The sequence below is a fragment of the Tinamus guttatus genome, unplaced genomic scaffold, assembly GCF_059628265.1.
Source record: "Tinamus guttatus ecotype Peru unplaced genomic scaffold, ASM5962826v1 Tinamus_guttatus_pri_ptg000004l, whole genome shotgun sequence".
Lineage (NCBI taxonomy): Eukaryota > Metazoa > Chordata > Aves > Tinamiformes > Tinamidae > Tinamus > Tinamus guttatus.
The window spans coordinates 776,877-847,713 of record NW_028288538.1 but is presented as its reverse complement, the minus strand read 5'-3'; the positions used below and the strand labels follow the sequence as shown (position 1 = coordinate 847,713).

The 70,837-nt window shown below is 52.6% G+C and overlaps 1 protein-coding gene across 1 annotated transcript; it reads right to left on the bottom strand.

The window, feature by feature from the left end:
• Window positions 1-43,869: 43,869 nt before the first annotated feature.
• On the bottom strand, window positions 43,870-70,220 carry UACA (uveal autoantigen with coiled-coil domains and ankyrin repeats). Its single transcript, XM_088532801.1, has 19 exons — window positions 70,143-70,220; window positions 59,212-59,345; window positions 57,786-57,874; window positions 57,288-57,352; window positions 56,789-56,846; window positions 56,464-56,534; window positions 56,240-56,346; window positions 55,219-55,400; window positions 54,776-54,813; window positions 53,840-53,926; window positions 52,570-52,677; window positions 51,474-51,506; window positions 50,966-51,064; window positions 50,728-50,764; window positions 49,773-49,825; window positions 46,536-49,223; window positions 45,521-45,673; window positions 44,646-44,711; window positions 43,870-43,950 (listed from the first exon to the last, which is right to left on the bottom strand). The coding sequence occupies exons 1-19, from the start codon at window positions 70,197-70,199 to the stop codon at window positions 43,879-43,881; spliced, it is 4,197 nt and encodes a 1,398-aa protein (XP_088388927.1). The 5' UTR covers window positions 70,200-70,220; the 3' UTR covers window positions 43,870-43,878.
• Between the last annotated feature and the right edge of the window lie 617 nt (window positions 70,221-70,837).

Here is a 70,837-nt window from a genome sequence, read left to right as displayed (position 1 = left end):
AAAGTCTTCGAGGATTTCTTTTTTTAATCTAGTTTCTGGTACAGGTTACCTGCTGCCACGTGTATTAATCTCAATTGGCTTCTGGCCTGAAGGCAGCTAGTGAAGGCACCTCTTGTCCCGCGTCATTGTCACATGTCCTGGGGATGCCCAGCAGCACGAGGATGCACAGGAGCATAGGGATGCATGGGGAAGCACAGGGATGCGTGGGGATACACAGGAGCACCGGGATGCACAGGGATGTATGGGGATGCACAGGAGCACGGGGATGCACAGGGATGCACAGGAGCACAGGAACGCATAGGGATGCATGGGGATGTACAGAGATGCATAGGGATGTACAGGGATGCATGGGGATGCACAGGGACGCATGGGGATGCATGGGGGTGTACAGGGATCCATGGGGATGTACAGGGATGCACAGGGATGCACAGGAGCACAGGGATGCACAGGGATGCATGGGGATGTACAGGGATGCACAGGGATGCATGGAGATGTACGGGGATGCGCAGAAGCACAGGGACGCATGGGGATGCATGGGGATGTACAGGGATGCATGGGGATGCACGGGGATTCACAGGAGCACAGGGATGCACAGGGATGCATGGGGATGCACAGGGACGCATGGGGATGCATGGGGATGCAGAGGAGCACAGGGATGCACAGAAGTGCAGGGATGCACAAGGATGCACGGGGACACACAGGGTGGCACGTGGGGACATGGCCGCTTGTCACACGCGAGTGTGCGCAGTGAGCCCCTACCTGGTGCTAGCAGGCAGGAGCCCCTCGGAGCTGCAGATGAAGTTATCATTAGCATCTATTAGCAACAACAAACAATCTCAGCTGCCGTCGTTGTTGTAGGCTGGGTTATTAGTGCTGGAAAAACAGCTCCCCTAACACCCTCTGCGCCAGCCGCGATTCATCTGTGTCTAATTAGCAGCCGCTTCCTCCTTTGTTTGCTCAGTTAAAATTAACTCTCCTGACAGAGAGGAAAAAAACAGACGGAGAAAAGGAGCGGAGCCCCCGCAGCAGCCCCGTCCTCGCGCGGATCCCGGGATCCATCCCGGCCTCTCCGGCGCTCTCCCCGCGGCGGTGCCGGAGCAGCGCGGGGCTTTCCCAGCCGGGCTGCTTGGAAGAGAGAGGTTTTGGGGTAGGCGTCCGCCTGACCCCCGAGATGGCTGTTGCTCGGGTGAAATCACCCCTGCCGTTCGTCACCCTCCACGTGCTGACGCGGTTGCCCGAGGCCGCTTGTAGCAGGTCGGGAATTTGTAAAACCAGCCCCAAATCCCCCTCAGGCCGCAGGTTTTCTTAATCCCACAGAACTGGAAGCAAACCTCATCTGTTGTCGTGGGCTGGGATGACAAGGAGGGAAAGCGCCCCGGGCTGCGTCTCCGGTTCCGGCTGCGTCCGTGCGGATTTGCAGGATGCCGGGAAGGGAGGATGCAGCAACAGCCCCGCCGTTCACTCCTCATGGAGGAAAACCTGCGGTGAAGCCAAGGGACGAGCCCCAGTGCAATCCTGCTCTCCATGCAGCCCCATTCTCCTCACAAAATCCTTCCATTAAAAGCCCTGCGGCTGCACGCGGTGCTTCGGATGCAGAGCGCGAAGCAGCCCATCCACAGAGCAGAGCCCAGCGCGCCCAGGTCACCCTGACATTCCAGCTTATTTTTCCAGTTTCTTATCGCCGTTCCCGGAGGCGGCGGTGCCGAGTGCCTGTCCCCGTCCCCCTGCTCCACAGCAGGCCAAGGGGATGGAGCACGGGAAAAGCTCCTGGGAAGCGGCCGTTTCCCTTGCCTTGGCACCCACTTGCATTTCCCGCGTTGCTGGATGTGCCCAGCGCGCGCGGGCACCGCACCGAGCACCCGCGGTTAATCCCTATTAACCCTCTTCCCAGGAAAAACGCCTTTGATGAGGACGTGGCTGCAACGTGCTCGCGGAGCCGGCGGCAGCAGCCTTGCCGGCCGCCTGTGCTGCACATGAAACGTTAATTAATTTACCAGCAGGAAGGATATAAATAACCGATCAGCTGGTGCGGCTTGTGCGCGCTGCCCGGCGGGAGCTGCCGGAGCCGCTGCGGGATACGGAGCCGCTCTCCCCAGCGCACCGGGAAAAACAAACCGTGATGCCGGCTTTCCTGGGGGGTCCTTACAGCATCCTCAAGGCCTTGGGATGTTATGGATACGGATGATAGGGTGCGCATGGACCTCTGCACGTGCGCGTTTCCCTCGCTCCTTCCGCACGGGATGCACGCCGGGATTTGCTCCCTCGAAGCGTTTGCCGGGCCTGGGAAGAGGCTTCCCCGCTAGAGGGAGCGCGGCCGCATCCGGAGCGGAACCGGGAACCTCGGGAGCATCCCGGGCTCTCTCCAGCAGCAGCGCAGGCCGCACGACCCCGGAGCAATGGGAAAACCCTGGCCGGGCTCCCGCCTCGCAGCATCGCCAGGATGTCACCTCGGCACCAAGACCGAGGTGTCCCCAGGTGTCCCCACAAGCCCCACATGTTGATTTCGCTCCGTGTCCCCAGCCCGGCTCTCCGGGATACCGGGAGAAGGAAGCTGCCCTCCAGCCCCCCAGTTTTTGTTTTTTTTGGCTGCTTTGCAGACAGGGGGCTCAAGCCCCCCAAGCCCCGCAGCAAAGCGCTGCCACCGCGTCCGGGCAGTGCCGTTAATGCTTGAGCCTAATGAATACGAATGGGCTCTTCATGAATGTAGCTTTGTGTCATTAAATTCCTTCACACCTCGCTGCTCCCAGAAAGGTTACTCTGAATTAAATGTAAATCACATATTTACTGGTACGAAACAGATCAGCGTGTCGGTTTTAGAAAACAGATAATTCAATAGCGCGCGGCGCTCCCGGCACGTGGCCGTGCTGCGGTGATGGATGCGGGGCCGTCCATCACGCGGGCGTGCGGGGCGAGGGGATACGGAGCTCACATTATGGGCAATTTACACTGTTTTTCCTTCCAAAACCCAAGACCTCGGCTCTTAATCACGTCAGGTGCCCAGAAATGAAAGGAGTTATTTCACCCATGTCACTCCGTATAATTAAAAGATTAAGGAACACGGTCCCCCAGGCTATAAATTAAGGGATGCTGCAGGCGCGGGGCCGCAGGAGCTGGCTCCAAGCTAGGATGGGGCTGGATTTGTCCCAGGGAACATTTGCAGCCGGATGTGCTGCAGCCAGAGCCACCCCGCTCCAAGGAACCAGCTCAGCGTGCCGCTCGGGAAAAGCTCGGGAAAAGCTCGGGAAAAGCAGAGCACTTTTGAGGTGCTCGGAAGCTGCTGCCCGCAAAGGCCCCTAAGAGTCTGCGTTAACCAGCCCGGTGCGCATTAGCTTGCGAGGGAGAGCTGATCAGTAATTAAATGGCTTTTAAAAATAAAACCATTAAGACTAATCCCATCAAAATCGGAGCTGCACCCCAGCTACTCTTACTAATTAATATCCCACCTTGCCATTCCCAAACTCTGCTGGTGGCTCTTTAAATAAACAAATAAATATTGTATAACATTATCCCTGCTAAGCGCGTGCTCCTCCCTTGCCTCTTTCCCAGGGCAATCCAGAGACAGGACCAGGGCCGCATCCCGGGATGCAGCTGGGGGGCGTAGGGATAAGCCAGGAAACATTCCTGCCAGGACAAGCGGCTGCAAATCCCTGGAAGCGCAAGGGGGATAAGGCCGGAGCTGAATCCGCCACGTCGCTCCCCTCCGCTCACGATAATTTTAGGGTTAAAGAAACCAAAAGGGTTTTATTCGATTCTTGCTTGTTTGTTTTCTCCCCATCAATACCGAGGCCAGGCAGGCCACTTCCAGACAGTCCCTGGGGCCTGCTCAGCTATTAAAGACAGAAATTATATCTTCATAACGCAGGATATTGCTGCTCGCTTATTTATGGCCTGCTCCATTGCAAGAATATTTATTCTAGACAGGCAGCCTGATAATTCTCATCCAATCTGCTCCTCGGTGCCCGGGGCGAGAGAAGGAGCCGCTCCGCAGCCGGCGCGTTCCCTTATTGCCAGGGAAGGCCGCGCGCTCCGCAGCGCCGCGCGCTCCGCTCCCTCCTTTTCTTCCCTTTTTTTTTTTTTCTGAATTCATCGAGGAATGGCAGCCCACACAACCACTTAAAGGAAGTACTGCATAAATCCCAGCGCAGTAATTACCCATTTGGAAACATGATGCTTTATAGGAGAGGAGGCACCGTGCCAGGATGCTCAGCACGCGGCTCCTGCTCCAGCTGAAATCCTCCCAGGGCTTGTAGGCAGCAGTTAGCGTTCCAGTCACAGGCTAATAAAACTAAGCCCTTACAGCTGCTGCAGGAGAGCTGCGGCCCACCGAGCAGGAACGCGCCTAGGTGCAAAAAAGCCATTCCCGGCGGCTGGAAAACTCAGGGGGAAAATGGGGGGCAGGACGGGGCTGAGCGCAGGGCAGCCGTGTCCGCCTCGGAACGCTGCATCTGCCTGTCTTTCCTTGCATTGTGCAAGGTATGTGAATCATGTGCATCATTTAAGTGCACATGGTGCACTTAAACACACCTAAACCCCACAAAACAGGAGGAAAAATTAGAAAAGTGGCTGTATGGAGGATTTCCAATAGCAATGTTGCACCAGCCGTGTCTTTGTCTCTCCTTGTCCCTCTGTCCGGGCATCCCAAGCCCACCCCTGCACCTGAGCTCGGCTGCGGCTTGGAAATGCCCAAGCCAATGAAGTGTTGCAAAGGCTTTATTGCTTTTTGTGAAGCCGATTAGGAATATCGGCTGCTAGGTAAAGAGCAATATTGCAATATGAAGGATCAGGGCCGCTGCGGGCGGCGCGGCGCCAATTCCCCCCAGATCCCTCCGTCCCGCGGTTATCACGGACAATTTGGGCAGCCTCGCGCACTAACTAGCTGGAGGACACACGGCCGGCTCCGCGCGGTAATCCGTCAGCTGCGCTAAATGAAATTGCAAAGAAATCAGCTTTCCTCCCCGATCGGCGGGGGGAACATGCCAGAAGGATTTCTTTTTTTAATACCGGTTTATAACCAGGGCGGTGGCTGCGCCAGGGAGGAAGCAGCCCGGCGGCCTCCTCCTCCTCCTTGGGAAGGAGCCTCACAAGGGCCAGGGGGGCAGTTTTGCAAACCCGTAACCACACGAGCACCAACGTGCCCGGATCGGGGCTCGCAGCGTGTCCCCACCTTGCAGCGCAGCGGTGCAGGACGCACTGCCCGGCATCTCGATCCAATCCTCTGTGCACTGAAGCCTGGGACCCACCTCTGCCTCGGAAATGAAAATAGCGTGGTGTTTCCAAAGGAGAGAAGGGAAAGGAAGGGTCCCCTAGGTCCCTTTGGAGGGTTTCCCAGGAGGAGGCAGCTCCCCATGCAGGCAGGACTCCAGGGATGAAGTCACAAGCATCTCCTAGGAGCAAATGGGGCACTTTTCCGTCTGCTTTTTTTAAGAAAAACATGGACAGTTCTTTTCCTCTGCCCATCAGCAAGGAGGAGCTTCCTCCTCCCAGAACTTTCCCAGGAAAACCAAACTCATCCCACCTCCTCCCAGAGGTTTTCTGTGGATTTGCTTGTGCCGCCCCTGGAGAGAAGCTCCCGGAGTGGCTGGTCCCGGTGTCCTTCATCCAGGAGCCCAGCTCTCAGCAGAGGGGTTAATTAAAGCAGTCGCCCATCAAAGCACCTGGAAGCATCTCCCTCTCCTGGCAGCTCCCGGCTTTTGTTCCCGTCCCTTCGAGGCCCTGTGGGATGCGGGGGACATTTCCCTGTGCCAGGAGCCCTCCCGGGACATCCAGCCTCCTTCCCGCAGCCCAGCTGCAAGGAAGCCGCAGCCTGGAGCAGGATGAGGGCAGCCCTTTCCCGGGAGCCTGGCCGAGCTTATCCTCATCCTGCAATTAGCAGCGCACGGGGCATCGCTCCTCTCCAGCCTCTCCGGCTGCCGCTTATTAGCGCGCGCGCCCGGCCCGCCGAGCTCGGCAAGCTCCTATTAGCACTGCACATAATTACATTTAATAAGGACACCGGCTTTTCCCACACCGGAGAGCCCAACCATCCATCTTCCCGTTAATAACAGAGCCCTCTCCAATGCGTTCGCCGTTCCCTGTGCAAAACAGAGGCGCGAGGCCCTGCGGGCTCCTGCTGGGCCCTTGCACGGGTGCCCTTCTAAGGAAGGGCCGATCGGGGCTTTTTTTCTTTTTCTTTCTTTCTTTTTTCCTTGAAATAGGAATGAACTCATTTTGTGCGTGCGCGTTGGGGAGCTCGGCGTCTCCTGGGGGACAGGAAAAATAATGGATAAATGAATAACAGTGCAGCAAACATTCATCTTCAAAGCTGAAATTGGAGAGCAGAGCTGAGGGCGTTATAAATCCTGCTCTGCTGCTGCTCGGCTCTGCTCGGCTCTCCCCGCTCCCGGAGCAGACGTTTCCCTGCGCTCTTCCCTCCGGATGCTCCGTGCTACTCGGGGTCCTCGTCTCCATCCCTCCGGCCCCGCGCGGCCGGGAGCCTCCGGCACCTTCCCAAGCCGGAGCATTCCCTTTGCACGGAAGCAAAATGCTGGGCCCGGCGCCGGCTCTGCTGTTGCAGCAGCAGACGAGCCGCGCGGCTGCGATTTATTTTGCAGCTCCAAAGGGCGGTCAAGAAAAGGCAAAGAGAATCTGCAGCCTCAAGGCCGGGTGAGGGGCGTTTGGCCATGCCAGGCGAGGGGCTGCGGCGGTGCCAGCGCCCAGAGCCGGTGCATGACAGACCAGACCCGTTCCTGCACCAGACCTTGGGAGCCCAGCGCCGAGCACAGTAGCCCCCGGAGCATCCCGGCGCTCCCGTTGGGCATTCCCAGCTCATCCTGAAGCCTGGCCCTTCCTCGTGTGCGCGTGGGGGTGCTGAAAGCACAGCACGTCCTCATGCATCCTGGAAAATGCAGCCAGCCCTGGTTGCAACCATGAAGGAAAAACCAGCGCTGGTGCTTGCGTTTGGTGGCACCTCCTGGTGGCCCGGACCTGGGGAAGGGCAGCTCTGCTGCAGGGGACCAGGGTCCTCCAGGGCCACCACCCCACGCACCAGCCTGGCCCTCGGTGCCGCTGCAGGCAGCTCTTACATGTGGGAATCCATGGTTCACTTTAAAAAAAAGAAAATTCCCTCCTGAAACAGCTTCCAAAGCCAGCAATGCGCTCTGAGCGTTCCCAGCGCTGCTGCCGGCCGCGCTCCGACCGTTCCCAGCGCTGCTGCCGGTGCCGGGAGCCGCGGTCCAAGCTCACCGGACCCGGGAGGAGCAGCAGGGACCTTCCTGCGTGTGAAACCCCCGTGCCGGGATCTGATTTTCCTTCTATTTTATCTCCCGCGAGAGGCGCTGAGATGCAACCGCAGCGTCCCCGTCCCCACGTGTCCTCCTCGCGCTCACAAACACCCGTGCAGCCCCCGCAGCGCCGCTCACGCACGTTTCCTGCAACTTCTCTTTTCCCAACTTTTTAATTCCGCTCATTAATCACCTGGAGAAATGGGCAATTACTTGGTCCAATTACAGACACTGCGCAGCTCCGCGAGCCCGTGACGAGCCCCGAGGAAGGGCAGGATCGGAGCCGAGCTCCTTCCAGCCCCACGGACCTAAAAAGCAAATTCTAATATTTACCCCTAAAACACCATTTTTTACCCCGACGGGCCTGTCCGCTGCCGACACGTGGGAGCTCCTCCCTGCGGGCTGTAACGCGGTTCCCGTGGTCCCCAAAGGAGGACACGTCGCTCCCTTGATTAAAGCAATGCCTGGAGTGACCTCCCGCTTTCCCGGCGAGGACCCGCTCCGGTGCCCGCGGAGGGGCTGCAACCGCCCCGCGACGCTTTGGCGGCGACGGCAGCGGAGCCACGACCGCATTTTCTGCATCCAACGGCACGAGGAGATGCCACGAAGGGGGATCCGCGTCGCCCCGGCGGGACTCGGCCTCCCGTAACCCGCACCCCCAATTGGCTTCATGGGGGAATCGGGAATTGCACGAGCCGGCTCCCGTGCAAACCGCGGCGGCTCCATCCATCCGCAGCCGGATTCGTGCCGCGTGCGGCTTCCAAATTCCCCGGATTTAGGTCAGGCTCCACGCGGGCTGGGGGAGCAGCGGGTCTTGCTGCTCGCCGGGATTACGGCGGGATTTGCGGGGCTTCCTCCGCGCGGCGGCGGGGCCAGCCCGGGTACAAAACTCCGCGGTTTTCAAGGAGAATCTTGAGCTAAGGGGCTTAGGGAGGCGAATTAATTTACTGGGGCTCTGCACCTCATCCAGAATGAAAATCCCTTATAAAAGTATAATTTTCTTCTTGTTATTCATGATTACAAAATAATAAGATTGTTAAAAAATCCAATAGAATGGATGTCAATATTGGCAGGAGATGGAACTGCAAGATGCGTGCCAGCCTGCCGTGGCTTTTCTTAATTTTAATTAGGATAAAATTTACTAATCTTAGAGGCTTTGCAGAAGGAGGTTTGCCAAGAGGCCATCAATTGATCTGAATGATACTGGCTTCCTTTTAAGAGCCCCTTGCTAACTGCTATGTAAAGCCTGGGCTTTTAGCTCCTTTCTCAGATCATCTCTGCAGTTTTTTGGCATGTCAAAAGGCCAGATGTTTTTTATTTGAGAGCAAATTGACACGTTAAATTACATTGTGCAAACAGTAAAGCCAGCCATGAGTAAACAGGCGACGAGGATTCATTGAATTTTATGGGTCGCAATAATGTTTATGTAATTTAACAAATTTATGCTTCGTGTCAGCTTTACCGCAAGAGTTATTCATTCCAAAAGGAAAAACAACTTACATTATAGCCCCCATATTATTCTGCCTCGGAGCCAATCAAAAGCCAAACAAGCCCGAACATGACACTTGCATCGGGGCATGTGTGTGCGTGCACATGAGCCTGCACATCACGCACGCTGAGCAGACTCTGCGGATATTGCTCATTTTGTCTGCTTTTTTCTTTTTTTTTAATTCTAATTTGATTACTTTTCTATCATCCAGCCAGAATGCAAACAACGGGGAGGGCTTCTGCCGAGCCAAGAACTGCAGCGCTGTCAGTGCTACAGATATCGCTCCGCGCGCTGCTTGGAGAAGGTCATGTTGGTTTTAACCATAATGCGTTTTCCAGGTCCCTGGGAACCTGCGGCCGCTGTAGCAGGAATCCTCGATGCATCAGCCCGTTTTCGCTCGCCGAGAGCAGGTTTCGCTGGCCATGGACTGTGTGGGACCCTGTGGACCCTGCGGCTGCTCCAGGGCAGAGTCCCAACAGGCTCCGTTCACCCCGGTGCTGCCCGGATCCCTCGTGGGATCCCGGAGCCGGTGCCAGCTGGCTCCGTGCCCATGGTGCGATGCCGGCCCCTCCGCGAGGAGCCTTCCCGGAGGGTCTCCATCCCTCAGCCCGGCTGCAAGGCGCTCCGTGATCCAAAAGGCATCGCCAGCGGGAGCCCTTCCCGATCTCCATGGGTCCATTCCAGCCTCAGCTGCCCGCTGACCCCTCGCCCGACGCGGGCGCTCCCGGCACTGCCATGCGGATGGGAGTTCATTTATCCCGCATTCCTGCTTCGAGGCAGCCTCCGAGCACGGCCAAGCCCTGGGAGGCAGCAGGAACGGAGCCTTCGCTGCTTCCAGCAGCAGAAGCACCAGCCTCCCCGCTCGGAACCATTGCGGACACCCAAGCAGCAGGTTGGACCGGCGGGATCTCCGGGAACCACATGGAAACCCGTTCTGCACCTAGGCATCCCGGAGGGGTCTGTACGCAGCACGCGAAGAGGGAACGCCGGGATATCGCTGTCAAAGTAACTCATCTCGAGTGAATTGGAGCATCCAATTGAGTTTAGCATCACCGTAAAACCAAAACTGCTGTTTCCAACCAGAGGAGCTTATTAAATAAGAGCTGGGATGCAACAGAAAGCAAAAGCAAGGCACTAGTCGCTTAAAATAATAAAATTAAGTGAATGCTAGAGATATCATTTAAGAGATCTTCTACTCTTCTCTGGGAATAGAGACCTTCTTGCCTCAACTCTGTTTCTGACACAGATTTCTGAAATCCTTATAGCTCGTTCCAAGTTTTTATAGAAACCAAATGCATGGGGAAAAGCAATGGGAGGAAATGGCGCTTGGCCAAAGTATTCGCATTTCTTCTGCAAAGGGGGGAACGCTCCGAGGAGGAGCCGTCTCCGTCTCCGTGCCGAGGCCGTGCGGGTGCACGAGGTTCCCCGGCACGGCGGATGCTCCGGGAGCGCCGGGCCGGGAAGGGCAGCGGGATCTGTCGGCTCTTGCGGGTGATAAAACACGAGCTCGTTTAGATCAACTGGTGGTGAGAGCCCGGGGGGTTCCGCGGCAGAGCCAGCGCTGCCTGGGACAACGTCCCCTTCTCCTCCGGGCTCGTCCGTCATCCCCGGGAAACGGTTATTTATTGTGAAGGCCACAGAAGCCTTAGCACAAACCGCCCGGGATAACGCTGATCCGATCACACAGACATCCACACTAATTTGCACCGCTCTCCTAAGCAGAAGTGACTCCCTGGCGGTGCCGGAGCCCCGGCTGGGGTCAGCAGGACACGTCGGGACCGTGGGGCAGAGCCGGGCCCTGGGACACCGGAGATGCCACCGGGATGGGGACGGGAGCGGGCAGCACCCGCGGCCCTGCCACCCGCCACATCCCTGCGGAACCGGGAGAGCCGGCCCGGAGGGGCGTCCCTGGGCCATCCCTGCCGACCTGCACAATTCCAGTAATTCCAATAAGCCCTGGCTCCACTCCGAGCTCCGGATTCCGGATGCGCGAGGCTGGGCGCAGCTCGGAGCCCAGCACGCTGGCTCCCGGGCTCCCCTGCTCTCACTCCATCCCTCAAAGCTCGGTCAACATTCATTCCTATACGCTTGGCACCTCGCGTGTCCTGGCCAAATTCCTCAAATTAACGAGCTGCGCTGGGGGCCGAAGCCCTTCCCATGGTGGCTCTTCCCTACAAAGCTGCTCTCATGGAAACTCCAGATCCGTCGTGGCCATCGGCACCCGGGATGATGCTGCTGAACACGGGTCCTGCTGCTGTCCCCGACTTGCCTTCTGCAACCCCAAATCTCCCCAAACAACACGGTTTCGGCACTGCCGAGGACGGGAAGCTCGCACCACGTGCGCCGTTTGCCGTTGGCAGAATCGCGTTTATCCGCCTCCATTCTGGAGACCAGGGGAAGTTAGCAAAAGCAGAATACTTGAGCGCAGCTAGTTCTCGGCGATATAATTCTCTTTAATCTTTTAAGCATTTGACAGTATTTGCTTGAAAGAAGGAGCAACAAGTACATAATTATTGCACTAATTAAGCTGCCAAAACACAAGCATGCTGCAAGAGCACCTTTGAAACAGTGAGCTCTCGATTCATTAGCATCTGCTGTAAGCTTATTAATCACCTAACAGGCAATTAGCAAGCTGTTACTGTTTGAGACTAGTATGTAAATAAATTCTTGGGTTAATTTCTTCCTCTGATAATAAAGAAAACATTATGAAAATTAGCTAAGCGACAATGTAAATGATCTTGACTGTTAATTATGTGACGGCGTTAGGTACGCGGCCGCGCGCAGAGATAAGGGCTGCACCTCTGCTTTAAAAACAAAATTGTTGACACAGGTAATAGGTGTTTGCCTTGGGCTGCCCCAAGCGAGCGGAGCGGAGCCGGGGCGCAGGGGAGCCCCGAGCCCCAAAACCTCCTGCCAAGGACGCGCCGGGGGGAAACCGAACTGCAGTAAACACTGCTGATAATCATGATAATGAAACTCTTTTATCAGCATCTCTCACCCCACAGTTACACGTACAAAGTGCGCTCAGAATATTCCCAGTTAAAGGCTCGAGCGGGTCGGGATGCGCCGGCACGGACGGGTCTCCAGCCCTCCCTGCAGACAGGACCGGGCTCAAGAGTCACTTCTCGCGGCTCCTCAGTCCCGCGAGGGCTCCCCATCATCGCCCTAATCCCCTTGGCCTTGGCCACAAGGTTTTGCTTGGCCAGGCTGCTGACATTTCTTTCTCAGTTGGATCTTGGAGGAGGAAAAAGCCAAATAACTTGATTCCTAAGCTCGATTTAACTTGGAAGGGGGAAAAAAAAAAGCCTGAAGCAGCTTGGTTCCAATATTTCATTTTCCATTTTCAGCAGCAAGCACTGGAGCTCTGCAACAGCCGCACGAAACCAAGGCGACAAGGAGAGAAGAGTTTGCAAATGGATTTTTAGTACCAACCACGTTTCGGTTTTACGGCCGGCGGCTGCAGATCCCCTCGGAGCGATGTGCTAAGAGGCTACTTTGGATCCAGCTTAGAGGATGCAGCGGCTTGGCCCATTAAAAAGTAAATTTTTCATGTCAAGGAAGGATTTCTGGCAGATGGAGGCTCTTCTGTGGAGAAGAGGGAATCTGGGTCAGGCAGCCCGGTACCGCGCGGAGCCTCCTCCTGCTCCGAGCGCAGCGAGATGCTCCGTGCCCACGTTCCCAGGACCAGGACAAACCCTGGATGCACTTCCAAAACGTCAGTCACACACACAGGGAGGAGAGCTCTGTCATGACCCATCGCTATTATCTCTTATTACTGTGAGTAGAGCTAAACGTGAGGGCAAAATTGCACTGAAAGGATTTGATTGACCTGAAATGAATCTAGGGGTTTTCCTTTGCAGAAAAATGCCAAAGTGTGGAGCTTTGTTTACGATATTATGAAATCATTTCTTTGCTTTACCAACTTTTGCCTCTTGCCTGCGCTAAAGGTGATTATCAAAATACATCTTTTTAATGATGTTTAACACTATTCCTTTTTTTCTCTCCCTGGAAATGCCCAGGGTACCTAAAGAAAAGTGGATTTTACAAACCCTGGGAGGGAGTCACCAGCATCAGCATGGTGGGATGGGGTGGGATGGGATAGGATAGGATGGGATGGGAAGGGATGGATCAAGATGGATGGGATGGGATGGGATGGGATGGGATGGGATGGGATGGGAGAGCAGCTTTTGCAGCTGAGCTGCTCCGGAGCCTCTCCCAGCAGCACAAAGGTTGGAGCAAAGCAAATGGCTCCCAGGCTCGATTGCAACCCTGGGTATAAAACACAAGGAGGAAGAGGAAGCTGCAGGCCCTGTCCGTCCGTCCGTCCGTCTGTCCCGGCCCAGCATTTCTGGCTGCTGCAGGGATCCAGCAGGAGCGATGCCCAGGCCTGGTGCTGATGCTGGCACCACTGCTTCCCAGCTCCCGGGAGCAGCAGATGGGATCATCGCGCCAGGGCTGTGACCGCTGCGAGCGAGAAGGGAATCTCCTACCACCGTGTGGCTGTGTCCTGCCGCTGCATCCGCTGCATCCGCTGCATCCGCACGCGCAGGCCCAGACCTGGAGCAGCCAAACACCTCCCGGGAGGAGGGTGGGCATCCAGGGCACAGCCGGCATCCCAACCCCATCCTGGGAGGAGCACCAGGACCTAGGGCACATCCGGGCATCCCAACCCCATCCTGGGAGGAGCACCAGGACCCAGGACACACCTGGGCATCCCAACCCCATCCTGGGAGGAGCACCAGGACCCAGGACACACCTGGACATCCCCGAGGGAGGAGCACCAGGATTCAGGACACATCTGGGCATCCCAACCCTATCCTGGGAGGAGCACCAGGACCCAGGACACACCTGGACATCCCCAAGGGAGGAGCACCAGGATTCAGGACACACCTGGGCATCCCAACCCCATCCTGGGAGGAGCACCAGGACCCAGGACACACCTGGGCATCCCTGAGGGAGGAGCACCAGGATTCAGGACACACCTGGCATCTCCAACCCTGTCCCAGGAGAAGGAGGACTCAGGACGCACCCGGGCACCGTGTCCATGTCCCCTGCACGTGCTGTCTGTCCATCCAGGGTGACACCCGCGACCAGACGGACGGCTCCAAGGGTGATCGGATGAAGCCGAGAGGGAAACGCTGCCACGGAGCCAGCCCTGCCTCGGCCCATCCGGGTTAACGGGATGTCATGTTCTGATGGACACACCAGCACTCACCTTGTCCCCTGGGAGCCCATCAGTCTTCAGGGAGAAATCAAGGACCATTCGCTGCCATGGTTTGCTTTTCCAAGAATATTCTGAGCTCGGCACAGCTTTAACAGCCACGTGTCACTGGGAGCCTTTTCCAGTGGGGCAGCTCGATCCACATAGGGAAACAGGATGGATCTGCAGCTTGCCAGGGGCTGCCCTGGGGGGAAGACGTGAAGCCAAGGCTGACGCCAAGGTTGGCACCTTCCCAGGGCTCCTAGACCTCCAGGGCTCCCGAGGGCTGGGCAAGAGGGTTTGCTCGGATTTTTTCAACCAACCACAGGTTATCCTCATCCATCCGTCTCTCCGAGTCCTCCTCCGCTCCACCTCCGCCTCCGGAGCCGGTTCCTCTCTCCTTAGACCGGGCCTGGAGCTTTGGTTTGGGTTCTGAGAGGCTCCCATGCCAGAGTCAGCCTGTCGTCCTGGCTGCAGAGGGACCCAACGCGCTCAGCAAATCACCTCCGTTACGAGCGTGGCCATAAAAATCCCCTTGCAAGCGAATTCCGCTCTCCTCCTCTCCATGCCCACTCAATTAGCACATGAGTAATACCAGGCCCATTAGGGCGAGCTGATGCCGGGGAGTTATGGCCTGTGCTATGGGAATGATCGCTTAATCCGGCGCTGGCTCCGAGGAGCCCCTGCCCCTCGCGCAGCCCTCTGCAATCGATAGCGGCCGTCAGGCTTCCAGCAGGAATATTGCTGCGTGGATAAGTGAGCTCTGCAGCGAGGCCGGCCGCGTCCTGGCTGTAAATAATGCAGAGGAGCAGCAATGGGGAAGGCTTCGAGGGACAGGAGCCGACTGTCCCCACGGTGCAGACCCACTCCGGCCCTGGGGCTGCCGGGGCAGAGCAGATCCTGGGCAATGCAACCGGCCTCGATTGCACCGCGGGGCTGTTCATCCTGCTGCAGCCACGATGCTGGGAAAGACAAGATTTCCATTGCTGCAAAATAGGAAGCTGTAAACGGCAATGACCAAAGCTGAGCTCGAGGATGGATGCACTGCTGCATCACAGCAAAACGCCCCAAGTGCTGCCCTTTCTGCATGCAAACACTCGCTTCTGAGATGGGCAGGGAGGGAGATGCATGGAGCAAGGCTGGAAGCTGCGGAGCTGACCCAAAGGCACCATACGGAGCGTGGTCGGCACGGCACGTTGCACCGGGCTCCGTTGCGAGCAGGAAAACAGCAAAATGCAGAGGAGAAAAGTCCGGGAAGAGCCGGAGGCCTTCGGAGGGGCTGGGGAACGGAGCTCCTGTCAGCTCCAGTGAGAGATTCCGGGGGGTTGGAATCTCACCTGGACTGCAGAGCCGGGCGTTACTGCAGCTCTGCCCGCGGCGCTGCCGGAAAGCTGGAGAATTTATGGCAGAATTAAAACCTCGCTGAAAGCAATCACCCAAGGAGCAGCAAAATGGATTGCAGCGTTACCGGCTCCACGCGCTCAAAAATCATGAGTCAGACCCCCAAATGTCACCAGATTTTAAAATGCAATATATTCTGCATTATTTTTACTTAGCTGGAGAGGCTCTGCTTGCCCATTCCCTATTTCCAAGCCGTGAAGGTCAAAACCTGCCTCCTTTTGAAGGAAACAGAGGCTCGTGCGTCGCGGCGGCTGGAGCAGGAGGCTCAATGAGGCACTGACGGGTTTGGTGGCGGCGAAGGCTGCGGGTGCTCGGAGTGAAAATTTTGAATTTTATTGAAAATATTCGGTGTGAAAAGTGGTTTTTCATTGGTGTGGTGGGAAAGCTGCTGCAGTCAGGTCCTAGGGATGTTGGAAAGGGGTCAAAAAGGAGAGAGAGGTACAAGAGATGGCAGAACAGAGCCACACGAGCCCACGGGTGTTGTTTCCTTAGGAAGTCAGAGTTAAAAAATAATAATAAAAATAATGAGCTAATTCCTATTAGAAATGAGCTGCTCGCTCTCCTCCTCTCCTGCGAGCGCTCTTGATTAGCTAATAAATGATTAATCGTGCCAAGAAAAGCCGGCTCCTCTGTCTGCCGCTTTCATCCGCCCGCTGCCTCCCGGGGACACAAGTGTCACCGGCAGATGAAAGGGTCCCCGCCGGCCCCGCCATTCCGGCCGGCACCGTCCCCGGGGAGCGGGAGCCGCACGGCCCGGGAAGGGGGCTCATCTGCAGCCAAAACCTGGGAAAATGATAAATAATAAAAAAATAGATTGGGAGAATAATAAACCCCGCGCAGTGCTGCTCCGGGGTGCTCCACAGCCGCAGGGAAGCAGTTCTTGGTGCCGGCGTTTGCTCCGCAGCCACCCTGACGATCCCGCTTGTTCCTCCCTGGGCTCTACATGGATCTGCTGCCTCCTCCAAGCGCTCTGGAATTATCTGTGAGGAAACCACGGCCCCACACGCTGCTCCGGACAAGGAGCCGATTCCAATGCTCCCACCAGCAGTTTTGATGCTGGCGGGATGTGCAGGCACTTGGCTTTCCGTGCAGGTCCTACTTGTTAATCTCCTATGCTGCCTGCTGAGGTCAAACCGCCGCCACTTAATGGTCTTACCGGGAAGAGAGAGAGCGTTTCCCAGGCTGTACCGCATCCGCGCCGCGAGCGCACCGGAGACCTGCCGGGAGGGACCATGCGAGCCTGGGATACTGCACGGCGACGGATTCCAGACAGGGACGGTCCCTGTATGGCGACGGATTCCGGACAGCGATGCTCCCTGCACGGTGATGGATTCCGGACAGCGACGGTCCCTGCATGGCGACGGATTCCGGACAGGGACGGTCCCTGTATGGTGATGGATTCCGGACAGCGATGGTCCCTGTATGGTGACAGATTCGGGACAGCGATGCTCCCTGCACGGTGACAGATTCCGGACAGCGACGGTCCCTGTATGGCGACGGATTCCAGACAGGGACGGTCCCTGTATGGCGACGGATTCCGGACAGGGACGGTCCCTGTATGGTGACATATTCGGGACAGCGATGCTCCCTGCACGGTGACGGATTCCGGACAGCGACGGTCCCTGCACTGCTCCCTGCACACCCCGGCCGCAGACACGAGCCCGGCCGGGTGCTGCGGGAGACGGGAGGCAGCAGCAGGTCCCTTCCCTCACCAGGGCACTGGGAAAGCAGCGGGTGCTGGGGACAGCCCGGGCTGCTACCTGTGAATTTTAAGTGGAAGGTGAAAGGTCTGAACTCGCCCAGGACCCCTCTGCGCATGGGAACATCTCTGCGCTCACGGGACGAGCGCGTCCCACGTCGCGATGGGGTTAGATGCTCCTGGAACCGGTGTCCTCTCATCAGCAGCGTCTGCTCCTCTGCTTCCCAGCTCCGGGCGCAGGCACCAAAAACGAGCAGCGCCAGCCGAGCCCAGCGTCCCCGGCCACCCCGTGCATGCAAAACGCTGCGCTGTGCTGGGAATCCTTCACCCAATGAGGAAAACGGGGGGAAAAATCACCCAAAAGCAGAGGAAACAGGGTCCAAAAGGGAGCTGAGGTGGAAATTCCCTGCAGGACTCGCTCAGATCTACAGCGCGTGTTTCGCCCGGGTCCCCCGGCATGACCGGGCCTTTACTTATTAATTCCTAAAACACCTCGCTTGTCACCAAGGCTGCTGATTGCACCGCATTTTCGTCACCCATCAGTGGAGGGGAGCTGGAAACAGCCCCATTCCCTCGGGAAAGGCCTCGGGGCCGGAGGCTGGTGCAAACCGTGGGAATGAGCGCGGGCCGCCGCGGAGCGCTGCCTATCTCCCTGCCATCTTTCCACTTAAACCAATGATTAAACAGATTTAGCAGATGATTAAACAAATAGAGATTAATGAAACAAGCAAAGCAATCAAATCTTTATGGAGGAATAAATGCGTGATTCAAAACAATATTAGGACAAATTGTCTAAAACTAATAGTGGATGCGTCGCTTTTGTCTAAACAGCATTTGTTATGTTCGCACTTAGCCACAATCAAAATATTTGCTCAGGACGAGACGGATCTGAAAATCTAAACTGCTAGCTGCGACAAGAAAAAAATTTTTTTTTTTTCATTTTTTCTCCTCTTTTTCCTATTTTTCCCTCTCACCGCCCCAGCCCTGCTGCCCTCGCGGCTCCGTGTGCAGCTCGCACCCCGATTTCCTTTCACTTGCGCCGTCAATTTTGCACATGCAAACGATTGCATTTGTGCTAAAGACTCCCATTTTATGAAGCCTCTTAAATTCTTGAAATGAAAACACGAAGGGGTGGGGGGGAGGAAATGAAATAAAAGCCAGACTTTCCAGACAAGCTGCTATGAGGCTGCAACCGCCAACCCAAGCGCATGGAGCAGGTCATGGGAGCAAAGGGAAACGGCGCCAGCGCAGGGATGAGCACGTGTGAGGGCCCTGGATTGCACTGGCATGTGCATGCACATGCATGCACACACACGTACATCTGTGCACATGCATTCATGCGTGTACACACATATACACCCAGGCACATGCATTAATGCATGCACATACATATGCACCCATGCACATATGCATGCACACCCACACACATGCATTAATGCATGCACACACACGCACCCATGCACACACATACACATGCATTAATGCATGCACACACATATGCACTTGCATGCACACACATGCAAGCAAACACCAGGGCTGTTCTTCAGGGGCGAAAATCTCTCCGTAGGGGCAGGTGCAGCAGGTTGCTCTTCCCAACCTGCCACCCCGCGGGATCTCCGCTCCAGTCCGAGGGGCAGCGGGATCCGGAGCATCCCCACGGGAGCAGAGCTTGGGAGCCGGCAGCACCGCGGGAGGATCCCGGGAGTCCAGGACGCGGCTTCCACGTCTCCGGGGTGCGGCAGCGCGGCCCTCGCTCCCTGCCTCCCTCCTGCTCGCCTCTGTTTTTTTTTTCCCCAGCCTCATTACGATATTGTGGATATTCTCCTCTAAAGGGCATCTCTTTGAATGCATTTGCTTTTTTATTAATGTGCACTAAGACAAGTCAAGCCTGATTATCATGAAGACAATTGCTGAATTCCCTCCTGGAGAAATCTCATCTAGACCGCGTAGGCGTTTTAATTTCAGAGACCCATTAATTGGCACAATTGCTTAAGCAGCTGCTTTCCGTGTCATTTTAGGACCGCTTTATGAAAAACAGAGCTAAAAGGAAAGAAAGAAAAGTCTGACAGGCCGGAGCTTGCTGCACGGGAGTGTAATTAACGCCAGGAGCTTCCCGGGAGCTGCAAAGAGGCATCGGGACGTCCTGTCCCCAAAACGGGGACACCACCACGGCCCTGGGTGCTGCACCAGGACCTGCCCAAGAGCAAAAAACAGCTATATATATATATGTGTGTGTGTGTGTATATATATAAAATATACATTTTATACATATATATAAAATAAAACCCTCAACAGAGGTAGCAGACGCTGCATCGTGGCTGGTGTTGCACTGCTTCCCGCTCCAGGACAAGGTTAATCAGTGCATTAATAACGAACAATCCCCCTTCCCAACGGAAATCACTGCTGTTCTCTGCTGCAGGCAAAAAGACTGCCCATTCCCATCCATTAATAAATAAAGCCGTATCAATGCCCTGAATTATCAGTGGAATATATCTGCTCATCCAAAGCACTAGCAGGGAGTGATGACTTATTAATAAAGCAAGAGCTAAAGCTCCGATCCCGTTCCCATCGCAGCAGAGCCCATCCATGGGTCGCAGCCCTCCTTATCCCTTAACCGGCCCGTTATCCAGCAGGATAAAAGAGCCGAGGTGCCCGAGCCCTCATTAAACATTAATTGAGAGCATAAAAAATTCAGCTGCCCCCGCGCTGCTGTTTAGCGCCGGCCTGACGGGTTATTAATCAGTGCCGGAAGGTTCAGCTTCTTGAGCGGGGTTTCTCGGCCCCGAGCGGGGATGACCCCACACAACTCATCACAGCAGTGCCAATTCTCACAGAGACCCTGCGCAACTCATCACAGCAGTGCCAGTGCCCCCAGAGACCCTGCACAACTCATCACAGCAGTGCCAATTCTCCCAGAGACTCTGTGCAACTCATCTCATCAGTGCCGGCACTCCCAGAGAGCCCACACAACTCATCACAGCAGTGCCAATTCTCACAGAGACCCTGCGCAACTCATCACAGCAGTGCTGGTGCCCCCAGAGACCCTGCACAACTCATCACAGCAGTGCCAATTCTCCCAGAGACTCTGTGCAACTCATCTCATCGGTGCTGGTGCTCCTAGAGACCCTGCACAACTCATCTCATCGGTGCTGGTCCTCCTAGAGACCCTACACAACTCAGCACAGCAGTGCCGATTCTTGCAGAGACCCTGCACAACTCATCTCATCAGTGCCGGCGCTCCCAGAGAGCCCGCACAACTCATCACAGCAGTGCCAATTCTCACAGAGACCCTACATAACTCATCGCAGCGGTGCCAGTGCCCCCAGAGAACCTGCACAACTCATCTCATCGGTGCTGGTGCTCCTAGAGACCCTACACAACTCATCACAGTAGTGCCGGTCCTCCCAGAGACCCTGCACAACTCATCTCATCAGTGCCGGCACTCCCAGAGAGCCCGCACAACTCATCACAGCAGTGCCAATTCTCACAGAGACCCTACGCAACTCATCACAGCGGTGCCGGTGTCCCCAGAGACCCTGCACAACTCATCACAGCGGTCGGGCTCGCAGGCAGAAATCCCATAACGGCAGCGGATGGAGACACGTGGGGGAAGCGCCGCCCCCATTCCGGGGAGGGAATGGCCAAAGGAGATGGAAGATGAGGGGGAATTAATAATAATTCACCCCGCGGTCGCTGGGGCTGCTCCCCCCGGTGCCGCCGAGCCCAGCGGGCTCCCGGCTTTTATCTGCCGAGCGGCTACGAGGGAGGAAGGGGATGAAAAAAAATTCAAAAAAATAAAAAGAGAGAGTTTAATGACAGCGTCTGTTGATCATCAGCTCGGGAAAAATGAATTGCTTCCCTGAACCTGAAAAAATATCAAACCGCATAAATAAATCTGGTTAAATTATTAATAAAGGCATTTACATTTTGAGCCTGAGCATGAGAATTAATTTCATTTCTTATGCTAAACTGGCCCACCACGCGGCTGATGATTCACGAAGGGAGAGATGGAGCAAAAAGGAAGGTTTCTGAGCAAAAAACCCCACGTGACGGCACAGGCGTCCGCGCGTGGGACTCGGCTTCGCCTCCAAGCACAACGCATTCCCTCCAATTCCTCCTGGCAGAAGCGGCTCCGTATTCCGAGCCCCGCTTTTCCAAACAAAATCTCCAAGTTGGGCATCGCCACGAAGGCGCCATCACCACGACCGCGCTCCCGGCGCCGCAGAACTTGGATTGGGAATGGAAAGGGGCACCTTTAAAGCACTAATAGCGTTTAAATGTTCCCGTCGCGCTGCTGCACAGCCCGCTCGGAGAAGGAGCTAATTAAAAAATGGCTGCTGCGATGACAGACTAGATTAATAGTTCTTGAAGAGCAGCCAGTGCACCAACTGCTCCTGCAGCCATCGCGGAAGCTAATAACGTAGAAAATTCTGCCAATTCTTTTAATTCATGAATATTTAAGCCTGTGAAAAATCTGTCAGATTATAGCACTTTCCTGGTGATTTTCTGCTTAAGTGCCGTGATGGGCAAGTGCCAGTTGCTGCAGAAGCGTCAGCACGACGCGGAGCCCCGGGGCCGCTCGCGGCGCGGAGTCTCCTCCCGGTCGCGATCCGGTGCCGGGGAGCACACGGAGATCCCGCTGTGGTGACGGATCCCACTGGACACATCCCGCCTGGGGAGCCCGCGCGTGCGCCGCTCCTGCATGTGGGAATGCGGAGCCGGAGCCGGGCAGGGATGCAGGATGCAGTGCCCTGAGCAAGGCAGGAAGGCAGTACCTGGAGCAGGACAAGGATGCAGTGCTTGGAGCAGGGCAGGGATGCAGGATGCAGTACCCAGAGCAGGGGATGTGGCAGCTGGAGCAGGACAGGGATGCGGCACCAGAGCAGGGCAGGGATGCGGGATGTGGTACCCAGACCTGGGCAGGAATGCAGCCCAGCCACAGGGGAGGAGATTTGGGCATTCCTGGATCCAGCAGTTTGGGATGGGGCCAACATCCAGGGCCACGGGTTCCCCAGCTGGTCCACAGGTGGCACGGCCTGGGGACAAAGGACACGTGCTGGGCCACCGCGGCTGCAAGGCCCATGCAGAGCACACGCAGTGGCCTGGCAGAGCCCATGCAACCCATGCAACGCCCATGCACCGACCTTGCAGCACCCGTGCAGCACCCACGCAACACCCATGCAGCACCCTGCTCTCACTGTGCAGCAGGAGCCAGTCTGAGCGTCCCCACGTCCCCAGGCCTCTCCGAAGCGCTGCCACAAGGTTAGTGGCACAGTCATTTCTCGGGATGCTTTTCCGTGTGGGCTGCAGCTCCGGAGATTATTCAGCCCTGCGGAGCCGAAACCCCGAGTGGGGCGGCCGCCTTCCCGCCCCGTCGCTGCCACCGGGCCCCAAACCACGTCCGTCCCCTTGGCGGCCCCGTGGACCCCAACGCAGCGGCAGCCTCGGGATGAAATAAAAAAGAAAGTGGGGAGGGAAATAGAGAGCCCCGAAAACCAGAGAGGAGCAAGAAACCCCGGCCACATCCTGCCTCCAACCGTCGCTCTGCTGCGAGCAACGCGGGCACACGCCGCGCCGGGGCTCCGTGCCCAATATATACATACATACATATATATACACATACATAGATATACATATATGTTTTTTGAGATTAAAGCAGCAGTGTGCAGTGCGCTCCCGGGCCACCCTTTGCTCCACATTCTCTTTGGGCTCCTTCATTGAAGCGAGGGAGCAGTTGGGATCCCCCGCGTGTGGTTCTTGCTGCATTTCCACAGGTGCCGGAGGAAACCCGTGCAAAGAGGAGGAGGAAGGAGCACACCGGCTTCCCAACCACTGGCGCTTGAAACGGAGCAGGATTGGGCACGTGTCGCTCCTCCCGGGAACGCCGGTTCGCTCCGATGGGAGCTGACGCCGGCAGCGGCCGGGACCAGCCAGAGGAGCTCACGTGTCTCCTGCTTTATTTCCAGCTCGGAAATAAAATTAAGTCTCTGTAATTCCTAGTGGTCCAAGCTGGGCTGTGCAGGGATCCGCGATGCTGCACGGGACGAGCTCGCAGGAGGCCTCTCCCGTGCATCCATGCATCCCGTTCCCACGCGGGCGGCTGCGCTTTACCCCATCCCTCTCCTCTTCGAAGGTAGAAGATTCCCTTTCATTCCCAGATCCTGCACAGCACAACCTGGAGCGGGCTCCGCGCTCCAGCGTTGGGATGAGCAGCTTGGAGAAGCCCCGGATGCTGCCGGGATGCTCGCTCCGCATCCACATTGCAGAGTGCACTATTAAATCAATGCTGTGCTGCCCTGCGGTAATAAACAACTGAATCAATTCTCTGCTTGGGCTTAATAACTCTACCAGATTCCCATTTAAATAGCTGCAAAGGAACAGCTCCTGGTTCAGGGAGCCTTCCAGGCAAATGCAACAGCCACGTTTGCAACCCGGAGGGACAGAGCTGCGGGAAGGGCACAGGAGAAGCTTGGGGCAGATAACGGCGATTTTAGTGCCACCCGTGCGCTCACCTGCAGCTCCAGCATTGCAGCCTGCGCTTCGGACACGGCCACGCAGGCACCTCCCGCCCTGCCGGCTCGGACACGGTGGAGTCACTGTCCCCAAAACCTCCCGAACGCCAAGTTCCCACCTGCACCAGAAATTGCTCACATGGAAAGTTTGCACAGCCTTTCCCGGCATCCCAAGGGAACCTCCCGGAGCGGCGCGGCGGCCTCGCGGGGCGACGGGCACCCACGCGGCGCCAGCCCTGCCGCCACAGCCGCGCGCGGAGCCTTCGGAGCCGCGATCCCGCCATGCGGAGCCCTTTGAAGCTCTCCGGGCAGGCGGCGCCTCCCGGCTCCTTTGATGCCAGGAGCGCCGCAGAGATGAGAAGAGCTCGGCCCCGCGCCGGGCGCTCTCGCATTCCCTTTGGTGTGCGGGCCGTGCGCTGGGAGCGCACCGGGAACGCAGCGGGAATGCACCGGGAACGCAGCGGGAGCACACCGGGAACGCAGCGGGGCTCCTCGCAGCACGGCGAGGCTCCGGGGCTGTTGGATTGCCCGGAGTCAAAGGCCTTTCCATGCCCAGGAAACCTCTGTGCACTGGGGACTGCACCCCAGCGAGGAGGAGGAGGAGGAGGAGGAAGAGGAGGAGGAGGAGGTACCGCATGGGAGAGGACGGAGCATCCCGGAGCGGTGGATACGGCCGCCACGCTCTGGGGCTCCCTGCGCTCACACGGAGCCACGTCGGGGTCGGGAGCCGTGGGGAAGCAAAAAATAAAATAGCAAAAATAAAAATATAAAAATAGCAGTTTCTTAAATCTGCTTTCTTCTGTGGTGGCTCCTGGTGCTGCTGAAGACGCTGGAGCCTGATGGAGGATGAAGCCAGAAGGGGCTGGGACGTGAGGACAGGGGTGGCCTGGCCGCACACACAGCACTGGGCTCCCAATCGCCGCTTCGGCCCCCGCGTTAGCACCACGGATAAAGCGCGGGATGCGACGGAAGCCTCTTCCCAGGCTCCTAAAAGGCATTTTCTCTCCAACCAAAGGGAAAAGCAGTCAGTGATGGAGGACAAATTTAAGGCTCCGGATGTACCAAACCTCGCACAGAACCAACCTCCGCGCTTCGTTACGAGGAGCAGCCCCAGAAAGAAATTTCTTGCAGAAACGGAACTTGGAGAAAATGTATCAGTCAACAACCCCTTCTTCTGGGCTCAACAAGTGCTATTCTAGTTGCTTAGAAAAACATGATTCATCTCCCTGATGTTATTGTTAAAATCATTGCCAATTTGTTATTAACGGATATCAGCTGTGCTCATGAAAAGTGCCATGCATAAATCCTTAAAAAATGTATTTTTAAAATACATACAAATAATTTCTCTCTTTCTAAATACTAAGCTTTTTTTATACACTTTAAGAAATTCCAAAAGGGTCTTTTTTTTTTTCCTAAAAAAAGGAAGAAAAATCCAGAGCGCTCCCTCCATTTCCCTCGCAGGGAAGGGCGATATCTCCTCTATTTGTACAAATAACTTCTGGAATGACTCGTTTAAATGCCCAGTCCAGCAGCATTCCCGGCAGACCCCGCGGCTCCGGGAGCAGCATCTCCCCGCTCCGCTCCCATCGGGAATCGCGGGTGGCGTCGGGATGCTGCTCCATCCCGGTGCGCGTGGCCGGACACAGCCGCAGCGGGGCTGCTCCTGCCTCCCCATCGCAGCATCCCCAAGGAGAGCGCCCAGCAAATCCCATCGCCGCCCCAGGAAGCTCCCGTGTGCCAAAACCACCCCGTCCTGCCCCGGGATTGAAGCCAAGGGGACACGGAGCAGAGCCACGCGCTGCCCCAGCGCCCCGGGAAGCACCCGCAGGGCTCGGGCAGGGGGTTCTATTGCACCCAGCGCCGTCCGTCAGGCTGCACCTGCAAAAACTGCTCCATCTCAAGGAAAGACTCGACCTTAACGGGCTGGAAAAGCCAGGCCTGCCTTGCAAACGTGGAAGGGCCGGGCAGGGAGGACATCCCAGCCAGGAGGAGCCTCAGCAGCGGGTGAGTAATCCCTGTGCTCCGTTAAAACCTGCCCTTGCTCCGACCTGCTCGGCCCGTTGCAAAACAAACTGCCCTGGGAGGAGGCAGCGGCCCCACGGGATCCACCGAGGATCCGCGTGCGCCCTCAGCACCCACCGAGAACCCCTAATTGAACCGCAACGAAAGCAATGAACGTCCTGGCCTCGTCCACGCGTCTGCTCCTCATCCATCCGCGTCCGTGCCGAAAGCAAGAAACAGCAGGAGATGGAGATGGGTATGGAGAGCTCGGCTCGCTTGGGGACATCTGCATGGAGCCAAGGAGACTCGTCAGCACAACGGGGCGCAGGTGACGCTCACAGGTGCTGGTGACGCTCACAGGTGCTGGTGACACTCACAGGTGCGGGTGACACTCACGGGTGCGGGTGACACTCACAGGTGCTGGTGACACTCACAGGTGCTGCCGGCCGAGCCGCGCTCCGTGCAGGGAGCTGCTCCTGCAGAGCCCCCAGCTCCGGAACGCAGGAGCCGGCAGCGGGACACGCACCGGGACCAGGGTCCTGCCTCCCGCCTCCTCCCCTGCACCAAAACCACGCAGAACTGGGGGGAATCGGGAAAATTCCACGTCAGTTTAAATACAAATTAAACTCGGAGCTGTCATCAAAGCGGAGAAGATGATGAGGATCAAAGTGATGCAACACTCTGGGAAAGGAGAAGATTAAAGAAAGTAAATTGAACAAGATTTTAAAGAGATATTAAAAGGTGTTAATGCAAGCTAATGCAGCTAATGAAGAAAAAGGGAGGCCATTCAATTAACATTGCAGCAGGGAGAGGAGAGCTTTCTACACCTCCGCTGCAACATCAAAGGCTGGATGCTGCCTCTTATTAAAAGGGAACATAGAATATTTAAATGGCAGAATAGATTGAAACGGATTTCAGATAATTACGTCTGCCTTCATAATGGCAACAGTTTATCACTACATTCCAAAAACAAACCTAATAACACGTACCCCGCACCGCAGCCAGGCGCGTGCTTTGAAGCTCCAGAACAGGAGCCGTTGGAGCGGGAATCGCGGGATGAGCCGGGGATCCGGGCGCTGCACGAGGGGTTCGGAGCGGCGCGCCGGCACGCGGGAGCGCAGGGATCGCACGGAGCGAGGCCATCGCGGCCTGCTGCCCCTCTGCTTTTCAGCACTGATTAAAGATAACTTTAAGTATTTGCAAACGCATCGAAATTAAACAATTCAGGGCACTGCCTGCCTGCCCCTCGGGCCCCACTGCACACGGAGGTGCCTTTACCCGCAGGGATGGCTGGCACAGACCTGCGCCCAGGGCGGCATCTCCTTGGCAAAATGGGGTAAGAAGTGGAAAACAGGGAGCACCAGAGGCCGCGAGGTGCCAGGAAAGGCCCTGCGAGGGGCAGCTCCGTGTGGGAGCCGGGCGGCTCCGCCGCATCCCGGCGCATTCCCCATGCGCCGCCCCGGAGCGGGCGCTGCGGGAGCCGGAGCTGCGGGAAGGCCATTGCTTCCCGCTCCCTAACCGAGGGGACACGCAGCCGCCGCACCAAGCCCAGGCAACGTGTCTGGGAAACGGGATCCATGTATTTGGAATCCCCCCCTGGAGCAGCTGCGATCCTGCGTGTCTGGAGCGGCGGCCGGGCCCCGGGAGCATGGGGAGACCCGCACGTCGCTGCCTCCGCTCGTGTAGCCGTTCACTGCCACTGCGGAGCCTGTGGCGTTTCCTCCAATTTGGCTGGAAAGAAAGAAAGGCAGGTGGCAGGAGAGGGTTTTTTTCCCTTTTTTCCCCTTTTTTTTTTCTTTTTTTTTTTTTTTTTAACTTCTCTTAACAAGAATGGAGGCATAGCACAATGTATGCATCTCACACGCAAATGCCACCTGTATCCCGGAGCAGAGCTGGATGCAGAACCGGGACCTGGACACTCCAGATCCAGCCTGGAGCACATGAGTCCCCTCTCACCCTTCCCTGCGCTGAGCCGGGCCCGGAGCAGCCCAGGGCCTCCATCCCCTTCCCGCACGGCTCAGCCCCTTAGGATTCCCTCTTTTCCAAGAGCATCTTTCCCTCTGCTGCCCTGAAACGCTCCCGGGAATGCGGCCTCCTCGTGTGCCCTTCCCATGCCGCGGGACGGCGCCGGCAGCAGGAATGCGGCACATCCGTGTGTCCCGAGGTGACAGGAGCCCTCGCGGCTTCTCTTGCTGCACCGGGGGCTCTGCTCCTTCTTTCCTCGGCTCCTCTTGCTGCACCGGGGGCTCTGCTCCTTCTTCCCTTTCTCTCCCGGAACCCGCTGCAAAATCACCGGGAAGCGCCCGGGGGGACGATGCTCCCTGGCTCCAGCGGCTGCTTCACCCTTGCTTGGAAAAAAACCCGGATCTTGGAAATCTTTCACAGGCAAATGTCAGCTCCGATGAAACATTTGAATTTTCCTATGGGAAATGTCTAAACAAAACATTAACATTTTGACTTAAAATGTCATTTCTTTCTGGTTCTTCCATTAAAAACAAAATGACATTTCAAGTCAAAACGTCAATTTGAAATTAATTTTTGTTTTATTTTAGGAGCCAAAATTGTGTTTCAAGAAGAGGCACACAAATGCCTTGTTCAGAAGAGCCGCTTTCTCTCAGCGTTGCTGCAGAAGCTCCTCAGGAAACCCAAATTCTGCGGACAACCAGTTTGGAATGAAGATTTTTCATTTGGAATTTTCTGCCGCAGAGATGCGGGTCCCTGTGCTGTTTTGCGCCGTGTGATGATTCCCATTCCCATGCCCGTGAGCAGGAATGGGGCCTGTCCCGATGCACGGGAAGGTCTCATCTCCTGGCTGGGGTGGCCCTTCCTGCTCGCTCCGTTCAGGAGGGAGGGATGTGGATCGAACTTTCCAGGTTGGGATGGGTGGATGGTCCTGGGATCCGGGCTATGGCAGCAGCACAGAGGGTGCAACCTGGAATACTCTGCTCCAGGGCCTGTGTCCAGCTGGGAATGCGACACTCACCGTCCTATTCGATGCAGGGGACATTGCAAGGGACGTGCCACGCGGGGAGGCGCCGTGTGCCGAGAGGAGGCTTCGTTTCCGGATCCTTTGCTCTTCCCTCCACCAAGACGTGCGCTGAGCTGCTGGGAGCGTTTCCACCGCGGGAAAACACCCATTGCCAAAGGGAAACGTTCGGCAGAGACGGCCCGAAATGCAGGGGTGGCCTCAGCCCGACCCTGAAGGTCTGAACAAAATCTGCATTTCAGATCTATGGCTCTTTCTTTCGATGCAACGGAAATACTGTTATTGCAACCCTGCTTGGAGCCCTGTGCTTATAACGCCTAGATCTCGCGGGAGGCTCAGCCTGGCTGCACCCCTGCATCCCTGCGTCCCTGCAGCCTTGCGTCCCTGCATCCCTGCGTCCTGGCATCCCTGCGTCCCTGCATCCCTGCATCCTTGTGCCCATCTATCCCTGCGTCCCTACAGTTCTGCATCCCTGCACCCTGCGTACGTGCATCCCTGAACCTCAGCATCCCTGTGCCCCTGCGTCCCCATATCCCTGCACCCCTGTATCCCTGTATCCCAGCATCCCTGGAGCTGCACCCGCTTCCCTGCCCATTCCCAGCTGCTCGGGCAGTGCCAGCTCCTCGCCACGCGCTCGGCCCTGTGCCCGGAGGATTTTCCCTCCCGCAGCACCCGAGCGAACAAAGCAGCAGCGGAGCTGGAGGAGCCAAACACCCTCCCCTTGCCTGTTTTGTCAAATATATCTAAAATACCATTTTATACACTACAAAAACACCCTGAAACCAATGTATCCTGAAGCAGTACAAGGCCCTTTTCTTCCAGCTGCAAAAACATCCCCGAGCAGGTTGAACTTTTCCCCCGGAGGGCTGCAGCAAGTGCTGGGCCTTATGGCAAACACGTCCAGGAGGAGGGCTGCAGCCTGCCCTGCAGTGTCAGAGGGAGTATCCCGTGCTGTAATTTAAGCACCAAATAAGCAGTTACCAGAACAAGTAACTATATGTTAGAACCTGGTGAAATGTTTGCAATAAACTTGAAACCAAACAAAACTCTCGCGGGTTTGGCCCTGGGCACAGGCTCCACACGTTTTATCCGTCCCGGGCTGCACGGGGCTGGTTTCTGGGCGGCCTCGGTCTGCTATTTTTATCGCCACACACAGACAGATCATGAGAAATTCCGCATGGATTTCGCGTGCAACTCGGTCACTGCAACCACATTGGCTTGAGGCTTGGGGCTTGCCAGAAACTGGAACTCGCAGAGGAACCCAAAGCCACAAGCGCGGGTGGCCAGGGCGGACGGGGCGCCCGGCTCCAGCACCACGGGGCTCTGGAACGGGAATGGGAGACAGGGCTGCCCCTTGCGACGGGGACGTGGGTTTAGCTAATCCGGACTTTTAAAGGGAGAGACTGCAGCAAACTGGAAAGACAGGAGGTCGCTGAGACCATCCTGAATATCCAAAGGGCTTCCCAAAGAGAGGAGGACCCTCGGGCCAGGGGCAAACCTGCTGCAGGAGCAGATCCAGCAGAAGGGAATGGGCCCTTCTTCTTATTCCCATTAAAATAGTCCCACCTTGTCCTCCTCTCCCACCAGCTGTGCCAGGAGGGCTCCTATGGGGATCTTGGCTCTTCCCGGATGGAGTCACCGTGTATGACAAGTGACGGACACCTAGTCCATGCATCCCGGCGGGGTGCAGCCACTTCCACACGTGAAGGACGCGGATGTGCTGGGAATAGCCAGTAAAAGACACGTGGGCGCCTAGGGAACGCTGCTGTCAGGAACATATGTTGCTAACAGATTTTATGGGCCTCTAGGGTTACATCACATGCAAGCAAGGACCTAAACTTCAGATCTGGATGCTCAAAGAACCAGCAAGGCAGCATTGAGGTGTCTAAGTCTTTTCTGAGACGGAGCGTGCGGGGCTCCAGACAAAATCAGGGCTCTGCTGCGGGTGCAGACAGACGTGGTTCTGCTCCAGAGAGATCACTCATAAGGAAAAGCTGGCAAAGAAGTAGGAAAAGTGGCCAGGGGTTGTGGAGAGATTCGTGGAGACCACACGGAACCGGTGCCAGCGCCGAGAACGGCATCCAGGCCTCCCCGTCCCACCCAGAGCCGACAGCCCGGAGCGCCCGGAGCATCCGATGCCACCGAGGAGACGGCGAAGGGAAAAGCTCTTCCCAACCGCCTTATTCTCCCAGACATCCTGACTCAGGAGATAGAGCAGCGAAGGCCAAGCCTGGTTCGACATCCTCACATCCATACCGTGTCCCAAGCAGCCGTCGCTTCCCTGTGCGGATCCGACACAACCGCGGGAAGGGGACACCGGGCCCCCCAGTGACGTGTCCCCGGGCAAGGCAGCGCCTGGGGCCTCTCACCAACAGGGATTAAACTCCCATGGGAAGGGGTCGGTCCCTCCGAGCAGGCTGCGGAGGCACCTCCAGGGCAGCGGGAGGTCCCCGGAGCGGCCGGCGCATCCGCACGGAGCCTGTCCGGGCCCCGCGGAGCCGCTCCCGGGAAGGGTCCAGCATCCGGCACTGCCGGCGAGCAGCCTGTTCTGCAGCGAGATCAGATACTCCAATCAGCGCGGCTCCATCTGCTGAAAGGATGGGGGGATAATACTCATAATTTACATTTTTTCCCCTTTTTTGGTGTAACTTGGAGATCTAACCAGCAGCAGGCTGTGCTTTAATTGGAAATATAGAGCAGACGCGCGTTTCCCCCCGCGCATCGGCTTCCCTAGTGCTCCGCTCTCCTGCCCATCCCGGGACAGGTCCTGGCTGGAGCCAGGGCCGCCCCAAGGACAATCCCGTCCCTACCTGATCCCAGGCTGGACACGGGGAGCACCCGGAGCAGCAGGATGGATGGGGGGCTCTTTGCTCGGCACGACGCTGGCTCGGCAGGCTCGCATGGAGCGAGCGGAGGCTGGAGATAGCGGGAGGAACCAGGAGCAGCTCCAAGGCAGGAGCTACTGTGTGATGAACGAGGGAGCCAAGCGGGCACCTTTAGAGTCCGGGTTGTTTCCCGGGCTGCCCAGGAGTGGGAACGCGGAGCTGAGATGCTGGATGCTCCTCAGCACGAGGCCGCTCCGCCGTGACCGGGAAGCCCCGCAGCCTCCTGGCTCCGATCCCACGGGCGCCGCGGCCGGTGGAGGAGCCGGGAACGAGGCCTCCTCGCTCCAAGTGCGGGAGCTGCCTCTGCACGGTGACGGGAGTAGCTGCTCCCCATCGAACGCGAAGCGACAGGCGCGCTGCCCTCCCGGCCCCCCGGCACCGGCTGTAGGAGCCTCCGCGGATCCTTTCCCGACGGCACCGATCCGAGCGGCTTGACGAGCAGCCGCAGCGGCTGTGCCAGCCGGCTCGTGCTCAGGGTGCTCCAACGAGCCATTCCCAGGCCAGCAGACACGGGGGACGGCGGTGACGTCCAGCGATCCCCGGCCGGGCCGGGAGCTGCCGCAGCCGGGAATCGGGGAGCCGGGAAGCGCGAATCCAGGGTGTCACCGTTACACACGTGTGCCCGACGCCGGCTGCTACCTGCTGCTCCGAGCTAAAAGTCAGCCACCCAAAGCTGTTAAATGTTGGAATTCATCCAGAGGGAGCAGAGCAGCCACAGGGATGGGGTGCAACACGCAGCCTTCTCCCCACAGCTTCATATTAGGGCTTGGGATAAGGCAGGTCTATGAGCCAGGGCATTCCAGGGCTGAGATGCTCCCGCTCAGCCCTTCCCACATCCCCACTGGGGACAAGGCTAAAAAAAATCCCCAGAACAGGCAAATACCAACATACTAAAGTGCAGCTTGTGTCACCTGGAGCATTTTGCAAAGCCTCAGTGACCTGCAAATAATTCAAGGAGAAAGCAATCAACGCTGCTGTCCAAAACAGCGCTCAGGCTGGGAGGACCCGCGCGGGCACTCGGGAGGCTGCTCCCCGCGCACGGTGCCCTGGGGGCTCCTCACCGCTGTCCGGGGCTGCATCACCCCCTGTTTCACAGTTTTCCTCGTTGCTTTGGCGTTACAGCGAGCAGCAGCGGTTTCTCAGGCCTGGATCCACCTCCCCACAAGGCAGAGAGGAAATTGCCGTTATTTGTTGCTGGTTTTTCACAGCCCTCCTCCAAGCGCAAAGCCCCCGCGGTGCCCGCGCGCCCACGGGGGCTGCCGGCTCCGCTCCGTCCCCGCGAGCTGCTGCTCCCGCAGGAACGCCCGGCCCCAAGGCTGCTGTGGGAGACGGGGCTTGAAAAAGGGAAAAATGTGTTGCTAAAGCAAACCTAAAACCAGAAAAAAGAGGCGAAAAGTAAAGGTGAGACAGCTATTCCCCACCTCGAATTCCCTCTACCAGAGCATGGCTGGATCTGAGGCTCCCAGCCAGCATCTCTGCTTGCAGCCGGGGCCTCCAGCGCTGCCGGGGCTCACGGAGAGGGTCAGAGGGACCGCGGGTGTCCTGCAGCATCGCCCGGGCACGGGGACACGGGCTGCGCCGGGCCGCGAGCGAGGGGACGGCAACGATGATCCGGAGCGCGCGGAGCCGGATCCCAGCGCGGGCCGGCAGCTCCGCGCTGCCCAGCGCGCCAGGGAAGGAGCGTTCCGCACGGCCAGGGACGAGCTCCCCGTGCTCCATCCTCGGCATCCCAAAGAACCGGCCCCGCTCATTACCGAAGCCGCGAGCATCTGGTTCCACTTTTCCAGGGAAAGGGAGGGAGTGGAAATCTGGTTTCACTTGGGTTTTCCTTCCCCGGGTTATGGTTTGCTCTGTGTTTAATGTTGTTACTGCAATATGATAGTCGGGCAGTGGGTGGCCTGTTTCCCCCATTTGAAACTAATTTACAGCTTTGTCTAGCAAAATTGTTGCTTCCAATCAATTAGCACTGACACAGAAATTAAACCATGCAGGGGTCTTCACACAGAAGGGAGCAGGTCCTCGCGTGTAGGAAGAAAGTGTCTGTTCGGGGGGGATCCAGTGCTCCCTCCTCCTCTGCACCAGCCAGATTTTTATTTTTAGAGATCCAGACTGCATTTCTTAAAAGAGATTTAACAGGCACTATTATTGAGATCCATTCCGGATGCTATTTTTGCTTCAGGGCCGTGACCCCGCTAGGGAGACGAGCAACCAAAACCAGGAATGGAATAGGAACGAGGAGAGCCTGAACCCACCAAAACACGTCCTGCAGCCCCAGCCCCAAAACCAGCGTGGGGTGGGAAAACCCCAAACCGCAGCCTGTTCCTCCCCGCGGAGCATCCGCAGCACCCGCAGCCCCTTTCCCGCTTGAGCCGACGCTTAGAGCCGAGTCCAACGGGAGCCCCGGGCAGCGCCCGGCACCGCTCCGGCAGCTCCTGGGATGGCCCCACGGCAGCGGCCGGCCCCGCGGCTGCTCCGAGGAGCCTTCCCAAGCCTCCCGCGAGCGCCCGGACCCTCAGCAGCGCTGCTCCAGGATGCATCCTTAAAACAAACAAACACGGAGAAACCCTCTCCCAACAGGATGGAAAATATTTTTTAAAGCGCGGAGGTTTTTACAGCTGGCGGGAGCGCGGTGGGGAGGGCTGCAGGGCAGAGCCCGGCCAAGGCGAACGGGGGGATCCTGCGGCGGGGACGAGCGGGATAGAGCCATTCCGGTGCCCGCGGAGCGGCTCCGGGGCCTCCGTGCGGAGCCGCGGAACGGCTGCGGGAGGCAGGTCCTCCTGCAGACAAGGAGCTCCAACGCACGCTCCTGGGTCATTCTCTTTGGCAACACATCACACCAGCACCGACTCAAACCTCGCGGCAGCTGCACTGCATTTAAGCGAGGTTTTATTTTTGTAAACTACAAAGTTTCAAGGAGAATGCCTGCAAAACGGGGCTGGGCGGGCGGCGCAGAGCCAGAATCCCTAACGGCTGCGGTGGAAACACTCGAGCTCCGAGCGCGGGGACCAAAAGCTTTGATCCTAAAAACTACCAGGCCTGGCGGGGAGAAAAGGGGTCGACCTCCCGCACTTGTGCTGGGGCAGCTCCCGGGGCTCCCCAGCTGCTCCCAAGGACACATGTCAGGACCAGATGGGCTCACAGCAGTATTTCATCAACATGTGGTCATTAGTCTCCTCTGTAAAGTTATCACCTACAAAGAAACGAGTCTCCACAGAAACCCGACTTGAAAAGGAGAATGTCCTCCACGCCACCCCATTCGGCAACCAGCTGGATAATCCCGGGGAAATAAATTACATCCACAACCTATTGCAAAGCCAGATGAAAGCGAGCGCCTGCCTCCAGCCTCCCCCAAGGCCGTGTTCGCCGGAGCAGGTCCAAGGATTTTGGTGCAAACAAAGTTCTCCTGGGTCAAACCAGCGCTGGGAGCAGGAACTCCACCGCAGCACAAGAGGATGGACCATTTATTTTTCCAAAGCTCCTGTGATTGACCTTCTATTCGCACTGACTGCAAGTACTTTTAGTAGGGGAAACAAGTGGTCAACCTGAAAACCTTGGGAATTAGAGGTTAAGTGACACTGCCTTGGGGAGCTGCTCTCGGCCAAGCTGAAGGGATAACGGAGAAGGCCCCGCCAACGACGCCCCTTTCTGCATCCTCTGAAGCGGCTGATGTTGTCAACTGCACTAAGCAGTTAAACTGAGATTAATGAAAACGTCTTCAAGGCTATTCCAGCCCTGGAGCCGTGCCTGGGAGCAGCCAGAACGGCACGGAGGGATCAGGAAGCGGGATGGGGGGAAGCCGGTGCACAGGGGCTGCGTCCGCTTTGGATACCCCCCTTCACGGTACCGCAGCTGGAAGGAGCCGGAGCGCGAGCAGCCCCGCGGAGCCGGACACCCTGCTCCAAAGGGCAGTTCCTCTCCGTATTCCAGCTATTCCCGGGTACACGATCCCAGGCTGCCTGGCAATGCCGGGGAGATGCCTCTCCCCCTGCCCCGGCAGCCCCGGGAAGCAGCAGCCCCTCAGCAGGGCCGTCCCGGTGCTTGTTCCTAAAGGAAGAACAGCCCAGGACTGAGCACCGAGCGCGGCGAGACCGTCTTCCCCGTCAGCACCGGGGTCCCTTCGTCGGGGCCGTGCAGGGGCACAAGAGGGGCTAACGAGGGCGGCTGACGAGGGCTGTACTGGGGGCAGCACCAGCCAGCCCCGATTTCCCCCGCGTTCGGCGCTGCACAAACCTCCCGTGTGTTTATCCTCACGAGCCCCTGGAGAGACACAGAGCTGCTGCTATCACCCGCGCACAGATGGAGAGCTGGAGCGGAGAGGGATGTGGAAACCGAAGCACAAACCTGCCCTCATTAAGTCCCAAAACCCGGCGCCTCTCCCGGCTTCTCGGCTCACCATGGGGACGTCCTTGGCCACGGGAGAGCCGCGACTGCCCCTGGGAATCTTGGCGCGGGTGAACAGGCACTTTCCAAGGCCGGCAGCTCCCGAGGGCCTCCAGGAATTGAGGATCCGCTCGCCAGGCTCCCGCAGTGCAAGGGCTCTGCAGAAGAAACGAGGCCGCGACCGGGCTCGTGAGATGGAGCCAGAAACGCCCCAGCGGGTCCAGCCGGAGCAAACGGCCCAGCTTCCCAGCCCCATTCCCGCAGCAACGCCAGCGTCTCCTCCCTGCTGCCCCTCTCTCCATCCCCACGTGCCGGCGGCTCCTCCGTGGGAGGCTCCACGTGCCCCAGGGCCCCAACCGCAGCACACGGCGCTCCCAGAGACCCCGGCCCCATCCCTGCGGCTTCCCGCGGCCCAGGGCGGATTCGGCGCGCGGCTCCCGGCACGACGGGGCAGAACCGGTGCCACGCGGGCACAGCGGCCCCGTCTGCCCCTCCTGCAAGGGACCGGCTCACTCGTGCCGCTGCCTCTTGCTGTCACTGCTTGGAAAGTCACTTAGCAGCCGTTCCCGGGATTCAGCTGCAGGGAGGAAGCCGATTCCCTATTCTTAGGGGAAGGGCACGGCTGCGGCGGGGACAGGGAGGGAATTACGGGGAAAAACAACCCCTGGCAGGGCATGGAGGAGAATTCCGGAGCTCAGCACAGCTGGAAACCCTGGTTGGCTCAGGAGAGGAGATGGGTCTGATCCAAGGGACGTGGGTCCTCGAGCACCTCGCAGGGGCAGGGACACCGTGCAGGGATCCGCACGCAGCTCTCGGCTCCGCAGGCTCCGAGCCAAGGCCACAAGATGATGGGGGATGACTTTCTAGAACTAGACCAGGCAGCAGCTGAAGCTCCCACATGACAGGAGAATTTTTCACTGCACTTTTTGTCGTGGCAGAAGCCACTTCATGTAACAGCTCGATATCAGTGAAGCAGCGAGGAAAGGAGCGCTCGTGCTTTGGAAGAGCTTCTGGCGCCGGTTTCATCATGGGACGTGTTGAAGTCTTCACATCTCCGGCTTCTCCTCTGCTTTTCCAGGCACCTGGAAGCCTCCCCTGCAGCAGACACGGAGCACGGCTCAGTCCGGAGGAAATCCTGCCCGGAGAGCCGCGGGCTCCAGCCCTCGCTCCGTCCGACGCCGGACACGGCTCTGCACGAGGCAGGGACACGGACAGGGCCCAGGAGCTCCTCACCTCAACGTCCCCGGCGCAATAAGAAGTGCTGCGGAATTCGCTTATTTTCCTTCTGAAGAAAAGATTTTGCAAAATATACTTTCTTCCCCAGCCAAAAATCAAAGCCAGACTCAACATGAGACGATGAAAGGTTAGCTAAGACTTCAAACATGCAGCGTGCAATGGGTCATTCTCCTAAGGATTACAGGACTTAAACTAGGCCTCATTTTTAATATATATGTTTAACGATGGTCACGTTTGAGGGCGATGAGCAGGAATATGAAAGCTTTGCTACAGATGTGCACTTCACCCTGCAAATTCTTTGGAAAGAGAAATGTGGCTGCACCTGTTAGGTGCAAAATGCTAATATTTTCTAAGCACTACGGGGAAAACGTCCCAAGTTTAGGGTGAAACAAAGTTGAAATCATTTTGAAATAAGCAGATGATTCCACCAAAAACCACTGTCTGTATGTGAAATAAGCTGCCCTGGCTCGGGCTGTGAGAAGGCAACGGAAATGCGACCTCTCCAAGCACGAGAACTAACGTGGTGGGGGGAAAACCCTGTTCCCTGCGCCGGGATCCAGCTGCTCCGATGGCCGCGATGGCTCCAGCCGGGAGCGCTCGCAAGCCCCAGACTGCCTCTTCCCAAGCTGGCTTTGGTGGAGGCGCTCTTAGAACCAGTTTAAATATAGTGTATTGCGGCGGTTCTGTGGCTGAAATGGGTTTGTGCTGCTCAAAACAGGCTGGTTAAAGCAGAGGTCACACAGGAGGGACCATCTGCTGCTTTGGAACAGCCTGAGCAGCGGTTCAAGCAGGGATGTCCTGAGTTGTTTCTGAACAGGAGGGGACCCCTGTGAAAAGGGAACAGCAACAGGGTTTCCAAAGCAAAGCACTTAGGAAACTTCTTTCTTTTTTCCTTTTTTTCCCCTTCTTTTTCCTTTCTGAATAGCTCAGTAGACAGTATGTTTGAAACACACCAAATTCTGTATTTTGCTTTTGCACGATAAAACCTCCTCCTCTCAGGGGCATCCATTTCTAATTTACTAAGTAATTTGCTAATTTCTAGTTTGCTAAGTAAAACACTTAGCATATGCAGGATAAACTGAAATCCCAATTGCATGAAAACACAGGAAAAGATGAAGCAGCCTCCAGTTGTGCCAGAGGAGGCTCAGGTTAGACACTGGGAAGGATTTCTACCTGGAAAGAGCAGTCGAGCCCTGGAAGAGGCTGCCCGGGCAGAGGTGGCATCGCTGTCCCTGCTGCGCTCGGGGACACGGTGCGGCAGGACGGCACTGAGGGGCTTAGGGTGCACTCGATGCTCTCGAAGGTCTTCTCCAACCAGGATGATTCTATAAACCAAGAAATTAAAATAGGAATTTACAGCCTTTGGCCTGGCTGACAGCTCTGCTTGCCATGTTGTACGAGGTTGCTTCCTGCTCTTGCCAGCGCATAAACCTGGTACAAGAGCTCCCCCCCACCGCCAGAGGGGACAGAAAAAGGCAAAGAGAAGGAAAAAAGGCAAAGAAAACCCTCTGGATCCACCCGCGTCTGGCTGCCTCTAAAGGCAGCTCTGTCTGAAGCGGGGCCAAGTGCTGGTTCCAGTCCAAACGGGGACAGGGGGATGAAAGGCCGCGCGGCTCCTTCCCGCGCACTGGGAGCGCAGCTGGCACCGGCGGCCCTGCACGTGGACACTTTGGAGCAATAACGGGAAAAGGAGGAACATGTGGTTGGGAAGGCTCCGCGTTTCACTCGTTTCCCCCGAGCGCCTTTTCCCAGGGCGGCATTTTGGGCTTTCTCCCTCACTGGAGGGAATTCCCATTCGTTGGGGCTTGTTGAACAACACACCGGAGCTATTCTGGCCTCGCGGAGCACGGGTGCCTGCAAAGCGCTCCGAGCCATCTTGTCCAGGGGACAAGGACACGCGGCCAAAGTGACAGCCACAGCCCCGAGGGGCTGCCAGCTGCCTGGGGAAGGGCAACGCGGTTAGAGGGAATAGAAACACCCTTAAAAAAGAAGAACGTGCAGCTAGTCCCAGCAGCGTGCTCAAAGGCACAAGGGCATTCGGCAAGCAGACAAGTTCATCGCTGCTGGGAAAGCCTACCCCGTGGAGGCTGCGCTTCCCAGCTCCCCTTGGATGAGCACTCAAATCCCGCATCACTTACCTCTGAGTTTGCACTGCTGCAGCCGAACACGACCCGCTGCCAACCTCGGGGCAGCTGACTGCTCTCCTGGACACGCGGCTCCATTAGGGGTATACGAGAGCGGACGGGACGCTCTCCTCTCCCTCTGGAGCCACCATCTGCTCTTCCGACGAGGATTTCCAGGCTTTTCCTGCGGGAGATGCAGGCTGTGGAGCCCTTGACCGCGCTCAGCCGGGAACGCATCAGCCTCTCCCATTCCGAACCATCCGCCGGGAGCCCTCGGACCACTCGTGTCACCTCGAGGACGCTCCTAGCACCAGGACAGTTCCAAGTTTCACAATTCCAATGCAGACCCACAGTCTGTAATAGGTATTTTTCAATCTACTTGTTTTAGAAGCCTGTCTTGTCTTCTTGCTTGCAGCAAGTACTTTATTTCTTATAACTCCTCAGCCTCCCAAACACAAAAAGCTGCTTTACTGCTTCCCTGGAGCTGTCACCACCTTCCTGTTCTTGAAAGGTTTCAAATTCGGATATCCCACCAAGGCAAGCTCTTCCGGAGTTTCTCTTCCCGTTTTTACTCCCAGGGAATTCATTCGCATTGACAGAAGGATCGTTTCTTTCATCACTCCTTTCCTTGCTTCCCTCAGAATCATCCTTCAGCACTTGCAGGGACTCACAAGCTGGAATACACCCGAGCGCTCAGAACAAGCAGCTTCTTCATAGCGGTGATTTTTATAGAAAAAGTTTTACCCAAAGACACAAATGTTCTCCCGAACTGAAGACAAAGGATTGTTGGACGGAGCCTGTCACAGCCAGGTCACCCCACAGCTTTATGTGATCTCCACTTACCCAGGCACACGGTGCAGTGTTTTCCAGTATTTAAACTCCAGCAAGTACTAAGGCAAGACCAGACCCCAATGTCACTACACCCCAAATCGTCCCATGCCACATTTGACCCTCCACACACCAGGAGCCATTAAAAACACCCCACAACTACTAGAAAACATTCCAACTTGACACCCTGCAGATAAAATAAGTCATCTCCACTATATTCCAAGAGCATGTAAGAAAACCCAACATTTAATGCAGTGTAAAAGTAATTATTATGAAATAAAACTAGCTGTTCACAATGTGGGAAAAACACAACTTTTCACGACCTATCTCCAAGACGTATGCCTTTGCCATTATCTGCTATGCTCTGTAAATGTAAAAATAAATACTCCTCGCAGAGGAGTGCTGCCGCAAAGGCCTATAAGTCCAACAATAAAAAAGCTTCAGAGCTTAATGGCCCTTAAATGCTCAACATCTTTTTCACTTAATGTAAAATCCATCTGACCTAATAGCTGCGACTGAATTATACGTATGTTTTTTCTATTAAAAGTTAATTTTCTGAGTTGGCAGAGCAATACAAGCATTAGATGAAGCAAGCCCCGATCTTCATAAACTCTCCGGAATTCAGAGCTATTTCCGAGTCAGTCACATACCCCCTCTCAAAAGGTCTGTTATCCAAGAGCAACGTTCTTGGACAGCGATCCGTCACCGGCTGCAGCGCTCCGTTGCCTTCCCGACGCTGCAGCGCTCCGGAGCGGAGCTCCCGGCACGGCCTGGACCTCCTGATACCCCTCGCTCACACCCTCCTGTTTCCCTTCCGTCCCGTTCCAGTTTCCTTTCCGTTATCTGCTTTCGTTTCCTAAATAAGCCTTTCATCCCATACAGCGACTGAACCCATGGGCAATCCTAATGCTGGGGACGGTCATGCAGCCGTGAGCTCCAAAAGCGGCAGAGGAAGCCGCGCTCTGACGTGCAGCTGATGCATCACACGGGGGACACGGTCTCAATTCTGGCTCCATTCACTCTTTGGAGGATGAAGAACTGAGAAAGGAAAAAAAATATCCTGGCTCCTTGTCCAAGCAGGAATGTCACTAGAGCAAGCACCGTGTAACACAACGGGAGACTTGGTTCAACAAGGAAACGCTGCAGGTGAGTTCAGCACGATGGAAAGGGGAAGGAGTGGGCAGAGTGCTCTGAAACACACCTTAAACAGTTACCAGACCCCTGATGAACAACTGTCCTAATTAAACAGGACATTTGGTGCGTGTTACTAACACCATTGCAGACAAGCATCAACTTACAGCTTAATTAACTGTTTAGCATCCTAGTGACATGCCATCCTTGGATTCAGTGGCCGGAACAGCAGGTCTTCCAGCAGCCTCACAACGAGGAGCTCAAAGCCCAGGCTCCTGCTCTGACTCGCATTAGAGAGCAGCAAATATTTCCAGCTAGGAGGTTTGGCACCAAGTCAGAGCAGAAGGAACAGCAGCCCCTGCAGCGCTTCCGAGGGCCCAAGGAGGAAACCCCTATTCCAGCCACTGCCTAAAGACAGCCAAGTTTACTTGCAATTTTCATATCCTAACAACTTCCAGCCTTTCCCACTTGTGCATCCTGCAGATGTGAACAGGTACGACCATGAAGGAAAAACAGTTGGGCTAACAGTGAAAGCAGGGAGACCTTCACCTTCATACCCCGGGAACAGACCTCGTAGTGCTGGGAAATCATCCTGGGAAGATCCTTCATTTCCTCCAATAGGGCAGGCAGGACGTTACTCAAATGCATTTTCAAACCCAAAACCTGGCTCACCTCCAAATCCTGCCCTAAGAGACCGCACACCCCGTTTGCTGGCAGAATTCATCTACTCCGAGAAGTCAACTGACAGACCCTTCAAGTTCTCTGTATTTGATTCTCCATTAATACCATTAAAACCACAAGTTCTGCAAGTAGACAAATAACTACTAACCTTAGTAGACATCTAAGGAGTGAACCTGCGTTACCTGGCCTTTGAGAGCATCTGAGCAAGTGCAATAGCCTTCACTTCTCATTATTTTGCCAACTATTTACACTCCTTTATCTTTTACAGAATTGACCACTACAATACAAAAAAGAAGAAAACACTTTATTGGTGAGCAATATGGGAAAAGATTAAAAATTACACAGAGATCCCTCAGTAAGGAAACAGAATATCAAAATATACCAGAGTTAGTATAGCAGAACAATCAGTTTCTCTCCAATGAGAGTTTCAAGTAATGTAATCAGAAAAGAATTTGGCCAAAAACTACTGTATATATATACTGAGATGCCTTCTGTAATAATCCTCTAAGAAATTAAAGGAAAGCAGCAGCAGATCTGTTGTACTACAGATATATTAAGCAAATATATTAAGTATATTTATATAATAACTGTCCCACACATTCATCATTATGCCTGCATCCTCTCCTCTGTGGCAGTTATTTCCATCCTATGCCGTAACACTGCCCAAAAGAAAGAGTACGAGAGGAAACAAATATATCACTACTATTAAAAAAATAAAGGGAGAAAGCAGAGACACCCCTAAGGCTGCCAGGCTGGTCTCCTGGGTTTGCATGGGGACCAAGCAGGCGGGCACAGACCTCAGAAGGTGTTTCTCCAGAGCACGGGAGGGCAGCTTGGCCTGTTGTCCACAGGATGCCACGTTCCTGCCTACCAGATGCACACAAACACTTTCAAATCAACTGTCTGAAGACTGGTGACGCTTAGTGTTTATTCTGTTAAAATAGCAACACACTTTATTTAAAGGAAAAGTCATTGACAAATAAGCCTAATAATTCAAGAGGTGTATTTTCCTTCATAAAACTTACTTCAGGTACATCATCCCTTGGAATTACTGCACCTTCACTTAAAAATGAGGCCCTCTCTTGTTTAATAGGTAGATTCCAAGCAAATTAAAATATGCATTTTATTAAATTTGCTATTTGCATCTTTCCCCATAAATAATTGGATTATAGTACATAATTTACATTTAAGAGGAAAATACCTTAAACTTCTGTAAGAAAGTGTTTTAAAATCCAGTATCCAAATTACCTAATGTACAGCTTAATGAGATGCTCAGTTTATATCCATATTATTCCTGAAGAATGACATTATACAAAAGCAGGACTGCTGCATTTAGAGTGAAATGCTGTTCTACAAACCATGGCACTCGAGTCCTGCTTTCAGAACCTACAGTAATCACCATTATCAAACAGTCATGAAAAAATTCCCAGGGGAGGTAGAGATAAAAAATTAGTGTTTTGACAGAAACCCTGATTAAAGACTTGTTAAAAGCAAAGGCACTACATCTTAAGTTACTTAAATAAGCTCTGCAACTTGGCCAGCCAAGTTACAACATACATCTAAATACCTTCCGTCTTGCTTTGCAGCTGACCTAAGCACATTGCTATGTCTTGATCAACTTAAGTGAAAAATGGGATAGCCGCTTTTTTTTAAAAACGATTAAGAGAATTAAACAGCTACAATATTTCAGCCAAGCTCATTTGAATGCAGTTTATTTTCAACCATACCATGAGAGTTCAAGTTATAGGAGAAACTAGAATTTATGGGCATCAGCTTTGTCTTACGATGTGGTCAATCTGACTCTGAAATAATTTAAGTAATTTGTCATCATTTTGACTTGTAAACCAATTGCTAAGTAGGCTCTATGGCATTTATTAATCTACTGAAGTAAGTGTTGGATCTCAAACTTCGCAGTCCTTTTCTACTGTTCTCTGAGAAAGTATTTCAGCTTCGTAAGTTGTTTCATACTGGGAGTAACTCGTAGGGGGTTCTAACTGCAAATATGCAACCCAAACCCCAGGGAGGTTTCACCACGGTCCAGCTCTCGAGGGAACCACGCCAAGGACGTCAGCAAACAAGGCCCTGCCGCATTCGGATGATCTGCAGTAAAGCAGCTTGGACATCTTCATCCATGTGACCCTAGAGCAAGCAAACACCAGTTAAATGAAGAAAGGCCCAAAGCATCAGCATTCACAGCCAACACCAGAGTGTTCTGCAGAGCTGCCCAGAGCATTAACTCCTTTTGTTTTCCTCTCCTCCCCCCCACCACTCTCTTAAGCAAATCTGAAATACTTAAAGAACCTTTTATTGCTTTCTCCTCAGGGAAAGGAAGGTCCACCTCAATGGCACACAAGCTTATTATTCAAAAACCTTATTTGGGAAATAATTACTGTTCACATGCTCTTGACTCCACAGCTTGTTGCTATAATAGTAGTATCTGTTCCCTGTGCTTAAGTTATCTGAAAGCCTAACATTTCAGAACGAGTTACTGGGTTTTGTTCAGTGAGAGCCCCTGGGTTAAGGCTGTATTAAAAGTTCTCAATATTCACTCAGCTTCCAGCCAGCATTATTTGAAATGATGCAGCATTAACCATGCACATCACCCACACCACCCTAAAAATCAGTAACTGATAAATATAGAGACTCTGTATACAGATGGTAGCAAGGAGATGAAACAATGAACACATCCCACTCCTCTGTTTTTGCATTAAGTTCATTCTAAAACTCTCAAGTTGAAAGCAGACACTTGATTTTAGGTTCAAGTCTACTTGAAATCTTCCAGTAAAACAGAAACTAGTGTCTGTCTCCATTCAGGCAATGGCAGACTAACATACCTGTACGGCACTAAGAAGATGTGTCCGATAAACTGAAATTACTTCTTGATGCTGCCTTTTAGCATCCTATTTAAAAAAAAAAAAAAAAAAAAAAAAGAGAGAGGGGAGATTAACTCAGTTTTAAACATTAATTTCCACATAATTCCAGCTTTGTGTGTTTGCTTTTTTGCACATATTTTAGACTGTCGAAAACACAATTTCAAGGCTAAGCTTTGCTATATCCCTTCCATAAACCAAAAAGGAAAGTCACCCTTCCCCTTTTTTATTGCATATTGGCAGAAGACCAATTTTGCTGAAAACAAGGCTATTCCAACAGGCTAATTAGTGTCAGACCAGGCACCATGATCAAAAGCCAACTTCATAGAGAACATGTGTGTTTTTTTTTTTTTTTTTTTTTTAAAAAGAAATCCCCCACTTTAAGTATGCTTTGGTTTATAAAGAATTCAACCTTGCAAATGCTATTAAGAATATATCCTGGTTCTGCACAGATTTAGAAACATACAGCTTTCTTACAGCTTTACGAGCCGCTTTCTTGAAGTCCCGAGGGCCACCAACACCCACGTGTGAACACAACCCCCAGCTGCAACCTGCAGCTCTCCCTGACGAGCACTGCACTGCACGGCAGCTGCACATGCAGCAATGCAGGGCCACCAAGTCCCTTAGGAGGGACTCTTCTCCTCCCACCAAAGGGAGGAGGGATGTGATGGCTGTGGGTTTTTTGGAAAAAAAAATAAAGTATTGCTTTAAGAGCCTGCACAGAGAAATGGTCTTTGTATTAACTGTCCGGGCTCACCAACTCCAGGGCTCTAACCACCCCACTGAGATCTCCCTCTTTGAACGTTCCACCACATTTCAGAGCAATGTGAATTACTTACAGCGAGCTGTTGTTGCAGCATTTGCACTTGGTTCTGGAGCATCTCAACCTGCTGGTTCTGTCTTTTTGAGGGAATCCCACTGGTGTATGTGAGCTGAGACAAGCCATTCAGGGCCTGTTTTAATCGCTCTACATCATTAAGCAGTTCTGTTATCTTTAAAAGAACACAAAGGCCTCAGTTAGGGCTGTCTCGCTTGCTGAAAAGCAATATTCCTGGCATTTTTTCTGAAGTCTCCTGCGGATTGGCAAACACAACCTCATTTTCCTGACAGGCTCCCAGTGGTTACGCTCTGCTCTCCAGCACAAGGCAGGGACCCCCTCTGTGAGGGACCCAAATGTCTCGTGGGCTAAAGACATCCTAGGTCTCAGTTCCAAGAAGGACATTGAATGTTCAAAAAGCAGGCTACAGAAATTAAACAAAACACACTCCCATCTACACAAACCTCATATCTGAAGGAGAAATATGGGATGGAAAATACAAGTGAAGAATACAAAGTTAAAAACCTTTAAGGTCAGCACTCTGTTCCTTAATCCTATATTTTACCATAAGAAATCATCCTTGCACTGCCTGAATCTGTCAAAATGAAGCAGTCCTGTTGAAGACCTTTACTAACTGCAGTTAGGCATTTCAAAGCCACGTGGGTCACAATTTCATGATTTACTTCATCATCCTGATTTGAGGCTGGCAACGGCTTTTGCACAGAAATTAACATATCAACTGATTAACAACATATCAGCAAATCAAGCTATGAACTGGACACATGCAAGTCACCCAAGCAATGCAATAATTGGCTTACACACAAAATTAAAAAATGATAAATTCATGTTGGAGGATTAAAGGTTGAGTTTACTTACAAACTATGTCTGACATAAATGAACAACTAGGAAAGTTTAGTACAATAGTACCACAAAAAGAAAACTCAGTACAAAGTATTCTTGACTATCTAGAGTTGCTATAATTGAAAATCTAGTTGCTTAGAGCGAAACTGAGAACATCTGCAGCATTAACTTCCTACCTTGTTATCCTTGGCTTCCACCTGCTTTGCAGATTCCTGTATTCTCTTCTGCAGTTCAATAATTGTTGTCAATGATTTATCGCACCTTTCCTTCTGGTCTTTAATTTCTTGCTCAATGCTGCAGCTCCGTAACTGAAGCAACTCCTTTTCCCCTTTCAAGGAGAGCTCACTCTTCTTGGCTTGCAGAGCCTCCTCACAGGCTTCCTCATACTTTCTGTTCACACTGAGCAAGTTCTCAGCTATGCTGCTAACTTGGGCCTCCAGATTCCTCTTCATGGATTCGTATTCAGCTACATCAATGACTTCTTTGCTCTCCAGCTCGGTTAACGCTTGCCGGGTCTGCTCAACCTCACGCTGCAGCTTCAGGATTTCCTCAGCTTTCACGCCGCTTTCTTCTTCCTTCTCTTTTAAGCTATTTTTGACTGCTATGATTTCTTGTTCCAGCGTTTCCTTCATTTGCATGTACTCTGCCAAAGGTACCGAAGAACGTTTCAGATCTGACAATTCCTGCTGCAATTCTCCGACTTTCAGCGTCTCCTTGTCAAAACGCTCCTCCTTGCTCCTGAGGGCCTCCTTCAGGTGCTCCACCGTGCTCCCCAGCGCCTTCCTCCAGCCCTCAAAGCGCTCCCCGGGAAGGCCCCGGCCGTCCCCGCGCGGCCGCGCCGCCGGCCCCTGCGCCTCCTCTTCCTCACCTTCTTTGCCCGTGTATTTCTGCAGGAGTTCTCTCAACTGCTTGTTCAGCTCTTCCATTTTGTTCGTGAACATCTTTTCCATTTCATGGGATTTCTCAGCAAGGATGTAGTTCTGTTGCAGGTCATTTTGGATAGACAAAACACCATTTTTGAGCTTTTCGTTTTCCTGTTTACATTTCCTGCTTTCTTCCTCACTTTCTCTGCACCTCTGTGTTTGCTCCAACAACTGCTCTTTCAGTTCTTTCACTGTGGCTTCAAAGCTTTGTTCTTTCTCTTTAAAGGAGAGAACTGGTGCATATTTTGACTTAATGCATTCTTGAATCATGTCAAGTTCCTTCTTTTGGGCTTCTATTTCTGCATGTAACTGCAAAATTTCTTCCTGACCCCTTTTATACCCAGCCATAATCTCAGTATTATTTTCTTGAAGTTCTTTCATGCTTTTATTTAGAGTATTCACTTTAGACTCATGATCTCTTAAACTTATATATTCGGTTTGCAGCTGATTCTGCAAGAGTTTCACCTTGTTTTTCAAAGCTGCATTTTCTTCATTTACCTTCATGAATTCCTTCTTTATTTCTTCCGTTTTTCCCTTCAGATCCGACAGCTCTGTATTAGTCTTTTCCAGTGTGTTATTCAAGACTGCTTTAATCTCTTCGTGCGTTGTAACCAACACATACTGATCCCTGAGAGTTTCTCTTACGGCAGTGTTCTCCGACACTAGTTTGCACACTTTGGCTTGCTCATCATCATATTTTTTATGAAGCTCAGCAAGCTGCTTCTCAAGCTCAATGCCATTCGCTTTTAAAGCCTTTACCTCTTTTTCGTGCTGCTCTGGGGACAGGTACGCGGCTTGGAAGTGGCTTAAATTCTCACTTAAGCTGTTCTTCTCTTCCAGCAACTTTTCAGCTTCTGTCTTGCTTTCATTGTACTTGTTTGTTATTTCAGAAACCTTTTTAGTCAGATCATCAATGGTCAGTTCATTTCTTTTCTTTAGTTCTTCATGAACTTTTAAAGGCACATTCTGGCTTTTAATTTCAGTATTTAGCATCTGGATTTGTTGCTTAAGCATCTTATTATCCATTTGCACTTCTTCAACTTCCTTTTGCAAACTCCGATTCTTCTGTAACAATTCAGAAATGGTTTTCCCAAGTTCCTCAGTTTTTTGCTCAAAGCCACTCCTCATTTGCTCGTGCTCTTCTGGCTTTACATGACGAACGAGTTCAGCTTTTTGACTTTCCGATTCCCTCCTTAAAAGACAAACCTCTGCCTGCAGTTTTTCATGTTCTCCTTCCATCTCTACTAACTTCTTTGCTTTCTCATTCACTTCATTTGATAACAAACTCTTCATGTTTTCAAATCTCTCTGCAGTTACGGAGTGGGCTAGCTTCTCTGTCGTTTCTCCGAGCCGCTTTTCTAGCTCTGTGATGTTTCTTTCCCCTTTATCTCGGTCCATCTCCAACTTACCGAGTTCCTTCTGCAACCTTTTATTCTCTTCCACCAGCCTTCCTTCATCTCTTTTGAACTCTGCCACTAACAATTCATTCTGCTTAATCTGGTTCCTTAGCTTACCCACTTCAGCAGAGGCTCCTTCGTACTTTGTCTTCATTTCTTTGAGCTGATCCTTCAGCTCCTCTGCTAGCTTGCTGCTTCCTGAAGCCGCTTCATTAGTCAGGTGGTCTTTCAGAGCAAGAAAGTGGGTCTGCATTTGCTTAACTTTGCCTTCCGAGTCAAACATTCTCTTCTGCACATCTTTTAAAGCATCCTCCAGTTGTTTTATCTGCCCATCAGATTCCTCCTTGGTTCTTTCATACTCTGATGCTAAAGCTTTACATTCGGTCGCCTTGCGAGACAGCTCTCTCTGCAGTTTGCTTATCTCTTCTTTGGCTGCACCGTAGCAGGTCCTCATGGTGTCGAGCTCTCTCTTCAAAGCTTCCTTCTCTGAACTGGATGACTGGTTGGGCAGGGAGAGCTCCAGGGGCCTCAGCATAGACCTGGACTGAAGACGAAGTTGCACAGAAATAGATACATTTAGAATTTTGATAATTTATCTACCGTATCATATATACATACACACACACAGCCCTGTCACACACTGCCCACTGCAAAAAATGTAATAGATCTCATAAATAACCAAGTCATGGCTTAAAAGTGGGGCTAGACAAAGCAAGACAAATTTGGCAGAAAATTATTTAATTGTCAGGAAACAACATTTCCTGAATTTTATCTGAATTTAAGGGAAGAATGACCGAGAACTCTAAATGGTCCAGTACTTTTGGTCCAGCTGCTGGTGATTCAGGTTTAAGAACGGCCGTTACAGAGCAGCAAGGGAGTGACACAGACTATTTCACAACATTAGAGCTGTGCCACACAAGTGGCTCTAGAGGGCACCAACAGTTACAAAATAAGGGTAGTGAGGGAAGTGCTAGCAGATTCTGTATTCAAAAGCAGTGTTTAATGGATACACATGTGTGTGTAAGTAAATACTGTTTTCCCAAGCATATATGTCATAACTAAGCATCATAATTCCCTAGGGCGTATTTATTACCTGTGATTCCACAGCAAACACTTGACCTTGCTTAAGCAGCAATTCCTCTTTTCCTGCATTTTCAGAAAGCAAACAGCATTTAGTCTTTGTTTAAAGACAGCAGAACAATCACAAGAACTGCCTTCCTTCCTAACCCTGCTGTCTTCAGTGGCACTGCACAAGGCAGCAGCTGGGTGCTGAAGTACTTGGTATCAAGATGACCACCCTTTAGTACAGTCATACAATGCAGCCTGTATGAGACTCCCATGGAAAAAGGGGTACCCTGAACATGCAGGTCTGCAAAACCTGCTGGAAGTCACCCTGATCTAGCTGGAAAAAGGGGTACCCAAACATACAGGTCTGCAAAACCTGCTGGAAGTCACCCTGATCTAGCTGCACGGCAGCACATGCACACGGCAAGGAAAGGTGACGTGTTCCGACAGGCTCGGGACTGCCTAAGGGACACGGAGTTATGCAAGTGCAAGACAGGTCTGTGCCCAAACAGGACACGGGAGCTTCAGTCTGTGCAAATGGAGTCGGTTCAGTGAAACCGAGAGCCTCAGCCTTTGTTTGCAAGCTCCTCTCTGCCCATAGTAAGGTTTGCACAATGACCACGGTTGTTCTGCCTCACAGGAAAGTGCACCCAGAACGTGAGCTGGAATCGTAAAGATGCAAGGAACGGGAATGGAAGGATTCAGCTTGGATCACAGATCTTGCTCAGACTGTAACTCTCCTGTGGCCTCTAGGACCATGAAAAACAATGTGGATTTCACAGTATCAGTCACTCCTACGTGAGGTAGATCAAGAGCAGCCCGGCCCCCGAGTGCAGACACAGGCAGAGCAGCTGGAGGTGCCAACGCACACATTAGGCCTCACTACAGCAAAGAGCAGCAAAAGGCGGAGACGACACGCACTTCATCACCGTGTTTTAACATTGCATCATGCATAACAGGTGATTAGAATTAAATATACTTACTATTACCAAAATTACTTCCAGAGCCCACAAAGTCAACCTGAAAGCAAGAGGCAGAAAATGTAGAGGTATAACAAAGTTCATTTCAAAACTTCATACTATATTTAATTATGGATTAAAGAGCAGGGAAGGCTTTACAACAAGACAACTGTTAAAGACTTTCAGCAGTCCAAACAACAATTGCTTCAGTATTTACTACAGTAGCTAACCACCACATTACGCTTCAGCTCAGCTGACGTACTTCATAATATTTGAGTTTAGCTTTCAGAGCTTCGATAGTCCTTAGGCTTTCTTCCTGTTGTTTTTCCTTGGTAGTTAGCATTTTCTTCAACTCATCTTTCTGAAAGAGAGCAGACGTGTCAATAGGCAAAGCCACAAGAGCCAAATTTCTTAAAAATAAGTACATAAATTTAGACTGACTCAATCAATGTCAATACTCAACCACTGGTTTCTCAATTCTAAAATTCTTCTACAGGAATGAAGTCATGGCAATATGCATTAACAGCATTTGCATTTATTAGCTTTTCATTATTAGAAGTCACTACTTAAGAGACACTCCTATATGCATCATTGTTTGCAGTAACAAATGCTGTACAACTGTATAACCCAAATATGTACCACTATGCAGTCCAGTGAGCATTTATGGATAACTTTTCTCTGTAATTCTAATACTGTAACTTAAGCACAAGAACCATTTTCCCTATTTTATAGTTTCACAGCTTTATTACTCTTAAAGGTGTATATCCTACCTCATTTTCAAGATCATCTGCAAACATTTGCTCCTGCAAAAATAAAAAAAATCCCCCCCGCCCCAAAATCATTTTTCAATAGTGTTTGAGGGGCTTATATATAGTTCATTAAGTGATGGGCCTAGCCCAGCTTACAATGCAACCTGCTCCCAATACACTTTTCCCCTTCCATTTACCATCTAACATTTGGAAAGGAAAAAGAAAGAAAGAAAAGTTAAAGATGTTCAATATAACAATGTTTTCCGAAACATATATTAAGAAATGGGAACATGTTTTAATTATTTTTTAATTATCTTTCACTGAAGAAGATAGAAACTTGCTGATTTTGGAAAATGAATGTTAAGGGGTTTGGTTGTTTGTTTTAAAGGCACTGCTCAAAAGTCTGATGACCTTCTAGGACAAAGCTTATGTGAAGACATACTGGTTTTCTTTCTGTGCTCCACTTAGGAAGTTTCACTTTTTTAAACAGTGCATCCTGCAGAAATGAAGTGCAGGAGAAAGGGAACCGCCAGGAAACAAAACAAAAAATCCTGTTTTGCTTTTCTCCTGAATTGGCCATCTGGCCATTCCAAGTACTCCAAATACAGAGAACGTGTCAGCAGAGTTTCAGATTAGGGTGACAGATTCTGTACTGAAAAATGTCTTTTTTTTTTCTCCTGTCAGCTGAAGAGTTTTTTATATATTTCTACTGATAGTAATAGCTAGAAAAACAAAATGAGCATCGTATGTGCTGACATACAACACCTACACTTAACTGCAGATTAAGTTTGCTTTCTGAAATTATATATATACACACCCCAAAATATATCATGATTATGTTAACAAGTATAGCCATAAAAGCCAGTACCCAAATTTATGAGGATGAACAGAAGAAGTTGTGACCAGTCTCACCACATTTTAAGTATCAGTACAAGACCAAACATTACCTTCCTTCACAGAGAAGACAGTGACAGTGAAACACAATAATGAAAATTTATGAGAACACAAGAAAGAGGACAAAATAAAACAACAACTCTGCCTAGGAGCTTTCCTGTCCACTGTCTGTGTCAGATGGTTATCACGGGTCCCAAGTCAGCTTATTGCAATATAGTTTTACCTCATTCAGCTGCAGCTGGAGCCCATTGATTCTGTCCAACAGCATCCTTTGCTCCTCTTGCACTTCTCTCATTCGATCTTTCAAGTCCTGATTTTCTAATTCCAGTTCCTAGAAGAAAAAACATACATAAGAAAAGCTAAATAATCTGAAGCAACAATTTTAACAGTCATGAAAAGATACCAAACCTCAATTAACAAGTCCCATAATCATTCTGTAGCCTTACTTAAGGTCCATTTCCTTTTGACTATTTACAAGTAAGTTTAAGTTTCTTCAAGCTTTTCATCTCTAGGAAGCTCATTCGTGGTAAGTGTACACAGGTTTAAAAATGTAATTTTACTCTGCTTTCATACTAATAGCAGTAAAGATTAAGCATGTGATTAAGCATCACAACTGATGTTAAAACAGTGTCTGGAATCCAATCACTACACTCAGGTGTAATGAGAAAATGCCTCCTCACCAGCATGAAATGCAACAACTTTTAAATGCACCAACTGTTCCAACAGCCACAAGGATCACCATAGTAACATATACAGGCACAAACAGGTCTTTGTGCCTTCAGTCAGCACAGCACTTACACCTAGACAATAAAGCCTGTTTAAGTTTTGCCAGATTAAATCCCTTCCTTAATTGCGATAAATTCTTTAGCTCAAACCAGAGAAGTTGCATTCAGAGATCTTTATCCTTTTATTGAAAGATATTGCAAAACAATATCCTCAATTTCTCAGTGGCTTGTTTCCTATAATTTAAAAAGTTATCTACCTTTTCATAAGCTGCAGTGACATGGCAACTAGATGAGATAATAACAGTTAACATAATTATAATGAAAAACAGTTATAGTAAGACACTCAAAGACACATGAGCAACGGTCTCAAAAGAATGTTAAAAGTCTTCCAGTTTTGGGATCTTATACTTTTTCCCTGCAGGATCAGGGGCTGAGGTGCATCACATGTGAATATTGTGAACGTATGTGACAAAAGGTTAAAAGGGGAACATGTGTGAGCAACAAGGGGTTAAAAGGGAACAGCTAAAGCATCCAGAAACCTGCAGCTACTTATTACACACACGAACAGGTTTTCTCTCCCCGCCTAGAAAGTTCTACACTTTCTTCGAAACTACTGTATTGCATACTCAAGCAATTAATTTTAATTAAACCACAATATATATGACCTTTTTTATTGGAATTTCTAATGGTTACAAGCACATCTTTTCTTTCATGCCTGGTTCTTTATGCACATAGGAAAACACAAGTCACGGAAACCCTCTGCGTTACCTGAGCGTTGTGCTCCTTGCGATACACCTGGGCATTCGCCTCCTCCTGCGTGGGCAGCCGATTCCATTTCTGAGACATGCGAGTAACCTGTTATTGACACATTATCATATTAATGTACCTGTCTGCGGCACTCTCCTTGCTGCAGGCAGCGGGACGGTGCAAATTTGGTTTCAGCTTCCACGGGGACAACACTGCTGAACATTGGCATTTTGCTCAGCCTGTTTCTCCTCAGGAGGTAGCTCTATCTCCCAGGCTCACCCAGGGGTAACCAGCCAAATCTCCAATACGCACCAAGTGTTTCCAAACAGAGATGCACACGGAGGCACCTCATCAGAGGGGGAACTCTCCCAGCTACACACGAAGTTGGAACTCGGTCTCCCCAAGCGGGCTGAGCACACTTGGGTCACACCTCCCAGTTCAGCAGTTTTATTTCAATATATAGCTATGGAAACCAGCCACTATTTATGATCCAGAACTGCATAACATTTTGTTTGATGTGCAGTATAAACACGTAGCATAAACCAAAGTAACAGGCCTGCTGGGCCTTTGTTATTTACAGGCTATTTACTTCACAGCAGTGAAGAAAAACTGCAGTAAATTTACACCATAACTCCCAAGATCTCTTCTTGGGTGACACATACTGAACACCCCAATTAAAACAGGCTTAGCAAGCGTTGCTGGGATAGCCAAGACTGCACAGTTTCACTCCAGGCAGTAAGGACATGCAAAAGCAGCTCCTCATTCAGCAACAGCTCTGGCAGGGGAGGATTTACTGAACATAAACCCTGGCTCCAAGGCCCCTGTTCATTGGGGGAACATGGAGAAGGAAGGAAGAAATAATGATGCAGCAGAGTGAAGTTCATTAGTGCCACACACACCCCCTTGTCCCTTCCAAGGAAGGTAAGGTTAGACACATACAGCAGAGAAAAGCCTCACCTTTTGTTCAGGTTGCCCTTTCTTTGTGATATCCCTTGCTGAGAAAGAAATGACAAAAATTGAGAACTTGGTGTATTTCATTCAGCTTCCGCACACACAGCTATTTTACTTAAGTTTTTATCTTGAGAAGATATTTGAAGAAAGAGATTGCTGATTTGATTAACTGAAAAACAACATTTACAAGTTCAAGCTAAAACTCCCATGATTAATAGTGCAGAAAGATCCATAATATCCTGTACCTAATGACATCACAGAGCGTATCAGCTTCAAAAGCTTGATTAAAGAAAAAGAAAACACACACCTTCCTCTCAGATAGGCAGCTTTTTGTTCAAAAAATTACAGCAGCCCTGCAAAGGGCAGGTTTCTGAACATCTAACCATGAGAAGATGCACAACTCAAGAGAAAAAAATAAGAGCAAGCAGTTACAGTAGTGTTCTTCATACCTTTGCTGGAATCCTCAACGGCAGCTTTTATTAAAGCCAAAATGTCAATATTGTCACCAATTCTGGCATAGTAAGCACAGTCATGACCGAGGCCATCAGCCAAACTAACATCCGCACCATTTTTGAGCAAAACTTCTACTGCATCCTTGCAGCCATATTCACAGCCTAACATTAAGGCGGTCCTGGGAATGGGGAAGAAAGATGCATTCAGAGATGGAACAACCGGTCGCAGGGTAATCCTTCAACACGCCTCATGTCTAATCACAGACTTCAGCCAAAGGTCTTTCCTCCATCAAGAGAGGAAAGCAAGTTTTAATTCAGCTTTAAATATTTTTATAAAAAGAACCTAATTAGAAACCCACTCATAATATTGCTTTCTTGCAGCGAGGATGAATCTCTTGCTTTTGAGAGAGCCACCCTGTATTTTGAGCACACGCATGATTTTGGGTCACTATTTAAATAGGAACGACAAAGCCAAGATGAAAGGTAGGTCAGCCGGTTTGAGCAGGTGTTTGGAAGCTCTGGCAATCCCTTCCGAAGGAGCAGTGCCAGGCTCAGCAAACGGCAGCAAGCAGCAGGCACCCTGGCCATGGGCCACGTGCACGCTGGTGCAGTCATCCTCCGAGATAACCGGGAAAGGAAAGGGCTGCACATAGACCCGCACGGACAGGTAAGGGGTTGGAACGCTCTGCAATGTCCCCTTGGGAGCCCAGGGCACTGCTGCAGAGTGCCACTCCTGGAATCAGGAGGCACAAAACGGACCATAGCAAAGGCTGCAGGAAGGAGAGATGAGCCTTTGGCACAAGCAGCTTCTGTTTCTCTGCAGCCAGCAACACGCAGTACTTTCACACAAGCCAACACATATTTTAGATGCAAGCACAAGCAATTAAGAGGCCACATTTATTTGCATTATTAAATTGGCACGTTGCTTCTGGATTCAGTCACAGTTCAGGAGTCTTTTCAGATGAGTTTTAACTTATTGCCAACCAAGGAGAGCCCCTGCTTGGGCTGCTGGCCGTACCTGTTCTGTTTGTCCCTGGCGTTAACCTCTGCCCCTCTGTCTATGAGGAGCTGACAGATCGTAGGACGACACATCTGAGTGGCCAGCACTAACGGTGTCCTCCCATCCTGAAGGCAAAAAATGGGGAAATAAATGAGGAAAGGGGGAGAAGGGAGAGAAAGCACAGGAACTCTAGCTGGATTCAAGAGAGATCTCTTAATGGAGAGATTTAAGTGGGAACTTACCCCATCTTTTGCATTCACAGAGGCCCCGTGGTCACACAGGAGCTGTATGCTGGAGGCACAGTCTGACATAGCTTCCAAGAAAAGGAAAGAGCAAGTTACACTGCTGAACGGAGCCTTCGTGAGGCCCCACACGCTCTGCAGTACATTTATTCCACAAGGACACACGAAAGTAAAACAAAGCACGACAAGGCTGCGCGACTCTCCAAAGCACATTGAATAAACCACACACCCCGCACCCTGCCCGGGACGCGGAGACGGGGCAACGAGGCAGATTTTATTCCACATGGATTATATTCCACGGTCCCTGGAAAAGCAAGGCCTTTACCTGCATCGTGGAGAGCCGTTCTTCCTTGAAGATCCACATTTTCAGTTGGACAATTGTACTATTAAAATAAACAGTTCAGCTTCAGTGAGGATTGAAATAGCATTTGTAAAACATGAAATCACTTGGGATTTTACTTAAAGTCATTTAATAGGAAAGATGATGTGTTTTTATAGTTCTCAAGCATATCTACATACATGGAGAGGACGAGGGGTTCATGGGTACATGCATTCTAGTACTTCAAACGAACTAATCAGAAAAGTTGTAAATTAAGACTGTGGAAAAGTCTGCAATCACTCACAATTCCTGCTAAAATTCCAAGTGTTTGTGCACAACAGATAAAGAGATGTTTATTTTCTTGATTTTAGCACTTTCAGCCACAATTTACTTTGACTCATTTAAAAAAAAAAGAACATGTAATACTTCAACATTAAATATATATATATTTAAGAGCTCCTTCTTCCTTTGAGAGTAAAGGGTGCTGAGTTACATTCATCAGTACCTGCAGTAGCTTCTGCAAACATAAAGCATGTCCGTATTTTGCAGCTAGGTGCAACGCATTTCGACCTATAAGGAGAAGAGCAGCAGATTCAGGATCTATTTTGTATGCGCATTTGAAAAAACACACACAAATTCAACATGTCCACGTAGACTTTTTCAAAAAATTACTAATCATGTAACTTTCATTTATAAGAAGTAAATTTATCCTTCCCTGAAGACTTTCTAAGGGTTTTTCATGTGAACCCAAACTGCTTCCTCCACAGTTCCATCCACCACATCAGTGGTTACGTGCAGGACACAGGGACACCCCAAGTCACGTAATTGCCTTTTGAGTGCTAGACTGATTGCAGGACAAGAGGCAGTTTAGGTCAACAGCTTCATAGCCTTAAATACTCTACACAAGTGAAGGATCTCTGTCCTATACCTTGGCTTAATGCTAATGCAAATAAAAAGGAAGCTGAGAACTTTGCCCGTTCCCCAGAACTCGAGGGCCGCCTACCCGCAGCATCGGTGGCCGTGATATCCGCGCCGTGAACGAGAATCGTATTCAGGCAATCCAGATTTCCCTTTGATGCTACAACATGGAATCTAGAAATAGAAAATACCTTAAGCATAGCTGTTCCATACACAAAAGGCAATATTATTAAGTAGAAAAGCCAAAGCTAAATACAGGATACTGAAGCATTATTCAAATTCAGTTTAGCAGTGTCCAAACCCAGCTAAGAGTTCTGCAGATTTTACTGCACAGGAGCAAGAGCAATTTCCCAGGTAGTCATCATTTAGCTTGAGTCAGCGAATCAAGCAGAATCCCAGCACACTTTCCATTTTTCCTTTCACATCAAATTTAGGAAGAGTAAGTATTTAAACACTAAAGGTTTGCTTGTTTGCTTTTAACAACAGTCTGACATTCTGGCTATCTGGAATTCTGACCATCTGTTTTGCAAGCATACCTTTCAGAAACTGGATGAGGAAGAAGGGACAATATGAATATTTTCAGAGTCTCTCTAATACACTAATACACAGAGTCTCTCTAATACAACTACCTAGCTCCTAGATTAAGAAAGGAAAGAGAGAAGTTCCTCCTTTGTGCCTCTTTCATGAAGCCTGCTAATTCCACCTTTATTTTCTGCTCCAGCCATCCTAAGGTTAGCAGCAGACACCAACATATTTAACTAGCAAGTTGTCCCAGGACTAGCTGCAGCCAGAGGTGGACGTTAATGCAAGCCTGATGAAGATGCTCCCTGCAATGTAAAGCCCCCATGCTGGGTGTTTCCCAGCAGCATCTGTCAGTATCCAGGGTCAGGATGCGTTAGGGAATCACTGAGAACCAGTCAAAAAGCAGGAGAGCAACAAGGCACCAAGCCTTAAAGCATCTGCCTCTCCTGCCAAACTGGCTCTGCATTTACAAGAGTAGGTCCTCAATGCTAAAAATGAAAAAAAAAATTAAAATAAATTAAATAAATAAGCTAGGAAATCAGCAGTATGCAAGATGCACGCACCATCCTGTATCATCAGTTCAAAACACCTCTCAGCATACAGGTGCACCGGGGAGATTAAAAGGCAGCATGCAAGCCAAGGGCTCAGGTCCATTTCCCTAATGACTACATGGAATCTCTAATGCAATATAGTCTCAGAAACCAAAAGTTTAGGAAGTTAAAAATTAGCTTTCTTCATAAGTCACATTGCACCTGACAATCCAGTTACTTGTGTGTTCAGAGATGTTTTCTCCCTTCTCTGGTTCTTCCACTACGCTCTACAAGCAATGTGTTTTCCCATGTGCAATTGCAGATTAAAAGCTTGCATTAATTGGTTCAGATGAGGCTACAGTCCACCACAGTATTACACAGATTTTATTTTTTTAAAAAAGTGTATATATATGTTTTTCAAGCAGCAGCGCCGAGCCCGGCTCGCGGGGCGGTACTCACGCAGAGCGCCCTTCCACGTCCAGCTTGGTGGCACTGACCCCTTTCTTCGCAAGGATGGATGAAACCTTTTCCACGTCGCCCCTTTCGGCTGCTTTCATTAGCCTGTCATCATACTTGTTCCAGTCTGCATTCTGCTGTACGAGACATAAATAGAAAGTTTAGTGAGCTTACGGTGCAGTATTAACCTACTAAGGTACCTTCAATAAAAGGCCAAATGTTATGTTATTTCCAGGGAGAAAAAAAGAAGTCTTGGTTTACAAATTAGTTTGTAGCGTTTAAGACACGTATTTATGTACGTCACCACGGGATTTCAACCATGCTCTTGGCTCTGTACGTACCCTGCTCCCCAGGGTCTGCCTCAGCCGCTCGGTCCCTAACACAGACCGTTTGGGTCTCCGTTTTTCTTATAACTAAACTAAACTAAACTGGCCATAACTAAAGCCAGCCTAAAGCTGCACACAAGGGAGGCCTTCCTCGTGGCTTTGAAGCACTCACGTGAAGCTTTCAGACACGTTCGCTTATTAAGTGGCCTTTAGGCATCCCCCTCTGACCCGTAATGCAACCAGCAGCTCTTCATTTGCCAGGCCCCAAAAGAGCTCCCTTATCCCTGAGAAATCCAGAGAGATTGCTCCTCTTGCAGGCTTTGGATCACGATAGCCCAAAGGAAGTCATATCCGAGCATGTCATGTCTGTGCATTAAGTATTTGCACCCATCCCAAGCCCTACAGATTGCAAGCAAGACCCAACAGGCAAGGAAGTGGAAGCAGGAGCCGAAAGTAGCACTGCAAGTGCCAACAGCTTGGTGAGAGCCAAAACCTGCGCTGCAGTTTCCAGTCTGAATCATCTCCACAGGAGGTTTGTCAGCATTTTCAGCATTCATTTCCTTTCTTTCCACCACAAGTGAGCAGAGAAAACAAAGCTAATAGAATTTCTCCATCTGCACACACCTACATATAGGGGTGTGTGTGTGTATATATAATAAAGGTGGCATAGGAGAACTCAATGGACACGGGTGATCTTGAAGGGGCGTCTGATGACAACAGTCATGAGCTGCAGGTAACCAGCTGCAGTTTCCTCTGATAGACTTCAGTTTTCCTGAGTGTGAAAGTTTCAGCTGGTCGAGGGTGACATCCTGGAGGTAAGAATCCATTGAGCTGCATAAGAAGAAAAGCTGAGAGCTGCAAATGGCAGCGACTCCCAAAGCTATGCAGACTTGCAAAGAAAGCAGGAGGCGGGTATAAATAGACCGCCACACACGCACCCAAGCGCAGACGTTAGGCACCCCTCGCCTTTTCCTTCTCAGTGCAAATATGTTATTTAAAGCCACACGCCAAGCACTCTATCCCAAAACTAAGGCTGCCCCTTATATGGCCAAACCGAGCCCTTCCAAAAGCTGTTGCTTTTCAGCGAGTTCGTCTTCATGGTGAAGATGAGGACACCGATGACTCACTGTCATTGTCAGACGTTTCTGACAAGAGTAAAACGCTTCTGAAAGAGCGTTAGACTCCGGTTTAACTGGACACACCGGGGCTGCTCGGAGTCCCTGCAAGCAATTTACAGCTGCACTAAGTTACTCATCGCTACAGCCTGGGAGAGCCTGGCCTTGCTAAATAAAGAACATTGGAATTAGTAAACAGAGTAATTTCCAAAATACATCGGCCAACAAGTAATCAAAAAATATTTCGGTTTAAGTGGGAAAGCAGCCTATTGATGCAATAGTTTATTTTCGCTTTATCATAATATCATCTTTCCCCACTTTAGAGTGCCAAGGCCATGATAGGAAAGTTTTAATAAAACTTTCCAAGAAACCACGAGCAGCAATAGCAGACAAATATATATAATTATGTCCAGTCATCATGTGAGAAATCTGGGTTATATTATTTCACGACAAACCAGACTGAGTTTAGTTCTTAATATAATGAGGTCTGGAGAATCCGCAGGGGAGAGCTCCCTCTCTAGGTAGTTCCTAGATACTTGCTAAAAGGGGCTCAAAGCAACAAAAATAGTGAGTTTGGATTTTGTCGGCAGCGCTGAGCGGCAGAGCACAGGGTGCCGGTCCCCCCGGCACGGCGGCCGCTGCGCCGGAGCCCCGCGCGTCCTCCCCGGGAAGCTGCGCTCCTTGCCGGGCAGGAAGACGCTCCGCACCTCGGAAGCTCCCTCTTGCTGCCCTGTTGTGCAGGCTCGGCCTGGCCTTTTTGGAGGGAGTAACTCGGGAAGCGCCCGCGGGCAGGACCGGCCCGGCCCGGCGACGCTCCCCGAGCGGGACGCGGTCGCCCTCCGTGAAGCAGGGCCGGCCGCGCGGGCCAGGCCAACCCCATGAGGGAAACAGCTCCAACGCGAGCTGCCGTCACCGCGCTCCCTGTGGGGAATATGAGCCCGTGGATCCACACGGATCAGCCGCCAAGCAGCCAAACGCCCCCCCGGCTGTACGCTACCCCCGCCGGCACCTACCGCGTCCCTCGCCGCACAGGCGAACCAGCGGCTCATGGTGGCGGCGGGCAGAGCTACCGGCGCTGCCGCCCCGCGCGCGGCGCCGGCTCCCGCAGGCCGCGGCCCCCATCCTCGGGGTCTTCCTCAGCCTTCATGACGCCGGAGAGGCCCCGGCCGGGAGGCTGCGCCGGCCCGGGCTGCGGCAGCGACTGCGCGAGCGCCGCGGGCGCCCCAGGAAATAGCGCCCACGGCAGCCACCGCGGAGACGCCGGGCTCAGCGGCCGCTTCTATTTTCTGATAATCCCGTGCTTGATAGGCGAGCAATAGCAAGCAATAGCTATTAATACATTCCCCGCGTGCTCGCGGCATGAGTAATGCAGGTCAGGTTTATGGCAGCGAGCGAGACGAGCGCGTCTGAAACCCGCTGCCGCGCTGCTCCGTCCGGCAGACATGCAAGCGCTTTAAAATAACCGGCGTGTCGGTTCAGTTCGTGTCAGCTGACGTTAACGAAGGTCACGCTGCTCACCACTAACACATACGAGCACCGAAATACTCGCAGGAATCATGTTTTCCCACCCGTGCCACGGAGCCAGGCTGAAGCCAGACTGCAGACAGCCCCGAGCCCGCGGAATGCGCGAGCCTATTTTGACAGAACTGGAACTGGTTTTAAATTAGGAAACACACATGCCTCCGCTCCAACCCCCTCTGCTATGACAGGGCTGAGCCCCGTTCTGAGCAGGGCAGGTTTCAGCTTACGGCCGCTGCCAGCCTGTCTCGCGGCGGCGCAGCCACCGACGGGCTCCGTGCGCAGGCTCCAAACGGGACGCGTCCCCCGCGCTGCATTTAGACGCCCAGGACAGCACTGCAAGATCAGGGGTTTTTTTTGCCGTGCGCCGTATTTGTGTTGGCTGCAGACAGAACAGCGCCTACGCTCGCGCAAGAGGCCGCAAATAACCTAAGGAACGGGTCTCCTCTAACAAAAACATGGGTCTGTGTGAACTCCCTCGCTGCCAACAACACCCAACTGTCCTGTCAGAAACACGGCACGGTGCGGGGGTGCTCCACGGCTTGACAAAACCACTGCAAAAAAGAAGTTCAGCAGGTCTCAGCAAGGCCATGCCATCTACGGAGCCATCATCCGACCAGAACTGCCGCTTGAAGCTAAAAATGGCTCTTTTTGAAAAAATGAAACACTTGACAGTGATTTCACAGTGTGTGTTAAGTCAGAAACTGCTAAGCTGATACTGTGCAGCACAATTTCCAGACCTACCCATCGCCAAGGTGCCTGGCAGGTGTCTTCAGACCATCCCATAATGTCACCGCATCCTCTAGTCCCGGGCTGCAACAATCTCAAGCAGCAGATAAAGCTCATCAACAGTTTTAATTGTTTACCGAGACGAGGATAGAGCAGAGTTCATGGAATCCAAGTTTGCAAGAGACTCTTTCAAATTACGCCCTTTGAAAATGAGCACGTTCCTCGCCCTTGTCCTTGCAATTAAAGATGAGCAAGTCTCGGTGGCAGCAGCGACTGCCAGCTGCGGTATTTACATTCGGGGCACATGTAGTACCAGGAATTACTGGTCTCACTTTTCCAAGTAAAGTGAGACGGGATGTTCTAGCATTACCAAAGGCAGTGGAAAGGTGCTGGCAATGACAGACACCACTATGAGCAATGGTGGTTGGGATGGTTAAACTACCCCTTGTACGATGCAGACAGATGCAGATTCCACATCAGCTTTTTTATTCACTCATTCATCATAAAGATGTGACATAACAGCACTCAGTGTAGTGCCCTTTCATGGGGATATTCCACTTAGCTTGCTACACTTTGACCTCAAATAATCCTATGGGCACATCATCATAAAAACTGATTTTGTAAAAAGCAAAAATAGCAGGAGACAACATGCTCCTAAGGGACTAATTCACGACCCTCTTTGCTCCAGAGCTTGAAGGATGCAGCAGCAGAACCCCCGAGGCCAAACAAGGGCATCAGCCTGGGAGGAAGGACCCACACAGGACACAACTCCAGGGGGTTTGCAATGCAATCGCGCTATTTACACCGGCACCTCTGGGTGTGGAGCTGATGTGATGGGAGTTAATGCCCCCGTCCCGGCACAGCTGGCTGCAGCCCTCCGCACACACAACAGCCCCTTCCCGTGACCCAACCTGTCCTGCGTTTCTGCAGGGAAAAGGATCCTCCGAACGCAGTGTGCCGAGCACCGGGGTTCAGCAGGATCCCTTAAACGAGTCTAACACGGCTTCCCCGGCGGAGAAAAGCCCTTTTCTTCCAAGATTTGGAGCAGCAGCACCCATTCGCTCTCACTGCGCTGTGAGTCCCGGCCTCGCGCGCCCGATGTCCCCAGGTTCCAGCAGCCTCTTCCACAGCTCGTTCCACTCGAGGGCTACAAGCAGGGCTGCCCGCGGCCACCACAAACAGCTCCAAGGTGGCATCTGGCTTGGCTGGTTTGAAAGAGGGGAAAAAATACATATATACTCTAACACATCATAGGTTGGTGCGTGGATAATACTTTTCAAATAGTTTTTCAGATATTTTTCCCTACAGATGAGCCCTCCTCTGCAGGCTGCGCCTGCACAGCCTCCTTCTCCACCCTCTTTCATATATTTGGATCCCACAGCTCCAGCCCCTTTGCCTGTCTCATTGTAGGACACTGACCACATAATCGGCCTGCTCATATTTAAATAAAATACGCACAGGCTTTAGAGGGCATCTAACTAATTCCAGGAATATTGGTTGTATTTCCTAATGTTTCAGCCCGAAAGCTGACCGAGAAAACCCAGGAGGGGGAACACGGCTTCTCCTCACTGCTGGGCCAGGCAGATAATCCTATTAACAGGGAAATCAGAACAAGTTTTGCTCCTATGCCATTAGCAGATGACTTATGTACTTAAAAAAAAAAAAAAAAAAAACCAAGGAGCAAAGAACTCCAGTAAAATCCTGCCATCATCACGTACGGCTGAAGCTCGCAAATCCAGGACTGCTCCTTAAAATTCCCGGGGGGAAGGTCCCGCTTCTGAGGAAATGGTTAAAAACCCAGACTCACAGGCCGCAGTATGAGAAGGCCACGTAGAAAGAGCAAATCTTCCCCAAGGAGAAGGTGGGAACTGCTCCAGGCGGACCTGGGTAACAGCGTGAACGTTGTCCCTGGCTTAGGCTTATGCAATTTTCCTGCAGGAAGAGGGAGACGATCCCTGATAAAGGGGAAGGTTCCCTGGAAAACGAGTGTGCAGGGCAGAGGGCCATCTCTAGAGCTCACACATTTTATTTTCCTGCTCATTTTACCAAGGTCAGAGTGCATTTGAGCCACGAAAACGAACGTTTGTATAGGCACACCTGTGGATTTAGATGGCTTAAATCACATAACTTCCAAAGAGATAGCTGTTTAAAAACTGCACAGACAGACAGCACTAAATAAATAGGTGAGGCTACAGCTGGTAAATATTTTTTTAAAAAATAGTAACTAGAGAGGCATGTTAGCTAATACTCATCTTTCTCTTGCAGGCTTCATCTCCCCTACAGTGGCCTAGAAAATGATGCAGATACCAGGTTTGTGAAAGCCTTAAATGAATGGGGACAAAGAAAAAAAAAACACCATTTACAAGCGCGTCTCGGCAGTGACTCCGTGCCAACGCGAGCGTTGGAGCTCCAGCGAGGAGCACGCTGCCCTGTTTAGTCTGCTCCGAGGAAAGCAGAGCCGGGCGGGACGCAGGGCTCCTGTTCGGCAGCGCGTTCCCATGGGACTCGCTGCGCCCTCCCGGCCACGGCAGCGCGGGAAAAGGACGTATGGAATGCCACGGAGCGGGAAACCTCCGTCCCGCACCCTGGGCGGAAATCCAAGCCTGCCTCGGACCGCGGTGCCACCGCCTTGCCCTCCAAAGGCCCAAGGCAAGAGCTCACACCGAAACGGTGCAACAGCACAGCTGTTAACACAGCTCCGCGCCCCAAATTAACACAGGGAAGAGACACCTGGCAAAGAGCTCAAAGCACAACACCAGAGGAGCTGCACGAGTGCTTCAGTGGAAACGCTTCTGGCTTGCCCTGTTAAGGCAACTTTTTTTTCCTATTACAAGTTTACTTGGCATGCACTGATGTGATTTTAATAGGGTAAGTTTCTGAACTACTTCTGGTTCCCTATATAACAAATACATCAATCTGCCACGGGGGCTCTGAAGCTGCGCGGAGGTTCACGCTCCTTCCGACGGGGAACGCAGGAAGCTGCAGCGGGGCCGGCTGCTCTATCCTGAGGGCAGGTGCAGAGGGAGAAGCTCCCACAGCAGCACAAATGCACTGGAGCTCTGCATCCTTTGGGAATTACATGCACATCAAGAGCAAAACGTCAAGAGCTTCCCCAAGCCTTATTTCCAACGCGCAGCGCCGCCCGTGCAGAGTGAAATGCACCTTCCGGATGAATCTTCCTCAAAGCCATTCCCGGATGGGCGCGGGGACCAAGGAGGCTTCCCGAGGCGCCTCCCGCGGGAGCGGAGAGGCCGGGGCAGAGTCCGGGCTCCGCAGGTTCTCCCAGGAGCCCGGCTCGGGCCCGGAGCTCCGCTCTGCGGCTGCCCCGTCATTACCGCACACACAGTGTTCACCCGGCTCGCAGACGCTACGAGAACTTCCTAGTTAAAATATTTAAGTATTTAAATACTACTACTAAACCATTGCGTAACTCGTGTGTAACAATAGGCCCAATGAGCTCAAAATAGATCTGTCAGAAGATATTCAAACACACACGTTTGCAGGATTGCCTGCACGTCAGCTGCAGGGATGGAACTCGCACTGGTGCTCGCTGTACAGCTACCTTTTTAAATCTGGCATAATTACCACATTCTAAGATGATAAAGCATTAATAAGCACTCCTCCTTGGTGAGCTGGGGAATTACAGTGCACCTGCAGGCCGGCTGCACCGCGAGCCACCGGCGCTGACTCTCCCCGTCCCTTTTTGCATCAACCACAAGGTCAGACAAACAAGCACATTACTGCGCTTAACGCCCTGCGAGGAGGGCACAGAGTCACCTCTGGAATGCACAGGATCACGAGGATGCTTGCGAGAGCCTGGAACCCAAACGGCTCCAGAACAACCTGCCCGCAGCCCAGGATGGGACCCCAGCTCTGGGAAAATCAACTGCTCTGGGCTCTGTTGTCCGAGGATCACGTATCCGAGTCATGCTCGGTTATGCACCAAAAATAATAGCAATAACAAACCAGGAAGCAGGGGAGAAAGGCCGAGTACCTTCGCTCTGGCCAGCAACAGCAATGCTAGAAAAAACGTGCCGAAGGGTGAACGGCACCGTAGTGACAGGAACTGCTCTGTGCACGGAGCGGACCACGGCGAGCGCCGGGAGAGACGGCGAGCGCCGGGAGAGACGGCGAGCGCCGGGAGAGACGGCGAGCGCCGGGAGAGAGCCTGCAGCTCCTGAACACACCGGGGCAGCAGAAGCTTTTCCTTCCCTTTACGGAGCGCAGCACAGAGGCGATCTCAAATCTTAGACAGAATGAAACCACATTCCCAAACACCTCTGCTGGCCACCTCATTCCTGCGCTGACTAATCCCGCAGCTGGTCGGTGCTCCACGATCCTTTTAATGAAGTTATTTTGCTGCCCATAAAGCCACGAAGCTGATGAACTGGCAAACTCGGGCGAGCGACAAGGTCCTGGGGTTGCGGAAGGAGGCCAGACGGGAGCAGAGCTGCCGCCTCACCGCTCCGTCATTAACGGGGATCGTTAGAACCAGTCTCACTCGTCAGGCAGGACAGGGACCCGGGTGACAGCTCAGCAGGGCCGCGGGGGACAGCGCCAGCGTGGCCTTCACGGAGCTGGTGTCCCTGGTCACAGCCTCATTTAGCAGTCCCAGCCTGCTCGGAGGGCTGCCTTTGTGGGTCTAGCTGCAGGATTTGGTGACCTCGTGCCAATAACCGCAGCCTCCACTCGGATCTCCGTGGAGGAGCAGGTCACTCGGGACAAGCAGCAGCAAGGCAGGGTTGGGAGCCGCGTTTACTATCCGAGCACACGTTTAATAAAGCTCGAAGTCACAGCCCAGCCTACGCAGGGACCTTCAGCAAGCTCAGCCGGTGCCACCAGCCCCTTGTGTCCTTGGGCTACAAGCACCTACCGCGGTCACTGCCTCTGTGGGATGGCCAGGAACAGTCAAAACAAACCCTTGGTGGCTGTCACAAAACCAGGGCAATCTGTACAAGATACCGCCAAGCGCCCTCAACACTCAACCTCCCAAGGGTGCTTTGGTTTGGGGTTTTAGTCCTCTTTGTCCCTCTGTCCTCCCTGGAAGACTTTATCTGCACTTTATCACCTCTGTGGCTGTGACAGAGGGGCAGAGCTCGCCCCATCTGCCAGCAGGTTTGTTCTAACCTGCCGCATCTCCCACAGCATCAGGAGCCTCCACGGACACGAGGAGCCTGCGCCAGCAAGGACAGGACCTGCCTAACACCAGCACCGACCCCGGGAGCGCCTCCGGCCACTGGTTACTGCTGCTGCACCTGATGATTCAGAGGAGGAAGAAACAAACACTCAATATACTGCAACAACAGCCATTTACTCCAGGAAGAATTTCTGGTAATAAAGTCGGAGGATTTTCATCCATGCTTTTCCTGAAAGGCAGAATTAAAGGTGTTCAGAGCCAAGCACCTACCCAGGTCCCTTGTAAGCATTCCAGATAGGGAATGCACGTTCCCTGCAGCAAGCAGCCCTGCATTTATCCTAGATGCAATACTATAGGCTATTACAAGCGAGTCAGCTTTGCCATGGCTGCATTTGGTACCTCCACATTATTTCCATGCTGGCAGGCTCTGCACGGGGAGCAGCAGCGCTTGCTTCACTCTGCAGCACGCTGCAATTTCTGAACAGGCTCAAATTATTTTCCAAGCACCATCAGACGGAGTTCTCGCGACAGGATTACTATGCAGAACATTGTGGAGCTGGGAATAACCATCGGTTTTATTTCTGCTGCTTTGCAAGGCTTTCCTCTGGCAGGAAGACGGGCAATAAAGCCTTTCCCAGAAGACCATCGTAAAAACAACAATCACATAATTGCTACCTAAACCAGGAGGAAAGGTTTGTCGGCGGCAGGACGAAGGGATGAGGTTTCTCTCCCCGCTTCAGGAACCGGCGCTGGGTGGGGACAGGAGTAAGAGATGAAGTTTCCGAAACAGGGAGCCCTTTCTGCAGCGCTTCCCAGCAGGATCCAAGGGCTCCGCGCTGGCAGGGCTCCTTCCCGCTTCCGTTCCTGCCCCGGCAGCGAGGGCTGGAGCTCCCCGCGCAGCCGCCTTCGGCCTCGCTACCGTTCACACCTCCCTCGTGGGGAACTCCCCACGCAGGGGGATGCAACGTGGGGCTTTATTAGCTGGTGGAGCCACCCTGTGACTCAAATATAGAGCGAAACGAAGAACTGAAACACACTGTTGGTGCAATATACTTAAATAAACCCTCAACCCACCAGCAACCCCTCTAACCAAACGGTGCCAGCAACAGCCTTTTCACATCACTCTGCTCACAAAGTTAAGACGCTGCCTCATCCTATATTGCAGTTTTTAAAGGATCGCAAGGAAAGCGACTTCACACAGTTTGGAAAACTTCAGTTCTTAAAAAATGCAGAATTTGACCAAAATTTCTTTGAATGAAAGAGCCATTGAGCTTTCACCTGTGGAAGTGAAAGACATCCCTATACGTTCAGAATACAGCAGGAATTACCGAACAGGGAGGCGGTACCATTTCTAAAGCATTTGCTGACATACAGACATTAAGCGGTTATTGAAGGCTTGCTCTGAAATAGCAAAGCAGTCCCAAAGTGAACGAATGCAGAATGCAAAGCCACGCGTCCCACCTCTCCCCATTACCATAGCAGGGCCCTGAGTCACCCCGGGTTCCCGAGCCGGGTGATTCCCTGCGGGAATCGTCACCTTGGCAGCAGCTCCATCAGCCCCTACAACCCCAGGGCTCTCCAGCGAGCCCTTAATTTCAAGCAGCACTTCCAGATCTCGAACAAAAGTGCCCAAAACACCTTGTTTCTTGCCCAAGAGCAACAAGGCCAGCGCACCCCTGGTCTTTCCGGCTGTTCCACGCGGGCAGGCGGGCAACAAGCCGGCGCAGGGAGGCAGCAACAGGCGGAGTGCGACTGTCGCAACAGGCTGCAGGCAGGCGTGGACCCACGGAGCGCAGCTAGAGGTGATTTACCCCAGGCAGCGGCTGGATGGGGCTTTACTGCTGCAGTGAGGGCCCCCCTCAGCAAAATCATGCGAGAAAACGAATATTATGCGGTATTAAAAAATACTGAATAACACGATCCTATCACATAATGCTGCCAAAGAGTAATAGAGCCATTTAAGACAATTTAACGCTTTGGAAGCCCTAGGGAACGACACGTTGAAAGTAGAAAACTACGAATACCGCCAAGTTCCAGACGGGCTAGGGGCGGAATCCCACCCGCAGCCTCCCCCCCGCCACGGGACCCGCAGCCCCCGCCGGGACGCACCGCGCTGCCGCCGATCACCGCTTCGTGCTTCTTGAGGCGCGACTTGAGGCTCTTCATGGCGGCTCCGGGCGGGCGGGAAGCGGCGACCCCGGGCGGACACGGAGCAGCCGCCGCCGCCGCCACGGCCGGGCCGGGCCGGGCCGCCCCCGCAACGTCCCCCTGGCACCGCCCACCGCACCCCGCCCACCGCGCCGCCTCGGCCAATCAGCGCCCGCTCCGCGGGAGGGGCGGCCAATCACCGCGCGGCGCGGGGGAGGGATCTCCCCATTTTAAAGTCCACCTGGGGAGCGGGCGCGGTTGGGGCGGGGCCTCCTGGGAGCCACGCCCCCTCGGCCGGCCGCGGCTGCGCGGTACCGCCCGCCCGGCAGGGGGCGCCGCCGAGGCAGGAGGGGGGGGGCGGGTCAAAGGGCGGGGGCGCCCGTCTCCATGGCAACAGCCGTCTCCATGGCAACACCTCCCCGTGCTGAATTCCAGCCCGGGGTTTTGGGTTTAAACCCTGCAAATCTCGCCCATTGCGGCCGGGCTGGAATTATCCGGTCCTCACAACGCTCCCGCTTTAACCTCGGCGCAGTGATATTAGCGAAAATCCACGGCCTTTTCACCGCTTTGAGCAAAGAGTGAGGCTGGACGCTCGCCTTGTTCAGAGCGAAATAGCCCCAAAATCTGTACACGAGCGTCGGAGGAACGCAAATGTG

Bases quoted from the DNA above. Each gene is read 5' to 3' on its own strand.
- UACA (XM_088532801.1), bottom strand. From the start codon at position 70,199: ATGAAGAGCCTCAAGTCGCGCCTCAAGAAGCACGAAGCGGTGATCGGC. The intron at 53,927-54,775 runs GTGAGGCTTTTC...TGTCAATAACAG, and splicing joins AAGGGCAACCTGAACAAAAG to GTTACTCGCATGTCTCAGAA. The intron at 50,765-50,965 runs GTACGTCAGCTG...TCTTGCTTTCAG, and splicing joins CTAAACTCAAATATTATGAA to GTTGACTTTGTGGGCTCTGG.